The 63,329-nt window shown below is 38.9% G+C and overlaps 1 protein-coding gene across 3 annotated transcripts; it reads left to right on the forward strand.

The window, feature by feature from the left end:
* The first annotated feature begins 42,194 nt into the window (after positions 1-42,194).
* LOC149263501 (putative acyl-activating enzyme 16, chloroplastic) lies at positions 42,195-60,524 on the forward strand. Of its 3 annotated transcripts, none has more exons than XM_089387980.1 (5): positions 42,195-42,316; positions 42,778-43,074; positions 58,728-58,925; positions 59,594-59,708; positions 60,335-60,524. In XM_089387980.1, exons 2-5 carry the CDS (start codon positions 42,871-42,873, stop codon positions 60,352-60,354), a joined length of 537 nt encoding a protein of 178 aa, XP_089244106.1. In that variant the 5' UTR covers positions 42,195-42,316; positions 42,778-42,870; the 3' UTR covers positions 60,355-60,524. The 3 variants fall into 3 exon arrangements, with proteins under 3 accessions (XP_089244106.1, XP_089244104.1, XP_089244101.1); XM_089387978.1 differs by lacking the exon at positions 42,195-42,316 and adding an exon at positions 42,323-42,579; XM_089387975.1 differs by lacking the exon at positions 42,195-42,316 and adding an exon at positions 42,323-42,507 and having other exon boundaries at positions 60,335-60,513.
* Positions 60,525-63,329: the final 2,805 nt, after the last annotated feature.

A 63,329-nucleotide genomic window follows, 5' to 3' on the forward strand; every position in this document is an offset into this window, starting at 1 on the left:
TTATGAACAAGAGGTCATGTGGTCAAATCTCGCGGAGCCTTTCGATCAACATAACAAAATTTTGGTGCCAAATAGAGTGCCACGTGGTGCCCTAGGATTGAGCCACATGTCACTTTACGACTGGCTCATCTAAAAAACCTTCAAACAAATAGAAGTGTACTACAAGTCCTCGTATGACTGGTCCAAGTGTCAACTTCTAACGTGCTTCTGATTGGCTCTCTCCTGACATCCATCTACCCAGTCATATGTTGACATCAACACTATGTCAGCGTACAGACTACACAGTCAACCCTGCAAGTTGACTTTTAGCTTTTTGCTAGAAAATTAAGAACACGATAACTTCCTCATATGGTGTCAAAATGGGGCGGTTCAAGCATCATTGGAATCAGAATGACGAGATCTACAATTTAGCGTCGATTTCGGGATATTTTGGGCACTTATTTTTTAGCATGTTTTTTACCCCATCGATCATTTTGTTTGCATAAAGATTTTGGCAGATTCAAAACTATATTCGTCATCAATATTGCATTGAATACATTGAGATGATTAATAATATAGATAACAGTTTATCTAGATAATGATTCGGCATCCCAATATAGAAAACACATATGCTTTAAATACAATACAAATGCATATATGCCCCATTACACAACAAATTCATTGTGCCTAAAAATCTCATAGATTAACATTAATAGTTTAATAATACTTTATGCACCACTTCGCATAAAACAAAATTAACAATATTAATCATTGCGTTCTCCCGCACATATCCGGTCTGCATAACGAAACATAAGGCTGATTAAAAATGTAGCCGTAAATATGTCATTATGTTACTTTGTTTACTAACATATCAATCTATCGTTTTTCATTTTCAATAGTCTGGTTATCCGTTTTTTTGCTTATGCTAAATTGTGCAAATGAAAAAATGTACATTTTTTTTTCGGACATACTCTGTGTTTTGCATATTTTAGCAATTATGGTAATTCATTCGTATTCAGATATCTTACTCTCACTTTCATTGGTTGTACATTGTCAATATTGTTGATCTAGGTGAATATTGGTGGCCACCCACCTATTCTACCTAGATCTCTAGTTGGTTTTATCAGTTTCCTTGATTATAGCAGCGTTTACTATTTTTAGCAATTTTTTGGATCCTAAACTTTTGAAGCTATTTTGACCCCATAAACGACGTTTATTTTAGGTATGCAGTAGGTTATGGACATGTCACAAATCCTATAGTACTTGGGGAGACCTTTCTAACAAGGTATTGTAGGCACCAAACAAAGATCATATGACCAATTTATGACCCCAGGAAGTTGGTTGCCCAACTAACTGCAACGAGGCCCATAAAATCTTGGTGTTTCATCTCCTAGGGTTAGGGTTTTGGTTGTTTAGGGTTTCCCTTTGTTGTTCAATAATCAAAATGCCCTTGAGCCTCATTGTAAGATAGTTCAGAGGCATGTAGCCACCACATCTCTTCTCATAGATAAGCTACCATCACCCGAGCTACTTTATTTCCATTCTATATGTAAGCAACTTTCAGTTCTTTGATATTGATGAAATGAATATTTATTTCTGTTGCATATCTATGTTTATTTTTATATCTATATTATGTTGCTTTCATGCATAAGTTTGGATTAGTGGTATCAGAGCATTCTTTTCTTTCTCTAGTTTTCTTTGCATGTTCCCAACAAGGTTAGGGTATAAGGAGTTAGGGATCAAACTGGTTGAACCTTTGCATGACCACCCTCATAAACTACGACGAACTCCCATGGAAAAAGAAAATAAAGACAATGGAGCAGGAGATCCCTTCCAAATATTGCTCGAAGAATCCCTCAAGCGACAAAGGAACACGATGATGGATAACTTTGCCCAAATCCTTTGGCGGATACCCACAAGCGATGCATCTTCATCTAGGAACCACTTTGGAGGCACCACTCCCTTCAAGGTACAAGTAAAATTTAACATTCCCATATTTGAAGGCCAAATAGATGCAGACATCGTAGATAAATGGTTAAATTTGTTGCAACGGTATTTTTTGGTTCATGATTTTTCCAATAGGGAAAAAACTACTTTTGCACTCCTCAAAGTTGCCCCCTATGTCAAGGACTAGTGGGAAACCTAATGTGAATAGAGGGAAGAGGGAGAACCTTCACTGGTTTCTGTTGCACCCACTTGGAATTATTTCCAAGATGCCATCAAGGAACAATATTACCCCATGGGGAGCTATGAGGACAAGTACATACAATGGACTACGTTGCAACAACAAAGGGATCAAGATGTGCATGAACTGATGAATCTTTTCCATACCCTGTGCAAAAAGTTGGGTATCAAATATTCTAAGAAACATATGGTGCTCAAGTACCGCAATTGTTTTCACAAATACATTCAGGAGAAAATGGAGTTCCTAGACATCTCCTCGCTTGGTGGAGCATATCGATATGCTGTAAAAATTGAGAAAAAAACTCAAGCGGAAGAAGCGAGACTTTGGATCTATGAACCCAAAGCAGAGAAAAGCTGCCCCCAAGCCACAAATAAAATGGTAGAGTTAGGTCGCGACCCCCCAGGACAACTCCTTGAAGCTGCAAGCCAAGAATAATGGGAAGGTGAAGAAAGACACTGGCAAGTGGTGTGAGTTCCATAAAACTCCCACTCACAACACAAACAAATGTTGCATGAAGGAGGCGCTAGTGGCCAAGTTGAAAGACTCAGAGACAAATGCATGCTTTCATTCTGAGTCAAAACCCGACAAGGGAACTGAAGAGGGAAAGTAGATAATTGGCACTGAAACCATTGTGACGATAGCCACCACCAAGCTCCAAAAGGCGAAACTTGAGGATCTAGAGGAGGGGGAGTGCCTCTTCCACTCGTAGATGTGGGTAAAGTGTTTGCCAATGCAGTTCATCCTTGATAGTGGGAGCCAGAAGAACCTGATATTGAAGTTTCCAACAATGTCGCACCCATAGTCATACACGATCGGGTGGCTCCACAAGGGTCGAGATCTCCGTGTCAGCCAGTAGTATCGCCTACCTCATAGCATCAAGCCCTTTGCATATGAGGTTTTGTGCGATGTTTCCCCTTTGGAAGTATGTGATGTTTTATTAGTTCATACATACCTATGGAAGCATCATGTTGTATATGAATGTAGATCTCATTCCGTTTTATTACTTTGGGTCATAAATTGTACAAGATACTAGAGGTAGCACCGCCTATTGCCCTTTCTTTAATCTCTATTCAAAAATGCAGTAAGATCATTTCCCATACTAGGAAATTTGTCTTCTTTATCATTTCCCCTAAAAAAAAAGAGGAATATTGATGCCACATCCACAGCCTCCAAACAGGGCTCCTCCGCACGACAACAACAGATGGACAAGGTCGTGGAGGAGTATAGTCACATCTTCACCTCACCCATAGGGGTATCCCTATACTATCAAGTCAATCACTCCATCGATTTGACCCCAGGCACGTCGCTACCCAATGGACCAATCTACCGACGCTTTGTTTTGGAGAATGATGAGATCAAGAGGCAAATTCAGGAGTTGTTATAGAAAGGTCACATCAGGCCAAGTTCATCAGCCTGTGGGAGCCCGATTGTGTTGGTACAGAAGAAGGACAAAACTTGTAGGATTTGTATTGACTATCAGGTGTTGAATAAGATCATTGTCCAGAATAGGTATCCAATCTCACGAATTGATGACCTTTTGGACCAACTCAAGGGGTCCAAATATTTCAGCAAGATTGAATTGAAGTCCATTTATCACCAAGGATTGATTGAACCCTTCGATGTGTGGAACACTGCCTTCAAATCAAAGGAGGGACTTTTGGAATGGTTGGTCATGCTTTTCAGGTTGACGAATTCCCCTGCAACCTTCATGTGGCTGATGGACAACATCTTGCAGCCCTTCACCAACTCGTTCGTGGTAGTGTACTTGGAATACATCATGATATTCATCTAGAGTTGGGAAGAGCACATACACCATATCTGGCAGGTCCTCCAAACCCTGCGACAACACAAATTGTGTGCCAATTTGGAGAAATGCACTTTTGGTATGACCAAGGTTCAATATCTGGGTTACATTACTAATGAACGAGGTGTACATGTGGACCTAACCAATATACAAGTTATTCAGGATTGTTTAGCCCCAACCACTCTAACAGAGCTCCGCAACTTTCTAGGTCTTGCCAATTTCTATCGCAAGTGCGTGTTGGGATTCTCTCATATCACTTTGCCTTTGATGTAAGTCACTAAGGGCAAAGCGAAAGAAAAAATATTTTGTTCTGAATCCCAACAGAAAGAATTTGCGGAGTTGAAAAATCGTCTCTGCTCTGCACCAATGCTCACATTACTAGACCTGCAACAACCATTTGAAAGTAGGACATATGCCTCCAACTATGCTATTGGTGTAGTTCTTACCCAACAAGGGCATCCGGTGACATATCACAGTGAGACACTTTGAGATACAGTATGAAAATATCCCACCTATGACAAGGAGATGTATTCCATTGTCCAGGTTTTCCAAAAATGGAATCATTACATTTTTGGGAAGGAAACGGTCATCCACACAGACCACCAACCCTTACAGTTCATATAAATGCAAGGAAATTTACAGAATGAGCACCATCAGAAATGGTCCACATATTTGAAACAATTACATTTGAACATTAAGTACAAGAAGGCCAGCGCCAATAATGTTGCAGACTTCCTCAGTCAACCGTCGGTTATGGTGTTGACCACTGTGCTCGACTCTTGTAGAAACAAGACTTTGGGATGGAAACATCTTTACAAGAGTGATTCAAAATTCAACACCACATACCAGATGCTCTTGGAAGGTAAGAATTCCCAAATTTTCACGTCTAGGACACACTATTATGCCACCTGGGACAATCTCTGTTCCTTCAAGCGAGTGTGCCAAGATGATTTGGGATGCGCACTATAATTGGGTCACTGGACATTTTGGGGTAGAAAATACAGTGACAGTATTGCAAAAGTATTTTTGTTGGTCGAAGGTATGTTGGGAAGTACATCAGATCTTGCACTACCTACACCATTGTGAAACCTACAATTAAGAAGCAAGGCTTGTATACTCCTCTGTCAACTCCTAGCCGGCCTTGGGAATCCATCTCCGTGAATTACATGTTGGGCTTTCCTTCTACCAAGCATGGAAACGATTGTGTTTTCGTGGTCATTAACAAATGCTCTAAAAATGCCATTCTGGCAGCCTGTAAGAAGAGTATCATAGCATAATACACTACCAAACTCTTCTTTGAATGAGTATGGGTACACTTTGGGATCCCACAGTCCATTATCTCAGATCAAGAAAACCATTTCCTAAGTGCATTATTTCCAAGCCTATGGTCGTTGTCAGATACCAAGCTTACTAAGTCCAAGGCCTTCCACCCACAAACTGATGGCCAAACAAAGGTCGTCAATAGGATGATCGTGCACATATTATGCATGTACAACTCGAAGAACCCACACACATGGGATGAGAGCCTCCCCTATGTCCAACATAGCTACAACAAGGCTCTCCACAGCTCAACTGGCCACAACTCCTTTCAGGTGGGATTGGGATTCTAGCCATTATGTCCCATTGATATTGCTATACCATTTGGAGCTACTGAGGCAGATTCGGCTCATGTCCAATCCAAAGTTGGCATGGCTAACAACATCATTGAGCGCATCCAACACATCTGCCAATAGGTCCATGACATAATGGATAGAGCAAATGCTAAGTATAAACAACGTCATGATCAACATCGGGTGCCACACCAGTCCTAGGTGGGTGAATAAGTTTGGTTACATTTGTAGAAGAAGTGCCTCGTTGGGGCCCACTACAAGCTTCGCCCACTCCGATATGGGCCTTACACCATCACTAATGTTGTAGGGGACAATGCTTTCAAGCTCAACATTCCACCATTCCTTGGCCTGCACCCAATATTCAATGTGGATTGGTTGCGGCCATACTTTCCCCCATTGTTGAACACATCCGACATTGTTGAGCAGTTGACACCAATAGAGCTCAACCCAAGCTGTATCGAATAGGCCACAATTGATAGGATCATGGACACATAGATCAAGAACACTCACGAATAGAGGATCCAACTATATCAAATTGTCAAAGCAGACCAACTCCTTCACCAGAAAAAGTGGTTCAATAGGGACCAGGCTCAACAAAAATTTCCTCACCTCATGGAGGTTTTGTACGCAATAGCAACCATTGCTTCCTAATGGGGAAGGACTAATCCAAGGGGATATTGGTGGTCACCCACCTATTCCACCTAGACATCAGTTTCCTTGATTATAGCAACATTTACCAATTTTAGCATTTTTCTGGTCCTAAACTTTTAGAGTTGTTTTGACCCCCCCTAAACGGTATTTTTTTAGGTCCACAGTAAGCCCATGCCGTAAATCTTGTAGTAATCATAGAGATATTTCTAATGAGGTATTTTACGCGCCAAATAGAGATCATATGACCAAGTTACGACCCTCGGAAGTTGGTTGCCCAACTAACCCCACCGAGGCCCACAAACTCTTGGCGTTCCATCTCATAGGGTTATGGTTTTGGTTGTTTAGGGTTTCCCTTTGTTGTTCAATAACAAAAAGGCCCTTGAGCCTCATTGTAAGACAGTTCAGAGGCATGTAGCCACCAGATCTCTTCTCAGAGATAAGCTACCATCACCCAAGCTAGTTTATTTCCATTCTATATGTAAGCAACTTTCAGTTCTCTGATATTAATGAAATGAAGATTTATTTCTAATGCATCTATATGTATTATGTTGTGTTCATGCATAATTCCATATCAATTGCATTGAAGGCATTGGGGCGATAAAGTATCTAGATAAATATGAGGACGATAAAAAATCTAGATAACAATTTATCTAGATAACGATTTATCTAGGGATGTACCGTAAATTTGTACTAAAAAGCAACAAAATGACATATTTATGATATTTTCGCTAATTACTGAATGGAAATTTCCGCTAATTAATTGATTATGTTTGCATAAATCTTTTGGCAAAGTGGAAGCTATATTTGTCATCAATATTGCATTAAATACATTGAGACGATTAAAAATCTAGATAATAGTTTATCTAGATAATGATCCAACATCCCAATATAGAAAACACATATGTTTTCAATATAATACAAATGCATATATTCCCCGTTTCATAGCAAATCCATTGTGCATAAATATCTCACATATTAACATTAATAGTTTAACAATACCCCATGTGTCACTCCGCACAATTGAAATTAACAATATTAATCATTGTGTTCTCTCACACATATCCGGTCTGCACAACAAAAAATAAGGCTGATTAAAAATGTAGCTGTAAATCTGTCATTCTTTTGCTTTCCCTACTAACGTATTGTTGATTTCTAGCAGCATTGGATGTGCTCTAAGTCTCAAATTTTGCAGGGAGGCTTGGGTACATGTATTCCAAAGAACCCACAAAAGTGTTTTCGAAAATTCCACACGGAGATAGTTTTATTAAAATAATTAATTACTTTTAATGGGACCCTAAGTCTAAACTTAGGAAAATAAAATAATTAATGGGTATTAATCTAACTGTGGGTGTAACTTCTAGAAGAAGACGAGGATCAAGCAAAAATGATCTTAGCCATTGATTAGCTTCTAATCTAGGTCGTTGAATGTCAACGAGGAGATTATTTAAGGAAGCTTGAGGGTCATTTGGATGACACAGAGAGTTGATAAGTCAGATCGAATTGCTGAAGCTAGAGGCAACACAATGATTTGTAGTGATCACGCAGAGAGGGGAGAGGGAGTTTTGGCTGGAAGATCCTCTCTGGAGCCAAGAACACTCAGCAAAGAGGCAGAGAGACACATAGAGGAGGCAACGCAGAGGATAGAGGGTGACGCTAAGCCAGGAAGGGCTCACGCGGGCCCCACGCATAACAACGCAGAAGCCTTCACGCATAAGTCCGAATTTGCTGAGGAGGCTGACGTTTTTGAGCTAGGAGGGCTAAATATCTCCAGAAGGCAAATCGATTCCCAGCAGAGGTGACACAATGCCTTAGAAGCTGATGCAGGCCCACACAGGGGCAGCATAGAAGTAGCCATGGGAACTCGTTGGTTCAGTTGTCAGATTAGTCGGGACTTGCAGTGTAGAGTGAGGTAATCTCACTAATTTCTTTTCCCAAGTGATATTCTCTGTACTGGATTTCAAGCAAGGCATCCAGAGATTGTATTCAGAAATAACTTCAACTTAATAATAAAACCCCTCAGATTTATTGCACCAGTTTTCCCACTGTTATCACTAGGAACTATAGTTCATGTATATAAGATTGTCCATAAGTTTTTATAAAGTATTGAGGTCTTGTAAATAGGTTTGTTAGTTGATGTCAATTTCAAATTTGAAATTCAAGAGTTGTGGATGAGAATTCGTGTAAAGGCAAGATCATTAGACACCCTCCATCATTGTTAGTTATGTCATGTCATGTCATTGGTACTTTGCGCAGTTTCGCAGCGCGGGTATGATGTCTTTGGTACTTGCGCAGTTTCGCAGCGCGGGTGTGATTGGTCAGTTTTGCTGCGAAATAATGTTTGCGTGTTTTCGTAGCGCTCTGTTTGTCAGGGATTTCGTAGCGCATCCTCTTAAATTTGAACTGCCCGCGCTACGAAATCGGAGTTTCAGGGTTTTTTGCAGCGTTTTTCTCTGAATGTCTAATCCGAGAGTAGTGAGTCACAAATCCGGTCATGATTGTCTTTTCACACCCTTTCTATGTCATGATTAGCCATTATTTTGCCATAAGGTCCGAAGTCATATAGTTGTGTGTCAGTTTGGAGGACGTTATAGGGGGTGGTCATTCCATAATGAGTTCTTCATATCATATGAATGTTTTTGCTCTATGAAAAGCCTGAGCTTTGTTTTAAACGGACTACTGCAAGCGAGCCTGCTCTCTACAGCTAAAGATTGTTTTCGTGCTGCAAACCACCGTCATTCCCTTGTGTAAAAATACTCAAAGAAGCATGGAAAGAAAGGAACACCGTTCGGGTAAATGTGTGAGAACAGAGCCGGAGGGGTTAGATGTAACTCTCAGAGATGAGGAGGTAGCAAAGGCATTTCGAAGTGCTGGCTGTTGGCGATTTTGTGAAAAATTAAAGGGTGGACATGCAGAAGTGACCAAGGCATTTGCATTGAACTTCACTGGACTGAATTCGAAGGTGGCCATGTTGGAGTTTCCGGTGTCCCCTGAAGTCATTTCTACTGTCACAGAAATCCCGAGGGGTGGCCAAGAGTGGTTCAAGAATTTCAAGTTTGACATGGGTCCGTGTAAGGAGTTCTTGAAGGCACCTTATGTAGATGAAGATCTCACTAAAGCTGTCCCAAGGAGCTATCTAAAGGAGAATTATGCTATGCTATTGACATGTATCCAGAAGTACCTGACATGTGAGGGTAGGTACAACAAAGTCTACTCATACCACTTCAAGCTGCTGTTACACTTCACTGGTAAGAGTTCAATAGACATACCTTTTTACTTGTTCAGGAGTATTAGCAAGATGTGTGATAAGATTCAGTTAAAGAAAGATGCTTATGAAACATCTCTTTTTCATCATGGTCTGGTTAAAGTGCTGGTGTTGGATAGCCTACATAAAATTGGTAAAGACTGGGATTCATTTGTGTTTATGGCCGGTTTCCCAAGTAAAACGGGCCTCACTCCATTACCTGTAAGAGAAAGAGAAGAAAGGAGTGAGGAAACTACTTTGGCTGAAATTAGGAGAGAAATAACAGACCATAAGAAGCCCAAAGCTAAAACAAAGAAATCAGAGAGGTCTGTAACAGTTAAAGAAACACCTGAAGCATCAATGAAGAAAACTCCTAAGCCAGCAGTTAAAGAGATACTTGAAGCATCAGTAGATAAAACTCCAAAATCATCTAGAGTATCTGAAAAGGAAACCCCTAAGTTATCTCCTAAGGAAACACCTCAGTCATCAAAACAGAAGACTCACAAAAGAAAAGATGAAGCTAAATCCAGTGAAGTTGAAAGGGTTTCAAGGGTGAAAACTAGAGGCCAACTAAGCAAAGAAAAAGGAAAGTCAGTCCCTGTGGAAGAAAGTCCTATTTCAAAGGGTAGTTTAAATGACTTACTTGAAGCCATTGAATTGGAACAAGATCATCCAATCCAAATTGAACCACTTGAACTTGAGCAAGATCAATTGGTACCACCAATGCATATTGATCTAACACAATCCTCACCTGAAAGTTCTAAAAGGTCAAGGGCTTCTAAAAGGTTAAAGTTTGAAGAACCAAGTGAAGAATATGCCTTTAAACCATGCAGACCAGTGACTAGAAGGCAAATTAAAGAAGTGGAGAGAGCTCAGAAAGAGAAAGCACCTTCGGAAATGCCTAGGACAGAGGCACTTGAAATCTTCTCTGAAACAGTCCAAGCAGCTAAAAGCAAGAACGAGGATAATAAGGTTGTTATCAGTCAAAGTGGAAATGTGATTGCCATTAAGAAACAAGCTGGAGCAAGTAAGGAAATACCTCAGGTTCAAAATGTTTTTAAAGAAAAGGCAGTAAGATATACAAGCTATAAGAAAGCTGTAATGAAAGGTAAAACAAGTTTGATCAGTCAAGCTAGCTCAGTATCTGATGCCTATGTATGGACAGTGCCAGCTCTGAAGCAGGCAAAGATTATGAAACAAATGAATGCAAGTCTAAGAGCAGAGAACAAGAAGTTGAAGGAAGAAGTCATCAGCCTGAAAGGGAAGCTAGACAAACTAGCTAAATGATCCAAGGAGGAATGTGCTTCCCAAATTTTGATATATTTTGGTTATCATCTTTTTAAAAGCTTTTTGAGACTTTTTGATGTCCTTGCACCTGTATAGAATGACTGAAGAAATCACAGACTTGAGTTATTGTTGTTGTAAGGTTCATGTGTTTAATTTTGATGACCTACAGCAGTTTCGTAGCGCGCTACGAAACTGCTGTAGATGACTGGTTATGTTGAAAACTTGAGTTTGAATGCTGAGGTCGGCAAATATTTAAAGAGATGACTTAATGCCAGCATGGAGGTTATAGAAGGTCAGTCAGATATTTAAAAAAGGATGCCAGGTGTAAATATTCGAAGAAAAGGTGAAGTTTTGTCTTTTGTTGAAAGTTTCACTTTATGTCCGAGTTTTTAGGGTTATGATAGAGCTGCTGAGGTGTTAAGTGATACACTTGTCTAGTTATGGGATGGCCAGATCATGAGTTTTCTTCAGTCACACGGGATTATCCAAGGATTAAATGGCTTGAAACTGGATCATTAATACATGAACACCGATGGGAGGCAGCAACCGTGAATATAGGCTTCATTTTCTTGTTGGTTGATGAATCATCTTTGCATCAGGCATCCGAAGCCGTTCATACATTGAATCTGCTTTCAGTTTGGTTTGGTTATTATTGTAATGCTACAGGTGGCAAGCTCCAAGAACGCAGCAAAGTATACGAGGAGAAAGACTTAAAGTGCCAATGTGATGGAGTCCTCTGTTTTCGTAGCACCATATCTCTTGTAATTAATTAGTTTGTTTATGTTATAGTTAAGGTCATTAATGTCAAAATTCCGAGCTCCCTTCATGCTTGTTGAGGAGTCTCATGCAGTAGTGTTTTGATTGGCTATATATAGGAATAACTTTTATGTAAAAAAGGTTGGATACTTTATAGAAAAACAGTGTTGTTTTGGGCCATTGTAAGACCTTTTTTTGACAGTAATAGTAAAACAGAGTTATTCTCTTCTCAAGATTCTCGAAGGATTGTCATGTTCAAATGTAGTGATGGTGTTTTATACTTTATGTTCTTTTATAGTCTTGTTGTAATGCAATCACTCAGAATTCATAATTATATGCTCTGACTTCCTGTGTATTCAGCAAGCTATGTTTTGGTGGAGTATGTTTGACATGTAATGCTAAGAGCCTTGATTTCCATGAGATCACTGTGTTTTCCTTGTTTACTTAATATTATAGACTCCATAGCCCAATGAGAGCCAGTTTGATGTGTTTCCAACCAGTTATGCTTTTATAAGTGAATAAAGAGTTAGACATCTAGTGTTTGAAGGATTTTATCAAGAGTTGTGAGAGAGCCCTCTCTGATCAAAGAGGCTAATCTTTGGTCTAAAGATAGGTTGAAATAGTTACATGAAATCTCGCTTGGTTGCAGCCCTCAGTAGTGATTTTGTGATAACACCCACATTGGGTTTTTTCAAGGACGTTTGTCCAAAAACAATCATGTCATTTGTGTGTATCTTTTTCTATTGTTCAGTTTCTTGTTTCAGCATATTATTTTAATGGTGTAGGCTACAGTGTACGTATTTCAATGTTTTCTGTAGGAAACTGCAAATAACTTGTTCATGTAAATCTAACAAGTAGGATAAATATCATCAGTTGTTGCAGTAGGGATTCTTGGGTTAAGGAATTTTCACACATATTGGTTTGTCGTTTTGCATTTTCGACAATATGGATATCCATTTTTTTCTTATACTAAACTATGCAAATGAAAAAATATGCATTTCGTTTTTTCGGACATACTCTATGTTTGGCATATTTTTCATTGTGGATAATAAAATCTTTTTCCTTAGGTGCGACAACTATTTTTGCATAGAGTTATATTTGCAAAAGTTTTAAATGAGATAATTTAAAAATTATCGAATGGAACATTTTTTTCCTAGCGCATAAAGGAGTTGTGTTTCCTTACAACTACTGGAAAATGTATGTGTGGACAAGTTTCTCTCTGCAAGGAGCAAAACTCGTGGTTGATTGAACTTTGGTTGCTTTCCAAATTAATGATATGTTGCAAAATACATTTTTTTATTTTCAATTGAGCCTGGACGACATCTCCAATCTATTTTTTTTGTTTCATATGTTTTTTAAAAATGCCATTCAAACATAATTGAAAGTCGAATATGTGTTCATCTATGCTTTGGCGTCCTATGCAAATCCTCTATCATGCATAGATTCACAGTTGTTGTGTTCATCTATGCTTTGGCGTCATATACAAATCCTATATTTTTCATAGATTTAGAGCTCTATGTAATTGCTTGCATGGGTATGTGTTGTAAGGTTTCTCTTCTGGTAGCGGTGTGCATTTTGAATGCCATCTAACTCTATATTTCTTGTTTCCATGTATAACGACTACATGTAACTATTTTGTGTGTGACACAGAAACATATGAAGTTAAATGTTATGAAACCAGCTCAAGAAAAGATAGAAAAGATAGATCAACGCCTTAGAATTCAGCCTCTTCGAGGGGGCAACCTCCTTTACATTACATAAATGAACAATTCTTGGATGATACAAATGAAAATACCTCCTTTCTATATATAGGAGTCTAAGGGGTCATAACATAATCAAAGCCGACATAACAATAATAATGTAAGGGCACAATAATAACAATAGTGAGCTTCTATGGGGCATAAGAGTAACAACATGGGCACTACATGGGTACATCAATATAATAAGTGGGTTGTACTAATAACAATAAGGAGTTACACTAGTAGTATAGGGGCCTAACATGCCCCTCTCCTTCAAAAAGCGTTGTCATCAACGCTTGAGTAGTTCTTGATGCTTCTGTATAAAATTCTTGTCCTCCCATGTGGAATATTCAGCAGGTAAGTTCTTCCACTTGATGAGATACTCTGAAATTGATCGATTTCGTAGCTGTCGGGTTCTTGTTTCTGTGACTACGCCAGGTTCCAAAATGATTTTTCCTTCCTCTTCAATTTATGGCAATATTGTTTGAATGGGGTCTTTTGCAACTTTTGAATAAGTGGCCATACTTCTTTGTCCTTCTTCCATTCATCCCTTGCTTCGTTTATCCAATCTGGTTGGATAATAGAAATAGCACAAAACAATGCTTCCACATCCTCATCCTTGAAGAGTCACCTACATCAAAACATTTTTCACTATGATGTTGATCTACCTGTTGTTTCATTTGATTTTGCACCGAAGTGGCGTTATCCTTTAAAAGTTTAAGAACTTGTTGTTGATGCTTGATGTGATCTTTCACTGCTTGAACCTTTTTCTTCTTGATATGTCCTTCTATCTTTAGCGTTTGAGGAGTGGTAATTTCTTCCAATCCTTTACAAGATATGGTCGGATTTCATTTCTTGACGCTCGATGTGATCTTTCACCTCTTAAACATTTTTCTTCTTGATATGTCCTTCTATCTTGATAGTTTGAGGAGTGGTAATTCCGATCAATGAATTACAAGATATGGTTGGATTCATTTCTTCTTTCTTGATGTGATCTTTCACTTCTTGCACCTTTTTCTTCTTGATATGTCCTTCTATCTTGAGAGTTTGAGGAGTGGTCATTCTTGCCAATAGTTTACAAGATATGGTATGATTCATTTCTTCTTTCTCAGGGGTTGGGTCCTGGCATATATCCTCTTCTTTTGATGTTTCTCGATCCTTTTCTTCCTCCTCTTCATTCTCTATGTAAAATAATTTCTTCTCAGCACACTTATGACCTTTAGTGCATTTGCTATCACAATTGTAACAAATCCATTTTTCTCTTTTTTCTTCCAATTGTTGTGGTGCAACCCTTGTAGGTTGTGGAAGGCTAGGAGAAACAACACTTCCATCTTTATAGTTGTGAGGGGTAGACTTCCTTGTTGCCATAATTTTACTTTCCAATATGTCACAAAGCCCTTTTACTCTTTCCAATTGTTGTGGTGTTGCTCTAAAGAAGGTGTTGCTCTTTGTATCCTCATAATGTGCTATCATTTCCTCCGTGAGAATTGACCACGTAACAAGTTGTTTACGAGAACAAAGCCCTTTATACCATAAAAATTGATCCAGTTCTAAATATGAAGATGCAATACATACCTTTTGTAACAGTGTTACACCTTTTAGATCAAAATATTGCTCCATCTGAAGTATCCAATTTACTGGATCCTTGCCATCAAACTTCCTCATCTTGCTTTTTCTTGATTTTAGGACCTCGATCTTGAAATGAATGTAACTCTGTACTTTCAGATATTTAAGTTTTGAAATTGCTGCCTGTAGTAGCCCTCTGTGTCCTCTTTCCAATGCCACCAGTCTGATCCAAATTGGATTCTCCAAGAAAGAGTTATGCACAATCTCCCAAGATGACCTGATTATAGACCTTTCCAGAAGAGCGAAATTGTATGAAGTGCCACGTGTCAATTTTTCGACCTTTGGCTCTAAAAAATATATAAAAGAAACTACATTCCGTCCTCTTTCTGTACCTTCTTACAAAATTTCAATCCAATTCTCAGAGAGAAAGTTATGACGATTATCCCCAGGTCACCTGTTTGGAATGTAATTCAGGAGTCTGCAAAAAGACCAACTTCCTCAGATCATATCTCCACAAATATAGCACGGAAAGCTCTGAAATTTGGCCCTGAGGTTTAGCGCGATTTCTTCTCAAATGGGTTTATTTTGCAACTTCTGAAACGTCGCAGAAAAAAAATTATAGCGAAAATGCCACTATGACCTGTTTGGAGCAACGAAAACCTAGAATCCAAAGCTCTGATACCAAATGTTATGAAACCAGCTCAAGAAAAGATAGAAAAGATAGATCAACGCCTTAGAATTTAGCCTCTTCGAGGGGGCAACCTCCTTTACATTACATAAATGAACAATTCTTGGATGATACAAATGAAAATACCTCCTTTCTATATATAGGAGTCTAAGGGGTCATAACATAATCCGAGCCGACATAACAATAATAATGTAAGGGCACAATAATAACAATAGTGAGCTTCTATGGGGCATAAGAGTAACAATATGGGCACTACATGGGTACATCAATATAATAAGTGGGTTGTACTTGTTAGTGTCGGTCTTGAGCCCTCCATCGGTGATCAAAAGCTCTTTGCATGTACATAGGTAGGTGTCTCATCAGTATCAGTTTTGCATCCCGTTAGGCATGCCATAAAACTGATGGAGGAGCTGGTCCTTGTTCCCTTCTTGGCTTTGCTGGATCAGGTCATATCAGTTAATGAACTTGTATCACGCTTGTTTTGTTTTGTCTTGAAGTCCAAAGTCTTAGGTCTAGGGTTTCAGTCAAATGTCATTGCAAGATCATGAGTCAGAGGTCCATGGGTCCCCAGCAAGCCGGAAGGAGGTATGTAAATATGTTTCATTGATATTTTCATCAGGTACAGCTCATTTATACCTTGGATTTAAAAACCCTGTTTTTAAACCCAAGGTCATGTAATATTTGTAAAAAATAAAGAAAATTTCAAAAGTCTTCAAAATGCCGGCAATAACCCTGGTCTCCTCGCCAGAGTCCATCAGATGGTCAACCTGCAAAAAGAATGAAGTTAAAGCGCCTCAAAAGCTAAATTTAGGACAAAGCAACTCCAAAAGCAGTGTTAAAAGTGAATGTCAAAATAGAACATTAGAGAGTGGGTTTTGTGATTTAATTTTTTCAAATTCAACCTACAAGAGCTAAATTTCCCTCTAAACATTTCATTATGCCTCTATGAGCTAACAAAGAGGAGCAAGAGGGCGAAAATAGTGAAGGAGGTCGAATTGCAGTGAAATTGGAGAGTTTCTCTGGTGCGCGACCACTCGGGCAGGGTGCGCGACCACCTGGGCGGTGCGCGACCACTCGAGCCCTCCTCTGCAGTGCAAATTTTACACTGGCACGACCACTCGAGCTGCGCGCGACCACTCCAACCCTGCGCGCGACCACTCGAGCTGTAACTTGCAGAACCGGCCCAAACTCACTCAAATTGCCTTGTGACTTGTAAATTGCTCGAGGTAGGCCTCTCAAATGTTTTGAATGTTGAAAATAAGGATGATGAGCTTGTGTTTGTGCATTTTTATCATCTAAATTATGAAGAGAAATAGGTTAAGTGATTGCTTGTTCTTGTAGGCAATTTTGCTAGGGTTATGTTTGATTTCAAGGTTTTTAATTCCTTTTTATTCCCTCCATTACTCCTATTAGATTTACACTTGTCATCATGTGTCTCAATCTCATCTCATTTGCAAAGAATGAATCTCAATTCCCCATTCCCTACACCTAAAACCCTAATCCCTCTCATATGCATCCCTAAACCCTAAACCCTCTATACAAATCTGTCCCAAAACCCTAATTCATTCCCCACAGCAATATCATTATAAAAATATGTAAAACCACAGCAAAGATCAAATAGTGATGTGAAAATGAAAGAGCAATTGCAATAATAAAACAAAAAGACAAAAAACAGAGAAAAAGATTACTATGTGTAGCCAAGTTATTGCAAACACAAAAGAAACTTATTGTTGTGTATAGTCCTCATAAAAACAGTGAAAAGGAGGCTGTTATTCATAACAAAAACAAAGTAAATACAGCTGTACCTATTTGTTAAAGGACAGGTTGCCTTGAAATACTGTTTGTAAAGGAAGATTGCTGTGTTTTCAGACCCAAACCTATGTATCTTTTTTCCTTCTATTCCCCTAGATGCAATACATCTCCTTTCTCTTTGAATCTATCAAATAAAGCCTTTCCCCTCCCCTTATGACAAATGCAAATTAATCCCTTGTTGCCCCTTAGCATCAAAAGCATATCAGTCCCTTGCATAAACAATACTCATGGAAATCAAGCGTTAACCATAGATGCTGAACAAATCATCCATGAACCAGATATCAATATTTCTGTAGAGAAATTTGTATATTGCATAAACGATATTGATGTGAGTTCATCGTCAAGTGAAAGCATGACAAATGATACTACAAATATGGAACTTATTCATGACAAGCTATCAGATAACATGAATCACAAAGAGCATGATCGATTTTTTTTCAAAGGATGTCTATGTTGCTGGATCATCCAATTTCAGAAGTCCTATTAAAACAATAAATGTTAATGAAACTATAAACGTAGAAGTTGACAACATGAAGCTACCTAGTTGGATTAGTGTTTGTTTTGCTGAAAATCAAGAAACAATAGCACAAATTTCCAATGAATCTATTATTTTTTATGATGGTTCTATCACACTACAAAATGAAAATTATGAAAGTAGCAATAAACAAATGAAGATTGAGAAGGTAAAGCTTTGGAGCAATAATGTTTTATAACAAACAATAATAAAAATTGATTTGTATGGAGTTGCAACCACTTCGCTCGTCGAACTGCATCAAGCTATCGATAATGTGCTTGCAGAGTCTCTTAGTCAACACGAAGCAGAAAACTTAAATCCGCTACCAGTAGACCCACCTGGAACCTAATGTCACCATGGCCAATAATTTCCCAAGTCCCATGGCTCAGACTATGCTCTATCTCTAGCTATAGTTATTGCTCCATCAAGTGAATACCAACTCATCACCTCTCTCTAATATAACCTCTGTCATAGGCCGAGGTCAACCCCACCATGCTAATGTTGTGCTAGTGCTACTGAAATATTGATGAACTGTCAGCCCACATCCCACTGCCCACTGAAACATGTAGTAAGCCTCTCATCTAAGGGCTTCTGCTTTGTTGTGCCTTGGACTAAGGATTATACTTGATCAAAAGGATTCTAACTTGTGATCTCTCACTAATCCATCCTATGGGAAGGATCAGATGCCTAGGCACATGTATATGTGATATGTCTCCTATGTTGCACCATGCCCCACTCACGCAAACCTTCCTGGTGAGTCAAAAATATCCATTAAGAAAACCCTGCCTCTGCCCCTGTAATCAGTACAAGTGGCCAAACTGTGTTGCAAGCCCTATCTATGTACTCCTGGAGAGGGTTGCTCCCTGAAAGTATTGCAGCTCTGCCAGCTGCCTTTGCATATACCCACACCTCATCAGTGGGTCGACCCAAAGATGTATGCACCACCATATCCAACAGATCCTCCCTCCTCTGATTGGAAACTCCACGCTCTTGTCATCAACTAGCCTCCTGCAAAACTATCATGTCAGCCTCCAACACCTCCTGAGGACAAGTGTCTGCAAATATTGCTACCTTGCTAGCTGTCTGTACATCTATCTGCTCCTCATCAATGGCTAATTCCAAGGGTGGCTGCTCATCGTCCACCATCACAAGCTCAATATGAACCTCCAACTGGCTCTCCCCAAAAGGATCATAATGCATATTGTGCACATTCTCCTCCTCAGCTGACTCATGCTCCACCATATGTTGCTCATGCTGAATCATCACTGGTGACTCATCGCCCTGAATGTCTCCCATAGGGTCCACTGAATTCTCACCATACACATCGTAATATAAATCTAGCATGTTGTTAACAGCTCCACATGACTGCTCATGCTCCCTAAAAGCATCCCCATATGACCCCATGGACTCATCCAAAGAAGAGTCCTCACCCTGAAAGACAAAAGGAATATCCTCCTGCTCTAACTCTATCATCTCCTTTGCATCTCTCAAGCATGAGTGGTCAGGTCCCCAAGGTTCCTTGTAGATTTAGCAAAGTCCCTTCCTCCTCAGCTCATTCTTGCTGCATGGTTGGTCACCGCCAATCCTTTGCAACTCTTCGAGGGTCAACCATCTTTTGAACTAATCAATGTTCTGCTCAACCAAACTTTCGTCTAGTTCATAAGCAGCAGGTGAGACCAATTGTTCTCTCCTCCAAATGGCCAACAACTTAGATTGTAACTTCTTGCAGATGGCATCATGGTCTCCCATAATTGAAGGCAAGATGGACTGCATGTGTGCTTTGACCGTGTCTGGATGGTGTTTCTTAATGATGAAAAAGTGTTAGAACATTTGAAAAATCAAATCATCACACTCTCAATCAAACATGATGTCATAGGTTTAGAGTTTTGCCATATCTTCCAATATATGGAGTTTTTTCCCAACAGTAAGACCCACAGTGTTATCCAAGTCTTGAAAGGTATCTACTATCAATCTAAAAACTATCCTCATAAGGAGGTATAGGTGTGGTCAACCTCATAATGTTACCGAGACAGGATGCAAAAAAAGTCTGACCCCTTCACAAGGTTCCTCCAAGAACTTGTTTTGTATGAGAGCAAGCATAATTGGTTTTAGAGCCCAAATTAGTTTCTTCCCCTCTAACTAGTTCACCTTGGAAAGGAGTACATCTAATTCATCTAGTTTGAAAAGGACATTCCATGTGACCCTCATGTGTTTCAAATTTGTTCCAAGTGAAAGGATTTTGTGTCCAATCCTCGGCTCTTTCTACAAATCTCTTGGCTTCTCATGGGTAAGAATGACATGGATCTCTTTTGAGAATGGCTTGTTGTTCTATATGGGTTTTTGGTCCAGTGATGCATGTTGGTTTAAGTAGCTAGCTTATGTACTGTTCAATCTACTCAGGAGTTTTGTGAGTTTCTCCATGGTTTAGCCTAATGATGACAAAGACATCTGTGATAATGAGGCCACCTTTTTTTTTAGTTTTAGTTGAATTTCTCAGTGTTGTTTCAACAAATAGTTTCATGAAAAAACTATTGTAGGTATATACTATGGGTTCCAATAATACTCCAAAATGTTATACATTGTCTTATATTGCACCTAAAAGTACAAATGATACTGCTACGAAGTGAGAAATGTTCATTGAACAACCATACATTAAATAAAAACAATTGTCGCACAAAAGAAAGGAACATGGTAATAGATGGCAGTGAGGCTTCAACTCATAGTTTTGTCTTTCAATATATATATGCCAGCAAATAATATTTACTACATCAATTTGACACTGCTATAGACCTCTTTCTCAACGCTGATACAAATCTTTTGGTCTATCCTTTCCCTTGGGATCATTCTTCTGACAATGGACCGAAGCTCTTCAACCAAGACATGACCTTTCAACCTATGTTCTAAGTGTTGGTACTCACACAGTTTGGCTACTCTCCACACTCAACATCGGCCTCTCACCCAAATCTCTGTCGCTAGAGCAATATATTTGTTGGAGAGATATTATCGATTTAATGTTCTAGTATACATCGCTCAATAGTCATGTACATTGGCTTGCATTAGAGATTCCACAATTTGGTTTTGGTACAAATTTCTGTAAGCTGCAACACTGAATGAAGGGATGAAGCTTCCTAGTTAAATCTACAATTCTAGAACAATTTCAAGCAATTGGCCCTCCAAGGTGAGACTATAATTCGGTTCCTTAAACAATTCGGCCACTCTCCTAGTAAAAACCTCGGCCTCCTGTGGATGGATCGCCGAGGAAATGAAAATTGGCACTGACTGGAGAATAATTTTAGTCTCAGGTTAAAATTATGCCTCCAATCTAATAACTCATGCCTCTGTAAATTTAAGCCTTCAAGTCTGAATTTGAGCCATCTCCAAATCGATCTTTATAAATTCATCCACAAATAGCTTCCCATCGATTTCATTCACTAGTATATGCACAACATTGTCAAAAAAATGTACAACTCGACTACAGGCTCAATTATAAGAGTAATGTGCTAGATCCATGCTCTATAACAGGTAAGTTGGCTCCTCTGAACCACACTTGCACGTCTTCATGATCTCAATGTAAAATGAAAAAGGCTCTTGTTACCTTGTGTGTGATCCCCTAAACACCTATCAGGCTATCACAACCACCTATAAATTGGGTTCTTGTCCCCTTCAAAATATTTGGCAGCCCTTCAAAAATAATATTCACCTCCACTGATAATAATTGAGCCCAACAAAATAATTTTTTGGCCTTTGATAAATGATTCGACCAAACCGCCTTGGTCAAAATTCTGCTTCAGTCACTTTAATAAGGGATTCGACCAACATAAGTTCTACTTTGAAGGCAACATTCTGGAAGAAGTTGCAGATTACAAATATCTCGGAATTGACTTCAACAAAAATCTAAGCTGGAATGGTTGTAGAAAGAAAAGAAATTTAGGGGGTTGGAAAGCATTTTATGCTTTTCAAAATAGGTGTAGAGAGATAGAGTTATGGGACTGGAAAACCACTCAAACTCTTTTTGGGCTTCTAGTGATTCCGATGATTCTCTATGGTTGTGAACTATGGGCCAGCAATATATCCGACATGCAGTGGAGACAAATTGAGAAAATTCAAAAGCGTTTGATTACAAACAAATTCAAGATTAAAAGTGCAGTTCTTTTTGCTATATTGTTAAGTGAAACAGGCACTGCTCCTATTGAAGCAATTGCTATGGTGTGAGTCATAAGTTATTTAAAAAAAATTGAGCAAATGGAAGAGGGTAGATGGCCTAAGGTTGTCTTTAATGACAGAGTGTGCAAGAGAAAAGATACTTGGATGCAACAAAATACCAAATGGTTTAGTAAATGGGGTATTTTCTTGAACGCGTGTCCCATAAATAGCAAAGAGATACAAACATTTGTTATGGAAAATTTCCACAAGCTTACTTGGGATAAGGAGCTAGGAAAAGTACTACATTGAAGTGTTTAATCCACTCATAGGCATCAACCAAAAGCATACATAGAGGCCAATATCTCTTGGAGAGCCAAAATTCTTATTGCTCAGTTAAGGACTAATTCTCATCATCTTCGTTGTGAAACAGGGCGCTGGAAAAGGCCAAAAGAAGTGTGGGAGGAAAGAGTATGCATTTTTTTTCTTCCGGAAAAGTGGAAACAAAAAAACATGTCATTTTAGAATGTGAGGCCTTCAAATACAACAGGGAAAATTATGCAGATATGTTGGCAGCTAGCTCTTGGGATAATCTATTTAGCGAGGGGTTTGTTGAGAAGCTGGGAGCATTTATTTTGAAGCTTCACTGAAAAAAGCTGAATACATCAAGCATATGAAGAAGCAAGCTGTCCCATAGGCTATCTTTAGCCTCGTGGATGTTAAAATAATTTATTTCTTTCTTTCTTTCCAAATAATAAAATTTGCCCATTTCATAAATATTTTCTCTTGGCCTTATAAAATAAATGGGCCTTGTTAGAGCCTAGATTGACCTCAGGCTGAAGGGAGACAATCTAGGATAACCACAAACCAAGCTTAACTTGGTAGCTAGCCCTACCAGGTCGGGAGAGGGCTCTCTCCTTGTCAATCTCAGTTGAGATGACTGAAATGAATATGGATTTTAGGCTAGGTATAGTAGCTCTAGGGTTTTTGGTTGATTTTGATGAGTTGGTTGCTGGATCAAATGGAGTAGGCAGCTTTGGGTCCGGGAAATCAAGTCAGAATTGCAGGGTGTTCTATGGGGCGAGGTAGGTAGGTGTTTTAGCACTTAGAATTGAGTGAGATGGTAGGTATAAGACTGGTGAGGGGCTGAGGAGGGCATGCACAGGTCATGAATCCTCTTCAAACAGCTGAAAACATCAAAAACTAAATGTATTCCCAAGGCAGAGCATTGTTATCAATGTATTCTACCTATCTATCTTGATTCATTTAGTTAAGAAGAATGAAATAGATTTTGGCACATATAACACATGAGAAAAACTAATGACAAAAGGAGAAATAATGCCAAGACACATTACCACAAGAATCCCACAAAAATAGTTGCAAACCTTGGTTTATTTCCTTGCCAAACTGTTGTAGTGATGTACAATGAAGCTCAAAGCATCCACAAGAGTCCAACCTTTACAAATGACTAAGAAAGTACATAATATAGGCATCAAACCACCTGTGCTAGCCATAAGGGGTCGAATCCATGAGAAGAGGAGTGGTTTCAACCATATCTAAATTAAGAACAGGGATATCGGTAGTGGAACAACTTGCCTCTAAAACCATGGAAACTGATTCATTCAACCCCAAACCACCTCAAAATGATGAATCTACCCTCTAGAGTCATTTTACAATTACATTTGCATAACATAGCATCATTTACATTCATAAATTCATCCAAAATGAGAGTAAAAGTCAACTTGTAGAAAAACTAGGCGAAATTTTGACTTTTGAGCAAAACTGGCAAAATTCATCCTATGCGCAGCACCATTGATCCTATGCGTAGTGCCTTTTCAAACCTAGTTTTGGGGGCCTTCCCCTTAACCAAATTGAGCCCAAGATGGCTCGTTGGAAAGTTCTGCCTGTCTAGTTTTTGGAACATCTTAAATTTCTGAATTTAGAGGTCATTTTCCCCCTCAAAAGTGGAATCTCCAAAGATTGCTTCCTGTGTGTCCAAAAAGTGGCAGAGAGGTCAATTTTTGATGTTTTTTTTTTAACCTTTAGATGACCAAGATTTGCTCCAAATTTGATGAAACTTTCTGGGTTTGCTTATTTTTTCATGCTGAATCCAAATATGCAAGCCATTCTTCCAACAAGTGCCCCAATCAAAAGGTACCTCTTGCAATTTCCTGTGTTGCAAAATTTAAAATTTGAAAATTACAAAATTTTACCAAAATTTTCCCAAAATTGGCACAAGGCACCCTCATGCACTGCTTTGATGAGCTAATGAGGCATCAACTAGGATTTCCAACTTGTTTTGCTCCTTTTTGCTTCTCAAATCCTTCCTCAATCTTGCCTTAAGCTTTCTCATCCTTATATTGCATATTTTGTTCCGGGTCATATAGTGATAGGCCATGTGGCGAAGCATCTTCTTTTCTTTATTGGCCTTCTCAAGCAGCTTCTCAAGGTGTATGTTAACCCTTTCTAGCCAAGTTTCTCGATCATTCTCAATCTCTTGCTCAATGGAGGTCATCTTGACCTTTGCCTTCTTTGCCTTTTGCCGCTTCTCCTTGATCATTTGCAACTCCATGAGGACTTGCTTGTCAGTTAATTGCTTGTTTTCTTGCTCAAGATAATTGATGATCCACTTTGCCCTCTCTAAATTGACTGACAAGGCTTGAATGTCAGCCTCTTGCTTCTTGATGATCATGTCTTTAGTTATCTTTGTACTTTGAGTCTCCACATCAATGACATCAATTCCCTGTGTCTCCTCATGATCAACTAGGTCAAAGTCCCTCTCTTGCCCATCACTAGGATCCTTCTCCTGCATTTTTCCTTTGGCTTTACCTTTTCCCTTGTTGTGTTGCCCAACATGTACCTGTTTTGCTGAAGAAGAAGGCAAAGCCCCTTCCACTCCTTGTGGAGATAGCATTTGCCTGTGGTCTGAAGATGAAGGCGAGACCCCTTCCACACCTTGTGGAGATAATACTCGCCTAGCAGCTACAAAAAGCCCCCTAGTGCCTCTCTGATATGTCACAAACACTGGCACTCCAACAGTTTCAGTTTCTTTGGCTTGTTCATGTCCTGAAGGTCCACCTTCCTCCTGATGCACTGATGAAAATACTTGAGGGCCTTTGAACACCTCATGAGAAATGAAGGTCTCCCATGGTATATTCAGTAGATTCAGCTGATGTAAGACAATGATTTTGATCACAGAGAAGTGGTAGATGTTGTTTAACTGTTGGGGATATGGATTTTTCTTGACATAGAGTGCCATCTTCTCAATATTCCGGAACATGAAGTAAGGAATATCCATCATCCTCACTCTAGTAAAATGCATCAACAATCTAATGTGGTAGGCATACAACCGTGAAAACCTACCTTCACAAGTAAAGTATTTAATGATGATCTTCATGAGTGGAGCAAACCTGTCCTCCAAGAATTTGAAGGGAAACACTCTCTTCAATTTGCCATGGTATTTAGCCTTGATGTAAGGCTCATAGTACTCCCTGTCAATGTACTGTCCTTTGTTCCATTTTTCACCTACATTTGGAATGCCTGTAGCCTCTGAAATAATAGCAAGTGACAAAGTGAAGGTAACTCCAGCAAGGTTTACCTCATTATTGTCCAGGTGTGTCACAAATAACCTTGCTAATTCATGATGGAATTTGACCCTCTCCACCATTTCACAGAAACCAAAACATGACTGATGTTTGAAACATGAGATGGCAAATGGACAAGCAAGCAATTCCCTCAAACTAATGGGCTCCTCCCTGATTATCTTTCCCCCTTTGTGAGGCTTCTTCTGCTGCAAATTTCTTTCCCTAGAACTGTCACTAAGGGTATCTTCCTCCGTTTCATAATCACTATCCCTCTCCATTGGTTTTGATGACTGTGAATACTAGTGGTGGAATGAAGGAAAAGGGTGAATGAAGATGAGTATGAAGAGATTTAAAAAGGAAAATAGGTGAGGTGAATGAGGATATGAAAGGGGTTTAGGGAGTGAAGGATTTTGTATGTAAGGTCTAGGGTTCTAGGAATAGTGTATAATTTTGGGAGATTATGTGTGGGAATAGGGTGTATGTAGGATAGGGTTTATATGGGGGGTAAGGTTTCAATATGTAGTGTATGGGATTTTAGGAACCAATAGCAGAGATGGGTGAGTAAACCTTGATGAACAGTGAGTAAATGAACCTTGACAGTAATGGTGAACAATGCACACTAGGGTTTTGATTTTTATGAGCAAAAGACCAACAAGACTTTGTGCAAGAACACTTTTCAGCAAGGAGGATCAATGCACTTACTTGTAAGAGGATGAACTTGAAGATTCGAGGCAGTTTGAAGAAATTTGGAGTGATTTGGAGTTGTTTGACAGGTGCGTAGCGCCCTCACACAGGTGCGCAATGCCCTTTCTATGCGCAGCGCCTGTGCAATTTAACACTGTGCAAATCTCCCAGGTGCGCAGCGCCTACAAATTTCTCCAAAAAATGTTGTGACTCCCTCTCCTCGCTCAACAACAGCTCAAAATCGCGTTTTGGCTCTTCCTTAGCAATTTAAACTTTCAACAATGAGATGGCACAAGATGTGAATGACCTTTATATAGCTTTTTAACTTTTGATTTTTCATTTTTCCAAACCCACTTTATAATGTCTATTTGTTGTCTTGAAATACTCTGTTTTTCTGATATTTGACTTTTTGGCTTTTTGACAGGTGGACTGATGCTTGTTTGTTTGTCTTTGCAGTGGCAGGAGTTGGCAATGTGACCAGGAGCAACTTATGAACACTTATTACATATAGGAACCATAAAATTTACAAATAGTAAACCAATGCTCTGTTTTCACCTCAAACTGAGTTTGAGGTGAAAAACTTATTAAATTTACAAATTATGAAATTTAAAGCTTTCTGATAATTATTGTCTTCCTCAAGTGTCTGCTAACCATTATTCATCAATGATTTTTGGACATTTGACATGGTGAAACCCTAATACCTAATGAGACTGAAACCCTAAAACCTAAGACTTATTTAATAAAATGGCCTGAAAATAAACATTAACCTAAACCATTGACTGAATGGCACCTGAGAAAAGGTCAGTAGATATATATCATGAGGGAAAAAACTAAAATGAACCCTACCATCAGTTGATCCATGACCTAATGGAATGCAACTCATGAGACTGGGACTCCTAATATGAATGCAAAAGAGTGAATTTTGATCACTGATGGCAGTGTGAAAGCACTGACACTAACAGGCCTCACATAATATTCACATATTTATATGAAAATTTTAGCTTGGCCCCTTTAAAAAAAATAAAATATTTCATGCCTTCACCAAATAAAAGCCACCCACGACACCAAAACATGAGTACTTTAGCCACGTCATTATGCCAATCGCACATAGTCCATGATATACTACAAGTATGCATACAATCCACAGAATTTTGCTAATCTCACACAGTCCATCATTTGCTACAATTATGCATACGATCAACTATTAATCCGTGAGCATTGTTAATCATCCGCTACAAGATTTTGGCTCTCCTACAATGTAATAAAATGAACTGGAAGATCGAGCTCCAAGAGATTATAAATTCAGCCTTTGGGAATATGTTCATCTGCAAATTGATACCAGGCTCCAACGTTGATCAAAATATCATGGCATTTTTGAAACGACAGCTCGATACAACTTCGTCGTGGAACAAGGAATGTGGCTCCCTGCATCTACCATACAAACACACACACACTCAGCCAAGGAACGGTCTCGACCCACGATTGGAACTTGACTTGACTTCACAAATGCGTGCTTCAAACCAAACAACGAAATTCGGCTCAACAAGAAATTCTTGTCCCAAGTAAACCAAGAATAAAACTCTAGGGAATGGCGAGATCAACTCCTCTGTCTATGCACAACTCCTTTTATAGATTCAACCACTGAACTTTAAAATTAAATCTTCACCCTTCAAAAAAAACTTTGGCCTCAATGCAATATCAGCCCCTCGAAATATTTTACTCTCAAATAATTCGGCTCACGACTTTTGTAAAATAATGGGCCCCTTTTAAGAGATCTGTGACGACATCAAACTTAATGTCAAATTTTTACTTTTTATTTTCCTTTTAAATTCTTGGCCCCTTACAAATTTTGATCGATGACTTTTGGCAATTAACTCTACTTCCAACAAATGAAGTTCGGCCAATAATTTCAGCCCTTCAACAAGTTGACGATGACTTTCATAAAATCGGACTCGGCTTAGTCACTAATAATTGTCTTCCTTTTTTGGGTGCCGCGAAAAAACCTAGCCGCGCTCTGCTCTGCTCTGCGGAGTTGAAATAGAGTCACAGCCGCCATCGATCATCGACGCAGCCATGAGCGGTCCAGGGGGCGGGGAGGCCGCTCCCACCCCTCCAATTTCATCTGAAGAAGCATTTCGCAGCCTTTTAAAGCAGCAAGGGAAGAAACGCAAGTCCTCAGAGGCGCCGAAGTTCATTAAGAAACTTGAAGAGATTCCTGAGATTGCTCTCCCAGAGGAACAATCGATCAAAATCGCTCTAGCTCTGGCTGACAGAGGCCTAGTAGGGCAGTTTATGGGCCGTTGGCCATCCACAAAAATCACGGACGAATGGATTCAGCGAAACTGGAGACCTCAGCTAAAAAACAACGTGATCTGTTATGCTGTGGGACGAGGCTACTTCATTTTTGAATTTACATCCAAAGAAGATCGTGATTTGGTGTTCAGAAACGGGCCGTATTTTATGGGAAATCAAGGTCTGTACCTAAATAAATGGAGCCCCGACTTCGACCCCTCCGTAGATGTCCCTAAGGAGGCGCCGGTCTGGGTTCGCCTTCCTAATCTCCCGATACACTGCTGGAGCTATCAATCCCTGCAGAAGATCGGAAATGGGCTGGGTCGTTTCATTGATAAAGCTGATCACAAGGGCCAATATACCTGCGCCAGAATCTGCGTGGAAGTCGATCTGGAAGCCGGTCTGCCCGAAGCGGTCAAGCTCTCAGTTGGAGAATGGCAGCATTATCAGAAGCTGGATTACGAGCAGTTGCCGTTCAAATGCCGAACCTGTCATGAGCATGGACACTTCCAGCGAGACTGCCCAAAAGCTTCAGCAGGGATCACGGTTGAAGAGGAAGGATGGAAAGAAATTAAAAAGGGAAAGGTTGTCCCAAAGCCCCCGGGGCAGAATACCTCTGCATCGCTGGGGAAACCTCAATCTAACCCAAAGCCCAATGCTGATTTCAAAGATGGCTCCTCCTCAGGAGAACAGGTGGAGACCATGGAGACACAAGAGGAAACTGGAAATAAGTCGAAGCAAGTGAAAGATATTGAAGACGAATCATCGGCTCCCCCAGTTGATGATGGTCAGAAGGGTAAAGAAGGTAATGAAGAGCACATTAGCCTCGCCTCCGAATCTGAGGAAGATTCAGAAGAGAGAGACTCTGAAACAGATAACTCGCAAGTCACTCCTATTAAATCGACAAGGGGCCGGAAATCCAAGAAGAAACAGCGTGAGGAAAAAACTTATCTAGATGTCCTCCAAGGTTCCCAAAAAACCCTCAAAGGAATGATGAATACGAGATCTGGGCGCAAGAGTAACAGGGCTCCAAAAGGAGCCTCAATCCCTCAAGTCAGTAAATAATGAAATACGTCTCCTGGAACTGTAGAGGATTAGGCAGCAGGTTGAAAGAGGAAGCCGTCAAAGACATAGTGAGAATATATTCGCCTGAAATCCTCCTCATCCAGGAGACTAAGCTGGAGGAACTCCTTCTCCTCCAATCCAGTAAAGTATTTTGGCAAAAAGGTCAAGGAAGAGCGGTTAGTGCAAGAGGCGCTTCTGGTGGAATAGCCACCTTCTGGAACAGCGCCATTTATGATCTCATTCAAGAAAAAAGCAGTCCCCATTGGCTTTTCACTCAGCTCCTTCACAAAGATTCTGGTCAACAGGTAAGTATGTTTAATCTATATGCTCCTGTTTTGCCAGGGGAAAAAAAAATTTGTTGGAACTCGCTTCAATCTTTTCTTTCAGAACAAAATCCAGGAAATATTATCATTGCAGGGGATCTGAATGTCACCCTTGCTCTTGATGAGAAAAAGGGAGGCTCCATTGTCAGGGACCCTGCCAGAGAATGGGTTGAAGATATTATGCTGGGCTGGGACCTGGAGGATATTAAACCTACTTCAGGCAAATTCACCTGGTCCAACAAAATATTAGCCCCCAATCATATAGCAGCCCGTTTGGACAGATTCCTTGTCCATTCTTCCTTCCTGACATGCGGTCTTATGGCCACTTCTAAAATTCTTCCAAATCTCATTTCTGATCACAAGCCCATCCTCCTTGAGCTTTCCCTGGATGGTAATTTAGGCCCCATCCCATTCCGGTTCAGCCCTCTGTGGATTCAGCAAGAAGGATTTCAAGATGTAGTCTCGGATGCCTGGAATAGGCCTGTCCATGGTTCCCCATTCTTTGTGTGGGAAGAGAAAATTAGGGTTTTAAAAAGAAGTCTTAAGGAGTGGGCAAAAAGATTGGAAACACCTACTGCCAAAAGAAAAGAATCTCTCAACAGTCTTACTGCTCATCAAATAGCAATGGAGCACAGTCCTGTAACACAAAATCTCCTTCAAAAAGAAGTCGAGTTGCAAAAAAAGGTTCACAGATCTAGCAGGGAGGAGGAAGAATTCTGGAGACAGAAATCTAGGAATTTATGGCTAAAGTCCGGAGATAGGAACACCAGCTTCTTTCACAAACAAGCCGAAGCCAGAAAGCACTTCAAAACAGTTTCTGAGATACAATACCAAAACACAGTGATAAAGGATTTTGATGGCATTAAGAGAGCTGCTTATTCATTCTTCAAAGATCTTTATTCGGCTCCTGAAGAAAACCCTATTGATCCCCAGGCCTATCCGATGGACTTAATTCCCAATAGCGTTAAGGAATCAGACAACGCCATGTTGACTGCTCCGATCAGCTTGGACGAAATCAAGCAAGTTCTGGATTCTATGGAGCCTGATAAAGCCCCGGGCCCTGATGGGTTCACTGTCAGGTTCTTCTTGGCCTGCTGGTCGACAATTAAAAAAGATTTATTGAGAATGGTCAGAAAGTCCCAGAATTGTGCAAAGCTGGGCAGTGGCATCAATTCGGCATTTCTAGCCTTGATCCCAAAGGAGAAAGGCGTTTCCGACTTCAGCAGATTTAGGCCCATATCCTTGTGCAACTCTAGCTACAAGCTGGTCTCCAAAATAATTGCCAACAGGTTAAAGAATATTTTGCCAGCCATCATCCCTGAAAATCAAGGCGGATTCATAAAAGGAAGAAAGATATTGGACAACATTGTGCTGGTGCAAGAAGCTGTCCATTCAAGTTGCCAAAGAAAAGAGAAAGGTATGGTTATTAAGCTTGATCTGGCTAATGCTTTCGATAGGGTGAGACACGATTTTTTGTTCAATGTAATGAAGAAACTAGGTTTTTCATCCGCCTTCATAAACTGGGTGAATGCCTGTATTGCCTCGCCATGGATCGCGCCACTGGTCAATGGCCGCTCAACTGACTTCTTCCAAGCCTCTAGAGGCCTCAGACAAGGCTGTCCCTTGTCTCCACTCCTTTATGCTATTCAGGCCTCGGTCCTCAGTTTCCAGCTTGATCACAATCAGAAGATTCAAATTCTGCCTGGCCTCAGAACTACTCAGAGGGTGAAGGATATCAATCATGCACAGTTCACAGATGACACATTGTTGCTTGGAGGAGCCAACCTAATCTCTGCGAGATCCTTTAAGAAGGAGCTGGACATTTATAAATCATACTCAGGCAGCAAAATTAACTATCGAAAATGCTCAATCTATGGCTGGAACTGCTCGATCAAGGAGCTGTCTGACATTGCAAGGCTTTTAGAATTCGTAATTGGGAGTCATTTAAATATCTCGGGATCCCAATCTTCAAATCCAAACCCAAATTTGCCCATTGGATGCTGCTGCTCGATAAGTTAAAGAACAGAATCCAAGCTTGGGGTGCCTCATGGCTAAATAATGCAGGGAAAGTCATTCTGATGAAATCGGTCCTTATAAGTATGCCTCTTTACCAAAACTCTGTTCTCCTCGCCCCCAAATCCTTTCTCAGCGAAATGGACAGTTTGTTGAGAAGATTTCTATGGGAAGGTGGGAACAACAATGACAGAAGGATCCATTTAGTGAACTGGGAGACCATCAAGAAACCACTTCTGGAAGGCGGCCTCCATCTGCGTAACTTCGTTGTTCAAAACCTCGCCTTGGGATCCAAGATCTTGTGGAATTTAGTTTCTGGTAAATCTAGTTGGAGCAAAAGAGTCATCTGGAAGAAATACTACCAAGGGCAACGCTTGAGATGCCTGGATAAGCCTCCAAGAACCTTAAAAGGATCTCCGATCTTCAATCTCTGCAGTTCTGCTATGGAGCAATTCAGCCAGCAACTTTACTGGATCCCTGGCAATGGGAGAAAAATTAAAATCTGGGAAGACTCAATTCTGGGTGACCAACCTTTGATTCATGTGGAGGGGCTTGCAAATATCAGAGCTTGGCTTCAGTCCTCCAACTTGCACACCTTGTGGGACATTTCCACCTGGAAGAACGATCCAGATAGGCTTTGGGATTGTTGGAATCTGGGGGAGATTCCTCTTATGTTGCAGGGGGAAGCTTCACTTCTGCTGGATCTGCTTCAAGGCAAGTCTCCCTCAAAGGCCACCTCTAAAGACAAAAGAGGCTGGGGCTCCCTCTCAGGCTCTTACACAGCTGCCGAAGGTTACAAAAGTATAATGGCTGTCCCTTATGCTCCTCCTAACCCAACTAAATGGAAATTTATATGGGATTTCCCCTCTCTCCCCAAAATTGACTTTTTCTGTTGGACTGTTGCGCACAATAGCATTCTCACCAGAGATAATTTGAGAAGAAGAGGGATGGAAGGGCCTTCCAGATGCCCCCTTTGTTTGGCTGCTGAAGAAAATGTCAATCATCTGCTGTTGCTATGCCCATTTGCTCAGGTAGTCTGGAGGGGAGTTCTGAGGTTAGACCCTGCAAATTTTGTTCTTCCAGAAAACATCTCTACTCTGCTCCGAACTTGGGCCATTCTATCTCCCTTTTGCCTTAAAAAAAAAAGTCTCCTCAAAATAAGCTGGATGTGGATCCCTAAGTTTATATGCTGGAAGCTGTGGTTGGAGAGAAATAATAGGATTTTCAGAGGAGAAAGCTGCAATCCTACACGGGTAATTTCTAAAATCAAAGCTCTGCTAGGCGAGGCTTTGGAAGCCAATTCTACTTCCAGGAATGAAATGAATTTGGACAAAGAAGAGGAGCAATGGCTCCAAGAACTGGTACCGAATCTGAATGAAAGATCCACACCTACTGCTCCTTCACATGCCAACTGGGAGATCAGACTGGAGGAACAGGAGTTTATCAAGTGGAGATCAACCTTAGATGAACATTGTTTGTTCTTCGATGGGGCTTCTAAAGGAAACCCTGGGGTGGCTGGCAGTGGTGGGGTTCTTTTGAAACCTGGAGGATCAACAGAATTGCGATTCCATTGGGGTCTGGGCACCGAAACCAACAATAGAGCAGAGGCTCTAGCATTGTGGCAAGGGTTGAATCTGGCGATTAATCGAAACATCCTCTCTCTCTGTGTATTTGGAGACTCTAGACTCATCATCCAGGCGATGTCCTCTCATAAGACTCCTCATCAGGTTCATTTAGCCACTGTTATCAAAAAAATTCAACTCTTACTGCCCAAGTTCAGAAAAATCTCCTTCTATCACATATTAAGGGAACTCAACTCTCAAGCTGATATGGAGGCCAATCTTGGCTCCCTTTGCAACCGAAGAGCTCTGGTGGTCAATTCGAGGGAATCCTCATGTCCCATTCCATAATGTTTCTGCTGTTCGAACCGCTGCTCCTATCTGCTCCAATGATTATTACTCTGCTCCTCCTTCCCCTGTTTCTTGGGACCTTCCCTCAAGGTATTTTCAATCTATGTAAAGTTTTGATATCAGGCCCGCTCTCAGACAACCTTCCTATCAATGTCTCTATCTCCTGTCAGAGCTCTACTTGCGGATTCAAAACAGTCCCTCAAAAGCCAACTCAGATCCAGATCAGAACCTACCCTGTTCTCTCATCCGAATACTGGTTATCCCTCACATCTGTACACTCTCATAGCTATTCAATCCCTACAGGCGGCAATCGTTCTGTAGTTCTAAGAAAAGCGATTTTGTGCGATGAAGTTCCTCATGTCACCTGTATTCCCTCCAAAGTAACCGAGGTTTCACTTATTCCCAACAATCAAGAGTTCGATCCTCCATTGTTAGCTAGTTCAGGGATTGACCAAGGAAGTCCTTCGGCCTCGGTCGTTGCAGTGACCACTGCCAGGCAGCTTCTTCAACAACGCGGATTCTTCTCTTATCGAAGCAATCAATATTTCTGTAACGATTCGCTTGGTGCTCTGTCTCCTGTTCTCGGTGACAGATTGACAAAACAGCTATCCATGACTTCTCTCATTCTGTCAAAGCTGAATTGTAAAAGCTAGCGGCAGGGAGTTTGCCGCCATAAATAAAATCTATAACCGTTATTGTCAAAAAAATAATAATAATAATAATAATTGTCTTCCTTGTAATATTGGCTAATCGTCAAATTTTTACTAAGCCTTCGACAATAATAGTTGCAACTGAAAAATGAAAACCCGAAAGATGAGACAAAATCGATACAGTGATACCAATGTAATATCCTTTTCGAGAATTTTTTTGGTATTTTTTTGAGAATTTTCCTTATAAATCTTAATGACGACATTTTCACCAAAAACCCATGAAATTGCACCAAAATGCACCAAAATACACGAGTAAATAGCAACCCATAAATTATACAATCACGGAAAATACATGATCTCGCTTTTGGCCACATTCCTTAGGAGTTTCTTTCATTGGGATCTTTTTAAGAAAGATTATTCCATTGCACCTTGATTCGATGACTAAACACATAACATAGAATTGTCAACGAACTCACATCTAGCTAAAGGTGAAATACAGGGTTAACATTTCTTGCAAAACATGGGAGGCACCAAAAAGTGTTGCACATAAAATGGGATCGAGATCGAAATTCATGAAGAACCAAAACAAAGTCATGTTAGAATATTAATCCCGACGCCGTCTATGCTTGTTCATGTGACGACGAATTCAGTGTAGTCGGCAACACAATTAAGAAGTCGGAGTCAGTGAGAGTTGCTGAAATATAAATGTCAATCAACAGATTCACTATTGAATCTCCGGCTGAGATTATGTATAAATAAACCGATGTTGAATGTAATCGATAAGCTCACTTCAGTCCAGGCATTGTTTGAAGCGTTGCAGGAGAGGTGATTATGGTGTTGTCAATTGAAGAAGTCGCTATAGATCGGTGTTCTATCAATTGAAGAAGCTACCATAGATGGATGTTCTGTGGACGAGTGTGGCGCTGCGTGGACGTGATGCAAAGCGTTGCGTGGACGTGATTATGGTGTTGTCAATTAAAGAAGCCGCTACAAATCGGTGTTCTATCAATTGAAGAAGCTACCACAGATGGATGTTCTATGGACGAGTGTGGCCTATTGATTGAAGCTCATTGCAGATCGTGTTTGGTGTGTCTGTCGGGATCTGAACCTAGGCTTATTGCCTTGAGGTTTAAGCGTTTGTGAAGAGTGAGGCTGTGTGAACCCTGAATGAGACATGTGTTGTTGCGATGGAAAAGCGACATAGTGTAAAACTAGTTTGTTTGGTGCCACGAGCATGGAGTGGAGCAATGTTCATTGGCATGAGGAGTCTGTGACTTGGACAATGACTTGTGTGTGAGGAGTCGTGAGGGCTTGATCTTCTGTTCGAAAAGTAGTTGCTCCTTGTGTGGGGGAGCTTAATTATTGGGTGCTGCATATTTGAATGGTTGCAGTGTGGTGAACCCAAGCCTAGGAGCGTGTGAGCTCAAAGCCAGAGTTGTAAGATCGATGGTGTGCAACGCTATGGGCTCTTTGGTGTGAAGAGCCAGAGGATGGTTCAGTGGTTGTGAAGGGTAAGTGGAATCTGCCCTATTGTTGACATTATTGGAGAGCGTTGTTTCCAGTGGAGTGTCCATTGAAGAGGGTTGTGCCGGCTGTGTTGCGCAGAGAGGATCCAGTGGAATGTTGGCATATAAGAGTGTCTGCAACCGAGTGTCCACTGATGAAGATTGTGTTGACCGTGACGCTTGTGTGGTGTATATCTAGTGGAGTGTTGGTAGATAGGAGTGTCTGCAATCGAGTGTCCATTGAAGAAGGGTGTGTCGACCGTGACACCTGTGTGGCGCAGAGAGTATCCAATGGAGTGTTTGTAGATAGGAGTGTCTGCAATCGAGTGTCCACTAATGAAGATCGTGACACCTGTGTGGTGTAGATCGCAGAGAGTACCAAGTGGAGTGTTGGCAGATAGGAGTGTCTGCAACACCGTGTCCACTGAAGAGAGTTGTGTTGTGTGAAATCAACAACAAAATATGAAAGCCCCCTTATCAAGTTTTTGTTTTTGTTTTGTTATTTTGTTTTGTTTTTTGTTTCTTTGTTTTTTTGTTTTTTATGTACTATTGTAAGCCTTAGCTGAGACTAAGACTAACAAACACTTTAAAATTTAGATTGTCGTGATTAAAAGGATGTTTGTTAGAATAATTAGGTCGCTCGATGCCTATCCCTGTGACAGCTAGTCAGCAACAAAAGGCGAAGTAGTTGAAAAATAATAACAGTAGTTGTAGCTTCTATGGGTAGTCTGGTGTATAAATTGTCATGTGTTGAATAAAATATTCCAACTCACTTCGGTGAGTCTCGTCAATTCCATCAAGTCAATCATAACAATATTAACTTTTTTAGATAAAGGAACCATTTAAACTTAATCTTTTGCAACGGAAAATTCCTTATTACAAGGGCCATCACAGTGGTGCCCACTTTTTAACGCTGTCATGGTTCTTTCAACACACCGAGTCTTTATTGTAGAAATAATTAAGCTCTTTATGAACATAACAATGTGCGTTGTTATAGTTTGGACGCGACCCTCAAAGACATAAAGAATATGAACAAATTGAAACTTCGTTGCCAACGTCTCTAGGAGCGGCACTATCCAGGAGTTAAAGAAGTCCTCAATGAAGCAACAATAATTGCTTTCATGAAGCAAAATTTGTTGTGTGAATTCGTGATAAGCACCATTTTGAGGGGGTTAATGTTCTTCAAACAATTGGATTTCCAAATCCAATAGGATGCTGCCACCATTGGAATGAAAAAAAACATCACCGCTTTAGGACAAGCGAGAACAATTATTCACTTGTTTGATTAGGCATAGATAACCAGACGGAACGATGTGTCACCCTCGTTTAAGTTATGGGCGCATTCGTTGACGCTGTTATTGATTTTCTGGCTGGAGGAAAAATTCACAATGTCAAAATATTTAAAAAGTAAATAAAACTAGCACAAAACTCATTTATACAAAAATACAGTGCCACCATGTGGCTCTTATTGATTATTGATTGGTACGATGAATTAAATTAGATATGGTAGGTTGCCATAATTTTCTTGAAAAAATGTCAAATCACATTAATGTGTTAACTTTAACACAAATTAATGTGTTAACTTTAACACAAAGTTTTTGATTTAGTCAATGATTTAATGATTATTAAAATTGTATCTCATACACCTAAATATTTAGTAGAATTAATACGCTTCTTGATTTTCATTATTAGTTATTATTTGATAGGTATGGTAGGTTGCCATAAATTTTCTAGGAAAATGTCAAATTGCATTAATGAGCTAACAAAAGAAAAAATCTTAGATTCCATTTGTCATTATTTTGTTTTAATTCATATTTTTTTTAAAAACTTGAAAGAAAGGTAGATAACTTATTAAGGTTTTTGAAAAGACTTAGGTGATGTATAATCTGACTATCCTTGAAGCTAGCAAGATATCTCATTAAAACACATAATTGCTTAAGGAGTGCTCGATTTCGTTATTGTACCCAACCCTTGGCCCATGGATAAATGTACCTATCTGGTTAGCCCGATGAGGCCGACCTATCTCCTTGCTCATTATGTTGGCGGACTTACATCTAAAGTGATCTTTCTGAGAGAAATCTACTTTGTTGCTTCAGGAGACCAACCTCTTTCTTATTCTTTTTTTTCACAAAATGGGAGGAGACCTTTCAGAACAGAAGCATACACAAAATGGAGAGAATGGAAATTTGATAAATTGAGAAGTGGAAATAGTGTTGAGGGTTTTTTTTTTTTAATGTTGAAGCTTGTGGATAAATTGGAGAATTCTTAAAAGAAATATTTTATTGTGACAATTTTCCCATGACCATACTGCACACTGTTTTTCTTGGGGTTGAGGGCATAAAGTACTAAGAAACCAAAATATTTTTTGGAGCTAGAAGTTGCTTGGCTCCTCGTTGGAAAAGGATTTTAATCACACTCTATATATTAGATGAAGGAGAAGACATAAACTTGTAGCTATTGTACTACTTTTCCATTTTTGTACAAATTCCACATTACATGTATTTTTGAGTGAATTATCTAGTTATTTTAGTTATTTATTATTGTTGTAAGCATAATTTTTTTTGTTTGTTATTCTGTTTGTGACTTGCAGTCTAAGAATTTGTGACCCAAGGGCATATACGCTGTCAAAATCATCTCGAGGTCGCACCCAGCCTAGCCCACAACAACCCTTAATATGGCTGGATTTGTTTTAGTGTCTCCTTTAGACTATCACGAATTTGAAACCATGACTACCTTATAGAACGAAATGTTTAAAATCTACTTATGCTAGAATGCTTTGATTTTATTTAAGAGGCGAACATAGGGGTGGGCTTTGATCTACGTTAGTGTGTATATATCACAAGACGATCACAAGAACATTTAATATAATCTTTCTAGGTGCAACTACCTATTCGACCACTACCTCTAGGTGCCCCCTGGGTTCAAGCCAAAAACTTATGGGAATTGAACTTTTCCCATTGCCCAATGATGAAAAAATCCTCACTTTTCACCATTGGATCCAACCCATTTGGGATGAAAATTTGATGGACATGGGGATGGGCTTTGATCCACTTATGTGTGCGCATGTCATGAGACCATTTAATATAATCTCCATGGGTGTAACTACATGTTCAACCACTACCTCAAAGTGCCCCCATGGCTTCAGGTGAGGCACTCATGAGGTTGTTACAAGCATGTTGAAGTGTTGTTATTTGAACTATTGTTACTGACAAATTGATCAATCTATTATGTTTAATTCTATGTAATCACATAAATATATAACATATGATTAATATCATGCTTGTATTCATGCTTATATGGAGATTATGGCATAGTTTAAAGAAATATGGTTTAGGATCCTTACATAAACGTACTTTAGTAAAAAGGATAGTAGCTTCGCTATAGACATAGTTTTTCAATCTACTTAATGCACTATACAGTCATATCCATGTGCATGCTCTCTACCTACTCAGTAGAAAAATCTAAGATATTTTTTTTTATCATATATAGTAAAAGTTTTTTTTGTTGGTGGGGGAGGTTTAAACAAAAAAATAAATGGATATGTGTTTGCATTAAAAATTGGTTGTGATCAAATCAGCCAACATGTTAATTTCTCTTGAGTAATTCAAATTTTCTCAAAAACTCAAAGTACTCTTTACTAAGTATGTTAAGTATTGTTTTCCTAAACTTATTATTATCTATGTCCCTAGTAAGGTATTATGCATTGGGTATTTGTTGACTGTGTATTAATTCAGTGAAACATGATAAATAATTTTCAATTTAATAAAGTGTAACTTTAAAATTTATTTTTCTATTTTTTGCAATTTATTTTATTGGCATTTATCTCTTATGAGATTGGTTGTCAATTTGGACATGTTATTGCCTAATGCCTCAAATAATGAATCAAGAGTGCATAGGTATCTGATTTTGTTTTCGTTTTATTGCATTCATAATTATTTGAGATAAGAGTACATGACCACACCAAATTTTGTTTTTGTTTTTATTGCATACTATAATTAAGTGAGTGAGACATCACATAGTTAGGTGATTGATATATTTCTTTATTAAAAGATGACAAAATAATTTTTATATTAATTAAAAATTTAAATATTATAATTAAAATGAAAAATGTCTAATAATTGTGTAATTTCCATAATAAATATATATTTTTTTAAAATTAACTTTTTATATTTTAAAATTTATATGTTTATTGTCACTAAATATGTTTACCATTCTATATTTACATGTTTACCATTTTATATTTACTTAATATAGTTATAACATTTAATATTTCAAAGATCATCCAAAACAAACTATATACGACAAGTAACTATTTATAAATAATACATTATATTATTTCTTAATTTTTTAAGTTAAGATGTATATTAAATGATGATTTTCAAGATTTAAAATATATTGAAACCAATCTTGCTCCAAAGATACATTTTACAACTACATTTACAAAGCTTAGTTGCTAATTCTTTTAATATATCACAATAATCACATAGTTTTACTATTTTTTTTTACAAAGGGGCAGGAACAAACTACTATGTAGCACTTGTTAAAATAAGTAAATTTTAAACATTTGATTGGACTATAACATGAAGGTCTTATTGCAACCTTTGCATAAGATAATGCCACGAGGACAACTCTTTCACATATTTTATGCCATAATTTATGAATATGGTTACAATATTCATGCATTATTTTTAGATATTTGTGTAGTGATTTTTTATTCTTAAGCTTTGAAGGAAGTAAATAAGATATTTACCATCAATTACTTCCCACCATAATTTGAGCAAATTTTTGCATATAAAATGGATATGAATAAGATGTAAATAAATATATTTACGAGGAGTTACTTATCACCATTATTTATGTTTTCCTTGATATTTATGTAAAAGCAAAATTCTAGATGTGTAGACTTACTATTTTGCAAGTCCATATGCTTGAGTAAACAATTAATTTATCCACTTCACATCTCAATTTATTAATTCCCCCAAATAAAATTGTAAGATTCCATTTGCTAATTAACCACTATTAATTTGACTAACATTAACTAATATAAATTATAATTTTTTATACAAATTTTGTCTTATCATAATTTAACTTAAATGATAGACTAAACTACTCTATAACATTTGTTTAAACAACAATTTATTTTCCTCATTTAAATATACTTTATTCTCAAACAAGAATAACCTTCTCCTTGTTCTTTGAGCTTCTGCCATAAATAATCTATGACATCATGGCTTTCACCTTGTTCTTTGAGCTTGTAGAATAAATGATCTATGACATCATGGTGTTCACGTATGTTAAGTTTAGAGGCTTTTATAAATCTAGATATATGTAATGCTTTCCAAAGTTGTACTTTGGTTTCCTCGGTTTATTAGGTAATATATACACTAATAAGTTATTTGTATTAATTTGTATTAATTTTTTTTGGGATGGTTTGACCATTAATTTTTAATGCAAACACATATTCAGTTTTGTTTAAACAAAAAATAAAAAATAATTACTATTGGTCAGGAAAAAAACATTTTAGATTTGTTTAGTATGTTTGCGGAGAGCTTGCACATGGATCTGATTATATACTTCATTAAGTAGATTCTAAAATTACGCTCATGGCAAAGTTACTATTTTGTTTATTAAATTATATTTTTGTAAGGTTTTTACACCTTATTTCTTTAAACTTTCACATTGCATTACATCTGCGACTACCTTAATCTACCCAACCTGCTTCAGATTGACAGGGCTGTTCACATTGCATTACATCTACGACTACTGCTCAGGCTCTTCAGTTCATGGAGCGTTTTTTTTGCAAGCAATGGCTCTATTGTTCATGTTAGATTTAAGTAGCATCTCTTAGGATTTCATAAAAATCTCATGGAAATTCAACTATATTTTTACAAATTATCAAATTTTAGGAAGTTTTTGATTGTGTGAAACAATTTAAACACTCTCAAATTATTTTTTTTGATTTTTTCTCACCAAATTCAAGCGAGAATTTAGCCCTCCATGAGAAATTATGGCCTCGATAGGCCATGCAAGACTTTATGATGTAAACTTGAAAAAATAAAAAATGAAAGGTTAAACCATTTCTTCTTACTGTACAGTAAAATAAGGCCGAACGAGCGTTTATGGTACCGTGGACCCACAAGGAAGGTAAGATAAAAGGGAAGAGAGTTTCCAGGTAAGTTCTCGAGGGACGATGCCAATACCCACGCAGCACGACATGAAAGAGAATTTCACAGCAATGGTTGTCGGGATGCTCATTATGGTCAATCTCGGCAGAAATGAGACATAACGCCATAAAGCCACGCGATAAGTGAGAACAAGGTTTGCAAAACAAGAGCGCTAATAGCAGCCTTCTTGTGCCGTCAGCGTCATTTTATCCTTACATATATGATATACAGTGCAAAGAGATACGCAAATCGTCATTCTATCCTTATATGATATACGGAGTAAAGAGATATGAAAATCCTCTGAAATCAAATACGCAAATCCTCTGAAATCAAACATTATTTCGGGTAGTCTGAACTCTACATTTTTTTAGTTCAGAGTCATTTCAATTCAAATTGTCAGCCATTCCTCATTAAAATGTATTACAAGACATATATACTCATTCATTGATTAGCATTGGCTTAGAAATCTTATGAATTACATCCACAGGGAGACTCTCATTCGCATTTTAGGCATCTATTCAGACTTCTTCTAAAAACTGCTCAATTTTATGTTTTTTTTGGAGGGGAGCTTCCTTATCTCTGAGCGTAATCTTTGTAATTTTACGTTTTTTGCAGGGGAGCTTCCTTATCCCTGAGCGTAATCTTTGTAGTCGAGAGGTCGATCTAGATCTTATTTTTATTATCGTTCGTCCGCAGTTAAAACTTTTTATGATGCCCGGTTTATTTCAAGTCCAAGTGCGAGGCCACGGCTTCCCGAGTTCTACTAGAGGGTTCAGCGGTGATAAAAATGAAAGAATGCTTAAGCCTTTTGCGGGATGGAATGGACAAGGGTGGGCTAGGTTTTTACTGCGGAGAAATGGAAGGAACCTGTTTCTTAAGAGTCAAAAATCTCGGATTTTATGCACGATTGAGGTGAAATAACATAATTTTGTTATCTGAGTTTATGAATAGTGTTAGGTTTCTTGTTTTTGTTTGGAATTTAAAATTTCAGTAACTTGCAGGCACAACTTGGTATTTTCATATTTTGAAAACCAAATATCTGGGTTCAAGTTAGGAACATATTTCTTTCATAGTAACTTAACCCCTTTTTTTTTTTAACTTAAAATTAAGCTGCCAAAATACGTATGAATACTGAAAAGTGTGAATATATCATTATCACTTTAAAAAATACAGTTTTGTTTATTGTATGTTTTTCAAAAGCAGAATTTTGTTTTTAGATTTATTAAGTTTGTCCTAAAAAATCTACACCCTTTTACAAATTTTATAAAAAAATTCAGATGGTCAATTCAATTGGCCACTTCATGCCAGAAATTCGGTTCCCCAGTGGCTGATTGATCGGATTATCCATGGTGTTTAGTATTTCAGGTCTACGTTTGGATCCATAACAGGATCCGTCGTCAGGATTAGTTTCTTTAATTAAATTTCATTAGTGAGCATGAGAAAGAAAGAAGAAGAACATGTGGCTTGAGTGAAATAGAAATTTGAAACAAATGCATGAAAGTAACAACACAAGCTCTACTGCATGATTGCACACATAAAACAACATTGAAAGTTCAGGGAGCAAGAGCTGAATACATAGAAGAACTCTGATATATTATCATAGAGTTCAGAAATCAATCATAGATACAATAAGCTAGGGGCTTCCCTGTCAATCTATGGCGTGTAGTAATGGATGTGTTGTGAAGTCTGGAAAGGATGGAAGAATGTGGTTGCAAAGAGCCCCTGAAACCTGTGAAAAACATTCCAATCTCACAAATAATGGTCCCCAACTATTCCTTATATAAAATGAGAAGAGAGAGAGAGAGAAGGTGCATCCTAGAAGTGGGAGAGAAAAGATGCTCAAACTCTGGGTCAAAGTTAATGAATGGTGTATTAACTCTCCCTTTAAACCACGTGCTTTACTTCACATAGGCAAGTATGCTTGCCTGTGCTAGATACTCCTCTATTAAGTCGCCCTCTATCAAGAATATGATGAATTTTCTACAAGATGCACAGTAGAATACAATTTTCTGCTAGATAGTTACTTCCTAATGATTTCCGCACACAGTATTCTCACTGATATCATTTAGCAATTACACTTCGGAAAATCTCAACAGTAAATGCAGCGGAAACAGTACAGATCAGAGAAAGACAGCCATGCACAATAGAGACAACAAATTTACCCTTGGGAAACTCAAACTTGGGAGAAAATCAAACAACTTTTCTTCTAGGAGAAATTATTCTTTAGCAAGGTTTACAAATCAATATTTTGTCTAGAAATCTGTGCCAATACCCAAGTCAAAGTACTAGACAAATATGGTCAAACTCCATCAGGTCAAGGCTGGTCAAACTGCCAAAAATAACCATAAGTCAACGCTGGTCAAAGTGCCCAAAATCTGTGGTCAAACCAGCCTGGTCAAACTCAGACCTGTGGTCAGCGCTACAGTTAAATTTGGCTCTGTGGCTCTTGCGGTAAACTGTGGTTGACTGCGGCTCCTGCAACTTGGTCAAATGTGGTCAAACTCGGCTCTTGCAGTTTGGTCAGCTGTGGTCAATCTCGGCTTCTGTCGTTCGGTCAAATGTGGTCAACCTGCCCTCCTTCAACTTTGTCAAAGTCAAGTCAATTCGACCTCCTTTTGTCACACGTGCTACTACTCTAGACGAGAGACGATGTGATGATGAATGATCAAAATGAAGCGTTACATCATGTATATATGCATGTTGAATGGGTTGAATTTTGACGAAGAGACACACCCTTTCATGGTGGGGTTGACTTTGCCCTTTTTGAACCTACATGATGCCCAAAAAATAAAATTTTAATTTTAATTTTCACAATTCTTCTAGGCCGACTTAGGTGACCTCTTGGCATGCGGGAATACCTCCCGATGCTACCTAAAAATCAACACTTCCTCTTAGCGAGGGAGATATTCTCCTTCGCTGCAACAAATTTCCCCTTAGCTAAAATTTCTCCTTCATAAGAAAAATTTATGAGCTTGCTATGTTGATGCATGTTTAAAACTCACTCCGTCCTGGAGCAGGCAATGTGACTCCTCACATGCACGCCTATAGTCACATGCATGTCTATAGATCACTCCATCCTAGAGTAGGCAATGTGAGTATCTTGGGCCATTTACCCCTGGCCAAATTAGCATGGCTCAGCCAAAGTCCATTATGGCTCCTCAGGTAAATGTATCAATCTCCTTTGGTGAAATCAGCATGACCCAACTAAGCTTCTCAGGAGAAGATATGCTCTGTCCTGGAGTAGGCAATGTGACTCCTCACATGCACATCTATAGTCACATCCATGTCTATAGATCACTCCATCCTAGAGTAGGCAATGTGAGTACCTTGGGCCATTTACCCCTGGCCAAATTAGCATGGCTCGACCAAAATCCATTATGGCTCCTCAGGTAAATGTATCAATCTCCTCTGGTCAAATCAGCATGACCCAACTAAGGTTCCTTATGGCTTCTCAGGAGAAGATATGCCCTTGGACCATTCACCCTTGGCGAATTGGCCCAACCAAAGCCCTTTATGGCTTCTCAGTTGAATTACATCTATATCCTTTGGTCAAATCAGCATGACCTAACCAAGTCCTTTTAGCTTCTTAGGAGAAGATTTGTCCAATCCTGCAATTGCCCTGGGCCATTCACCCCTGGTCAAATCAACATGACCTAGCCAAAGTCCTTCATGGCTACTCAGGTGAATGTATCTATCTTCCCTAGTCAAATCAGAATGACCCAACCAGGTTTGTCTGGCTTCTAAGGGGATGGTTTGCCTGACCCTGCAAAGACATCAACACTCCCTCTCAACAAGGGAGACATTTTGTTGTTGGAAATACTGAGAGGGCGGGTGAATCAATGTTTCTTTCAATTGTTATTTTATGCTAGTTAAGATTTTTATCACAAAATAAACCAGAACACAAGAGATAGAACATAAATAATTTTATTGATAAAAAAATAGTGAGGACTCCAATCCTCTTTTACAACGAATTCTTTTACTTTTCAAGGCTCCAACCTTGAGTGAGGACTCTAATCCTCTATGCAAATCTAAGCTCCAACTTAGTCAATTTGAGGACTCCAATCCTCTTAACAATCCAAGATCCAACTTGGTCAACTTGAGGACTCCAATCCTCTTAATCAATCCAAGCTCCAAAAACTTGCTAGAAAAACAATAGATTCAAGACTCACTTCAACAGGTTCCAATACTTCTCCAACAAGGTCTTCAAATGCCTTCAATAGTGCTTCCAAGATACCCTTCAATAGTCCTCCAAATTGCTTCAAGATTGACTCCAATAATGCTTTCAAGGTTGCCTCCAATAGTGCTCCAAGTGTAGACAAAGATACCTGCTCTATATTAGCTCAACAAGTCTTCAATGAAGCTGCTCGGTTCTCCACAATAAATTTGCTCCAACATAGTCTTCAAGTCAACACAAAAGTTCTTCAATGAGGCTACTCCAATAATAGCTTCAAGGTCTTCAAATCTCTGCTCTAAAGAATCTTCATTATACTCTCAAAAACTATTCCAAGGATGTCACTGGTCAGCTCCACAAGAGGCGAGATAGGAGTCTGCTCGAAGACCAAGTAGGTCTGCTCAACATGAGTGATCCAATAAGCCCAAATACCCTGCTCCTTCTCAAGTTCAAGTCTCCTCTAATGAACCCAGAGGTCTGCCATTGAAGGTGGGCTGAAAAACTACTCCAAGATGAGTTCAAGGTTTGCCAAGTAGGTCTATTGATCCAACAAGCCCAAACCCCACTCCTTTCCAAATCATGGTCTGCTCCTAATAAACCAGAGGTCTGCTCCTAATAAGGTCAAGATCTGCTACACAATTCTGAGGCTGGTCGAGCTGTGTTAAGAGCTAATTGTCACAGAATTGAGCCACAGAAATGGCTGAAGTTTGAGCACAGGTCGAACCATAGTTTGGTCACAGACACGAGCCACAGAGGGGGTGAAACAGAAGGCTGAATGTCTGCTCTTTGCTCAGATATATCTACTCCAAGAGAGGCCGAGAATCTGCTCCAAGATGTCTGCTAAAAAGGCCGAACTTCTGATCCAAAAGGAGGCTAAAAATTCAACGAATCCATGACAAGGAATATTCAAAAAAGAGTAACCAAAATTTCCAAGAAAAATCAGATCCAAGAAACCCAAAAACAAATTCTTCTTTTAGCTTGCCACCAAGTTCATGAGTTATGAACTTCTTCTCTTCACTTCAGATCGAATGCTTGTCTTCCTTGCTTTGGCCGAGTTAGATGGTTGGAATGAAGAGTCACAACTTCTATTTATACTTGTTCAACCCTATTTTGAATAGACACATATTTTGGGAGAGGGGCTGACTTATGCTCATGTAGGCCGACCTGTAGAGGAGGTCAAACATTGATTTTTCCCCATTAAAAAATCATTTCTCCTCATTGAAAGGAGTGAGGAGGCATGCTATAGCTCATTGGAAAGGGCTTGGAGTCCTCAACAAGCCTAAATAATTATTTCCTTGAGCTGGTGTCTCCTTCGACATTAAACAAATATTTGACCAACAATCTCCCCCTTTGTTATTGATGGCAACAACCTACTCACATGTTGCTCCCTTTGTCATTGTATTCATGTTACCCCCCCTATAATCGTGCTGCTCCCCTTGTCACCGTGCTACTCCCCTTTTCATATTCTCCCCCTTTGACATCAATAGCAAAGGGATGCTCTAATGGGATGCAAGAGAGATGACCCCCATCTTTTGACAAAGATGTTCAAATGCTTCTCGAGGTAGGGGTTTTGTGAAGATATCTGCAATTTGTTCCTTAGTGTTGACATACTCCATTTTGATGTTCTGCTCTGCAACCTATTCTTGGAGGAAGTGATACTTGATTGGGATATGTTTTGTCTTCAAATGCATGACTAGATTCTTTGAGAGGTTGATTGCACTGGTGTTGTCATAGTAGACAGTGATAGGTTGATTTGTTTCTATGTTGACATCCTTCAAAGCTTCCTTCATCCATAGGATTTGTGTACAATAATCTGCTGTTGCTATATATTCAGCTTCAACTGTGGAGAGGGATATAGATGATTGTTTCTTGCTAATCCAAGACATAAGACAATCTCCCAAGAAGAATGCATTCCCATTGGTACTCTTTCGATCATCAATGCTTCCTGCCCAATCTGCATCAATATATGTTGTCAAGGTAAGATTTGTGCTCTTAGGGTACCATAGTCCAAAATCAAGAGTGCCTTTCAGGTATCTGAGTATTCTCTTTACAACTAGCATATGAGATTCCTTAGGGGTTGATTGGAATCTTGCCACCATTCCTACTGCCTGCATGATGTCTAGTCGTGAAGCTGTTAGATATAAAAGTCCTCCAATCATTGATCTGTAAAGAGTAGCATCCACCATAGGAGATTCGTCATCCTTACTTAGTTTGCAACCTATAATCATAGGTGTGCTCACAATAGCACATTCTTCCATCCCAAATTGCTTAAGCATATCTCTAAGATATTTTTCTTGTGATATGAGTATACTTGCTTTGGTTTGAGTTACTTGAAGTCCAAGAAAGTAAGACAACTCACCAATCATCGACATTTCAAATTATTTTGACATGTTTTGGGTGTTGAAAATGTAACTATGGTCGATACTATTGTACTTTATCATTATGTATTTATTGTAAAATTGAAAAAGAAGAAAAATAAAATTATTTTGAAGCATGGGTTTCATGCTCATTTATTTATTTATTAGGTAAAATCCTCCATTGTAGGCTTCTAGGGTTTCTCTGGAGTCATTAGAGTCATTGTCATATTTATTAGACCCTTCTTGGGCTTTTGTATCATGTAAAGAAAAATTACTTTGAGTCAAATCAATCGCATTTCACCTCCTCACCAAGTCGGCCCTGCCTTGATGAAGTCGGCCCAGCTTAGGGCTATTCGACCTTGTGGAAGCAGTATAAATAGAAGGAGAACTCGACTTATTTGGCATCAATCCATTAACAAGTTCGATCTGCAGTGCAGGAAGAGAAAAGAAGTGCAAAGTCAAGGACAAAAAGGTTAAATCAAAGGAAGGACAAAAATCAAAGCATTGGGACATCTTCTCTCTCACAGTGCGAGTTTTCTAGGGTTTCTGGGCAAATTGCAGGGGCCAAAATTTCTGTAGTAACTGCATGTTTGAAATTCTGAGCTGCAGGGGGGCTGAAATTCCAGATTGAAGCAATTTTGAAGGAAGTAACTCTTGTTGAATTTGACAGTGTTTGTCTACTTGGAAGGAGGGATGACTTGGTGATTGGAGGAGGTCTTTGTCTTCGTCAAAAGGTCTTGGATTGTCTCACTTTGACTTGGTTCGATTATAGAAGAAGAGTTTGACTAGGTTTTCCCTTGGCTGAGTGCCTACATCTTGTGTCTCTTGTTCTTGTGATCTTCATGCATTTTTGATTTAGTAATTGCTTGATGAAAGACAACATATTAAAGAAGAAAAGAAGCCAACACAAATCACAAATAATTATCAAGAAAAGAGGAATCATAACCCTGATAACTATATGCATTGATTTCTCAACATGGTATTAGAGCTAAGAAGGAAGATCACTTTGTTGGCTACCATTTGAAGGAAGGAAAGCACCCTTGGAAGGAAGATCTCTCTCATCTATGGCAAACTATTTGAAGATGGAACTCAAAGACCCTTAAAGATCTCTTGAAAGTTGCAAGAAGCTTTGGTGTCAAGATCATCTACAATCTATCTAGGAGAGTCAAAATTGGAGGATTCATAGTTGCACTTACAGGTACATTTGATGATGACAATGCTTGGATCATTGATAATGGAGCCTCAAGACACATGACAAGAGAAAGTGGACAACTTCAAACCTTATCAAAAGGATCATCATCTCATTCAGTGGAGCTTGGAGACAACAATAGCTATGTAGTCAAAGGTTTTGGATCTACTTCATTAAACCTAGAAGATGGTGGAAAGCTTCATCTTAACAACATTCTCTATGTCCTAGGTTTGAAAAAGAATTTACTTTCTATTTCTTGTCTAGAAGATAAAGGAGATAGGATTGCCTTTATAGATGGAAAAGTTCTTGTTTGGGGAAGGGACTCTAATATTGAAAAATATAGGGTTATTGGGATTCGTGAGGGGAGGTTGTATAGACTTCTAATACCTCCTCCTCAAGCTCTTGTTCATATGGATATTAGTCCCTCTGAGCTTTGGCATATAAGATATGGATACCTTCATTATAAAATATTGCCCTCCCTAAGTCAAATGGTGAAAGACATCCTCAACTTAAAGGAGGACCATGAAGGAGTATGTAAGGGATGTGCTTTGGGAAAGAATACAAAGAAACCATTTGCAAGCAATGACACAAGGTCTAAAGAAGTATTAGACCTCATTCATTCCGATGTGTGTGGACCAATGGTAGATAAATCTCTTGGAGGCCATCTATATTATGTGACCTTCATTGATGATCACTCTAGAAAAACTTGGATTTATCTTCTCAAATCTAAGGATGAAGTTTTTGGAAAGTTCAAAGAATTCAAATCAAAAGTGGAGATCTTGACAGAAAGGAAGATAAAAACCCTTAGATCCAGCAATGGTGGTGAGTATACATCTAAAGAACTCATAGCCTTTTGCAAGGAAGCAGGTATAAAGAGGGAGCTCATAGTTCCCTATAATCCTCAACAAAATTGAGTAGCAGAGAGAAAGAATAGGACCATTAAGAAGGCATAAGAACCATGATATATGACCAAGACCTTCCAAAATTCTTATGGGGAGAATCAACTATGACAACAATATACATACAAAATAGAAGTCCTCATAGAATTCTTAAAAATATGACACCGGAAGAAGCATTCTTAGGGAAGAAACCATATGTAGATCATTTTCGTATTTTTGGATGCCCTGCCTACATTCATATTCCTAAGGATAAAAGAAAGAAGCTAGATTCTACTAGTATGAAGGGTACCTTTGTCGGTTATAGTCTTTCATCAAAGGCATAGAATCTATATAAAGGAAGATTGTCAAATTGAAGTTAGTAGAGATGTCATATTTGATGAAAGCTTTGCATACAAAAAGTCCAAAGATATTCCCGTTGAATTCGATGAAGAAGATATACCATTCTTTGAAGAAGAAGAGCAACATGACAAAGTACCTACAAATCAAGAAGAAGAAGGACCAAGTGAACCCATTCAACCTACAATCATTCCCGAAGTAAAGAAGAGGCCAAATTGGTTAAAAGCTACACTTGAAGATGTCGAAGGACATGGAGCAACAAAAGATACTTTTAGACAAAGTAAGAAAACAAAGAGATACTCTGGATATACAGCTTATATGTCGAAACTAATTGAAGTGGAACCAACCACATTTGAACAAGCCGCTCATCATGATGAATGGAAGAAAGCAATGCAAGAAGAATATCAATCAATCATGAAAAATGGGGTTTAGGAAAGTGTTTCTAGACCTAGTGACAAATCTGTTGTCACCTCTAAATGGATCTACAAAATCAAACATGTTGTTGATGGGAGCATAGATAAATACAAAGCAAGATTTGTAGCAAGGGGTTTCTCTCAAAAGGAAGGTGTAGACTATGAAGAAACATTTGCTCCTACAACCAGGTACACTACCATTAGATCCTTGATTTCTTTAGCAGCTACTATGGGATGGAACATCCACTAGATGGATGTCAAAACAACTTTCTTGAATGGAACCATAGATGAAGAAGTGTACATTGAACAACTAGAAGGTTTTGAGATACATAGCAAGGAATCTCACGTCTGCAGGTTGAAGAAAGCTCTATATGGCTTGAAACAAGCACCTAGAGCTTGGTATGCTAGAATGGATGCCTATCTTTTAAGGATTGGATTTGTCAAAAGCTCTGCAGACCCAAACCTCTACATCAAAGTAGTAAAGAATGAACCAATCATTATTCTATTATATGTGGATGATTTACTTCTTATAAGTGTGGAGCATAGAATTCAAGAATGTAAGAAGATGTTGGCAGCAAAATTTGAAATAAAAGATCTAGGACTTATGCAGTACTATTTGGGCTTGAAAGTTTGGCAGAAACCTGGAGAAATATATCTTGGTCAAGGAAAGTATATCTTCAAGATTCCACAAAAGTTCGATATGATGGATTCCAAGCCTATGACAACTCCAATGATCATCAACTTAAAGAAATTGATAAGTTCAAACTCTAGCCTCGTTGATCTCACATGTTATCGTTAATTGGTTGGCTCATTGATGTATTTGGTGAATACTAGACCCGATATATGTTACACAATGAATGTTCTAAGTCAATTTTAGTTGGAACCACGTCTCATGATCATTGGATAGCTGCCAAGCATATCTTGAGGGATTTGTGTGGGACTATTCATCATTGTCTAAAGTATGATGGAGAAGCACTACTAGTGGTTGTTTTAGTCTGGGATCCGCGATGATTTCTTGGATAAGTTGTAAACAAGATTTGGTTGCTTTGAGTAGTGCAAAGGCTGAATATGTTGCTGCTTGTGAAGTTGGAAAAGAAGCGGTTTGGCTAATGAAGCTTCTATAAGATTTCTTTGGAGGGCCCTTGGATCCCACAGTTATAAATTGTGATAAACAAAGCAACATCAAAATGTCTGAAGACCCCGTGTTCCATTCCAGAACTAAGTATATCCATAATAAGTACCACTATATTAGGAGTTTAGTACAAGATGGGGTTGTGAAGCTGCAGTATGTTTCGACAGAGGAAGAAGTAGCTGATATGTTGACGAAATATCTCCCCAACAAGAAGTTTGCATATTTTAGAAGCATGCTTAGATTGGTGGATATCTTTGATTTGGTTGAGAGGGAGAGATGAGTACGATACAATTGGCCGTATGATGGTAAATGGGAGGACATCTTGGCCTGGTTAGTGTTGATATCTCAGTTATAGTTTGGCCTTGATGATGTCTAGATCCCGGTGTGGGAGGGTATCTTGGTCTTGTGGAGCTCCATTTTAGTGTTTGACCTTGATGATACCTGGATCCTTGAGGGTTGGTGTCTTGGCATGAAGGCCTAGATGGTATCTATATCTTGTTGGATTGATACCAGGGCTGTAGCTTGATGGTACCTATAGTGGCAAGTTGCCTTGATGACACCTTAGTCCCTATTAGTGTCTTAGATCCTTGTATTAGTGTCTTGAAAATGACACTTGGATCCTTGAGTTGATGGACCCTTGAAATAGTGTCTTGCAACTTAGATCTTTGATGTGTTGGATACCTTGGCAGTTTGGTATCCCTAGCATTGCGTATGCTGATACTCTTATGTGAACGTGTCAATTTGAGTTCATCCTTGTACCTGTTTGTACAATTATGAATACCTCCCTAGTTAAGAGGGAGTGTTTAAAATGTAACTATGGTCGGTATTCATAATTACTATTGTATTTTATCATTATGTATTTATTGTAAAATTGAAAAAGAACAAAAAGAAAGTTATAGTGAAGCATGGGTTTCATTCTCATTTTATTTATTTATTAGGTCAAAGCCTCCATTGTAGTCTTCTAGGGTTTCTCCCGAGTCATTAGAGTCATTGTCATATTTGTTCGACCCTTCTTCGGCTTTTGTATCATGTAAAGAAAAAATACTTTGAGTCAACTCAATCATATTTCACCTTCTCACAAAGTTGGCATTGCCTTGATGAGTTGACCCAGTTTGGGGCTATTCGACCTTGTGGAAGCAGTATAAAGAGAAGGAGAACTCGACCTATTTGGCATCAGTCCATCAACAAGTTCGATTTGCAGTGCAGGAAGAGAAAAAGAAGTGCGAGGTCAAGGACAAGAAGGTCAAATCAAAGGAAGGACAAAAATTGAAGCTTTGGGGCATCTTCTCTCTTACACGTGCGAGTTTTCTAAGGTTTGTGCAAGTTGCAGGGGTCAAAATTTCTGCTAAGTACACCAGAGAATACACCCCAACTGATGTGTGATTAGTCTTGCAATTTTGCCCTAGAACAGTCCGCAAAAGGGCTTTAGTCTTCCACGAATAACCTCGGAAAATGTTCTGCAATTTTTTTATGCCCTTTGTATAAATCAGACCGCAGATAGATCCAAGAATTAGCCTCAGGCGTGAGCCCTTGGAGGGCTGAAAATGCCATGGTTTCAGATCTCAGAAAATTGCCATGTCACAACGAAAATTCTTTACACAGGATCTCAGAAAAATAGGGGCGAATAGCCTCAAGGAGCCTGAGCTGATTTAGACAAAAACCAATGAAATTTTTTCAAAACTAACTCGGAATTTCGACCTCCAATCTTCAGATTTGCTTGACTATACTAGGCCATAGAGCTTGGATGAAATCACAAAATATTAGGCATTGAATTCATATCTTTTGTGGAGGATCTGAGCCTACTTTTATAGTGATTGAATGGTCACAAATAAGGGGGCCGACCTCATCCCAAAAGTAGGGAAGCTGACTTTAGATTTGAAATTCAAATTTTGAATTTTAAAATTTCATTTTGGAGCCAAAATTCCCAACATGAACAACCTTTAGGACCGACTTTAATTTAAATTTGATAATATATCCTTGATAACATCTCCCTTTGAATTTGACTAGGATAGGCCTTTTTAATTTTAATTTCCTTGTATAATATAAAATTGCTTGTAGCATCTCCTTTGGGTTTTCTTGACCAAAAAATGGGGTTTCAACTTCGAGAAGCCATATCTCCTCAATTGAGAGGACCCACGTGATGTGCCACCTACTATTGGAATTGGCACAATCAGGAGAATCAAATGAAGATGGTTACATAAGCAAATTCACCGATCTTCATCCTCAAAATCTTCAACAAGTGTAGGGCGTCTAGGGGTTCCCAGGGATTCTTGTCATTTGGAGCTTCCAATCAATGCAAACTAGATGAATACTGACGTTGGCATCAATGACAACACCATTCAACAAAGCGCAGATGAGGCCAAGTTGTGGAGAGAGGATGATTTATCCAGTGGGCTGATTTTCTCGAGTGCAAAGGGGTTGTACGAGGAGGAAAGGAGAGGGTCGATTTGTTGGTGGTGAAGGCCGAATTTCTCCAGGGCTAAATTCTCTAGCAGGTCAGTTTTTTGGTGGGCCAAATTCCTTGGGTTGAGTTTTTAGTGGGGGCCAAGTCACATGTTCCAACAATGCATTTTTTCCGTGTATTTTTCCCTTGTGGATCTAGGCCTAGATTTTCCCGAGGATTTTAATGAAGGAAAATTGTTATACTTATTGTTGTGATGTGACTGATCTCTTTGATTTTATTTTTTTCGCTGCAAATATTTTATTTGAGAAGTTAAATGCCAATGATTTTATTTTCATAGCAATTCAAAATATTTATAATTTTATGGGAATAAATTGTTGAGGTATAAATAAATATGGGCTAGTATTGGAAATTTAACACATAATTGCCCATTTCATGTGTTTTTGGAGTTTTATCTTCCCTAAAAGGGCATGGCGTCATACTAGAGAGGAGCTTTGACCCATAGTTGTGGGCTTTTAGTGGTTTATTTTATTGTGTTGAGCAATTGGGTTGGTTTGTAACCCATTTTCTTCATGTACACTCAAAATTAAACTTGTCATATGGCTTTTAGGCTAATTATTGAGAGTGATTGACCTCATATAAATAGAGGATCACTCATTTGTATCTTTTCATCATCACTCACGAATTTCGGCCTCCTTTAGAGAGCTTGACTTAGTCATGTGTAACTCGCTCGACTTAGCCATGTGTAACTCGCTACTTGCAGAGATGTGATCTTATTGTAGCTATTGCTATTGGAGGTTGATTTTGTCTTGGAGATGCCTTTTTGGGATTGAAAGAAGGCTATTTCATGGAAGAATTGTAAGTTTAATTGCATATTTTATTGTTTTTCATGTGATTAATTAATGCTAGGGTTCTTCTTGTTCCATGTTTAATGCATATTATTTAAAGAAAATTTTGGTTGATTGTTGCATGTTAAATTTATGGAAAATCTTGGGACTCAACCAATTGAGCTAACCCTTTGGGCTAGGGTTTTCCCCCTTACTCCAAGCATTAATTCAATTTTGCTTAAATTTAGCCCTAAAAATTCCATCACCCAAGTAGGAATAGCCTAATAGGCACTTGGAATCCTTATGTTGGTCAAACACTACAAAAACTTCAATACTTTTCTTCCTTTTATTTTTCTAAGTTCTTCAAGGCAAGCTGCTACGGCTATTTTGTAGGGCTAATTTCAATTAGGGCCTTTTTGGATGGACATTGGAGCTTAAGAGACTTGTATTTTACCTTGTCGAACCTTTTCACTCAAAATCTAGCATTTTACCTAGTTAAATTTGCCCTAGAATGTCATGTCCCCATTTTTATCCTTCTTCATAGTGCAGCCAGGGTGGATTTCCAGGGCAGGAGATGGCCAGGTCAGTGGAGCAGGTTTATGTCATCAGGGTTTCCGATGGAGTTTTGCGGAGTTTTTATGGGATTTGATGGCATTCGCTTGGCATATTCCATCATCTGCACAGTTTGCCTTTTGTTCCGTCGCATTCCGACAACTTTCAGAAATCAACATTATTATTGGGCATAACTTAATTAATTATGCTCGAGGTGGCATTCCGAGGAGATTAATTGGTGGAACACCTTAGTCACTAGTGTAACAGCTCGTTGGAACTAGAACGGGAAGATCTACAAGATGGGATGGTTAGATATGAGTTTTAGTGGCCTGAGGAGACATGGTGGCCAATTTACCCTTTTCCCGCATTAAAAGAATATTTTAATTGAAATAAAAGAGGGAAAAGTGCTCCATGATTAAAATAATAATAAAATAGAAGGTTCTAGAGGAGTCCATCAAATCTATAAAAGAAGAGGAGGAGACCATTGGAGGACAACTTGGTTTTGATATTGTTTCTTATATGTGAGGTTGAGAACCCGGTTCTCTACTCCAATAGTAGCCCTAAGACGGAAACCCTTTGGTGATTCAGTGAGAGTGGGCGAGCACCCATCTCATCCCTTGGTGAATCCATTCAGGGTTCACAGGTTGCAGTGTATTGGTTTTTTAGTTTGTTTTGGAGGCCGATTGCGACATTATTGTAGATCTGTCTGAGGCCATTTATTTGAGCGATATGGGTTGTATTTGCATGTAAACCCCAGTTTTTCTAATATAATAAAGATCAGAATTTCCTGTTCATTGCGTTATGAGATTGCAGTGTTTTATTTGCTTATTTTTACATGGCAATCTTCTATTAAATGTATGACATATTTTATGTGAAGAGCTTGTTCCAAAAATTGTTGATTTGGGACACTACATAGAACTTAGAAGGGCCGACATCATTCTCCCCAAGTAATTTGTGCTCTAGAAAGTTCCTAACCCTAGCTAGGGTTTCAACTTAAGGCTTAATTTGATGGTTTGCTTTCTCCTTTGTTGATCATATCAATTGCAAACCCTTTCTTGGGTGTTTGTAGGCCTAGATGTTCCTTTGTTGATCTATTTCTTGAAGCCCTAGGTCACATGTGCCTCTTTTAGGGCTTGTCATATTATACACTGCTCTTGTATAAAAAGAATCACGTCTTGTCCATTGAGGAGTATCTTTATCTAGTCTACATTTACATCACCTTGAGCCATATAACCTGGAATATCCTTTAGGTGATCACCGTGAAGGCTCCGTTGTGGTGCAATTTCATTAAAGAGCAAGAGGAATATTGTTTAGATTACAGTGGCATCTCCCTCATTTTTGCAACAAGGTCTGGCCTTTGCTTCGTGAAGCCTTTCATAAGGCCTGCTAGATTTTGAGGCAGCAGTGCCGTTCTAGCATCTTGTCGGACCTTTGCAAGGCTGCTAATGTGTGCGGTAACAAGTCTCATTTCTTTAACTACTTTTGGAGGACGAATGCTGACATCAATTGTTAGGAAAAGTACCTATTCTCTTGCATTGCAGGAAGTGACAGGTAGAGATCTCTATGACTGCAAAACAAATTCCCATTCCCACAGATTTTTCACACTATGATATCCTTAGGCAAATCGTGAGGGATTTTGTGGTTGTGAACAGGGAAGAAAAGTTATCTTTCCTATCACAGATTTATGGCTCATATTCCTCTCAACGTTGTCTAGGTGTGCTTTGGCATATTGTTGCATCGTTGTCTGTTGAATTATCTTTTCCTTTCCTTTCATTTTTTTGTTAATGAGAAGGAAGATTCCTTAACCAGTTTTGTGTTATAGTTTTCCTGATATTCTTTCAGGTCCCATTAATCATATTTGGTTATTTGTGGAAACTTATTAGTATAATTTCATTCTTTCTTCCAGGTCTGCTCTCTGTTTTGAGTGACAAAGTTTACAAGAGACAGGATTCCAATGTTTACAATACAGTTTCTTTAATGAACAATTAAAATGCTACGTTTGGTAGAAAGAAGTTAAACGGAAGGTTATACCAGCATATCGATTGTTAGCTTGATTGCAAAACTGATCAAGATCTGGTCCTTAATCACTTCCTTGATATATCTCCTTTCAAAACCAATGTTTGTGGTTTATGTTTTAAATTTTGTGTAAATACAATATGCATTATCTTTTTCAAGGGAAACATTATTTCTCGTGGAAATTTTTGGTTAATGTTTTATTTGAATGATATCTAGTTCATATTCTCAATGCCTGTCCAAGAAAGATGATGGTCATTATTAATCTGCTAAAGCCAGGACAGAGGGTCATCAGATTTAGAAAATGTGCACCATTGCTTGAGAACACATTTTTAGAGCAAAATGGTACCCATATTTCAACTGAATGGAAGGCTGTCCCAGACATTTGGAAGACAGCAGCAGAGCAATTTGGAGATCGAACTGCCTTGGTGGACCCTCATCATGATCCACCTACCCAGATGACTTACAAACAGGTACTATTTACTAGAGTTCTTCTAAAATGCTAAAATGCTCTTTGTAACGAACGTGAAAGTGCAAGACATAATGATTGCCTGCATTATTTTCAAAGGAATTTCATGATTATAGCCCATCTCATTTCTAGTTTCTTAAGTTCTTCTCACTGCAAGTTAAAATAAGAAAATCTGATCACTTTTTGGCACTTTATCGTATTCTGTTTCAGAAAGAATTTCATGACAGAAATATGTCTACAAGTCTATCTTATGGTTCTTAAATACTAGAAACAAAGAGAATTTGAAGCTGCAAACCTCATGATTTTTGTTACACGGGAATTAGTCTCGAACTAGTAATAAAAAGAACAACGATGAGGATTTCATCTCACTTTGCTTGCAGTGAGGGTTTCCTCGATTCCAATTATTTATAAAGTCCTACTTTTAGGCACGAAGGATTATACAATTAGAATGTGTGTTTACCAGTTACATGCCTGAGAAGTGAACTCAAGACAAACGACTCTGTTGAGGTTTCCATAATGCATGAACATTTAAATATTCCACTCAACTGTTGCAATTTCCAAACTTTACACTATCCAAAAGAACACTATCTCATTGTTGGAGGATAATCGTTTTGCTTAGAAACTTTACCATCTGGATCATTCCTAATGGAAATGGTACTGTCAAAATTTCAGCTTGAACAGAAAATTTTGGATTTTGTGGAAGGGTTACGCACTGTTGGAATACTTCCAGATCAAAAAATTGCTCTTTTTGCAGACAATTCATGTCGCTGGTTGGTTGCTGATCAAGGTATATTTAGCCATTTAAAAGTCTGTTATATTTTTGTTCTAGCATATCGAAATTTTGTTATCTATATTTCTTCCTTTTCCATCTTTCTTTAAAATTTAGCAGGGGCAAGAACAAGACATTCTAGAAAGAAAATGAATGCCCATGGCTGACACCATGTTAGTTACTTGCACAGGACACTTACAAATATGTAACACATATGTTATGGGAACTTTTTAAGCACCTCCAAAACTCTATATATTTAAACCCATAAGTGAAATATTCCTTTGTGATTATCTTATTTAAGGTCTATTCTCATAAACATTTTATTTATCTTGTATTCTTGTATGCCTTCTGTTTCTTTGGAAAATCCTGATTTATGTTCATCTTTGTGACCTTTGCATCCCGTCACTCTTGATGTACTCCTGCACTCATGGTTTTTATGACAATGCTAGATACTCAAATTTCTAATTGAGGCATATATACTGATGAGCCCCAAATTTGGTAACATTTTGGGCTCATTTGGCCTAACTACCCTTGTTCAATCCTTCATTTTTCATAACTTATGCATTATTTTTTAGTATGTTTATGTCATTTGTACGAATAAGGGTAGTCACTATTCCTAGGTGGCTAACACGTGCTCATTTCAGGATTTTTTGACACATGTTGAAGCAAAACCGAGCAGACATGGGCTATGAGACAGCCAAGCTTGGGTTGAGGATTCGTAGGGGGGTTGTCTATGGCATTAAATAGCCTCCCTCGGGATCTTCACCCCCAACTCCGAGCTCCAAAGGCCACCAAAACCGGATCTAGAAGGCAGCCAAGCAGATTTCTTGGAAGGAGCTGTTCACTCACAGTTTGGGCAGCCAAGTCCCATAGATTTAGGAGGCCAGCTAGGGCCTCGTAGTGTATAAATGTTAAGGCTTCAGCGTTCGAAAATGACTTTTGGGAAAACTCTTGCATATTCTGCACTACGTGCTGCTAGCTCTGTTTTGTTCTTTTGTAGCCATTGTTGGCATAACTCTTGACTTATGATTATTTTTTGATAATGGGATGCAGTCAGATTTGATATCAGCTCTGAGTTTTGTTTAGGAGCCATAGCTCTCGGGGTTGGGCCCAACTTGAGAGCCTAGGGCCTCCTTCTTTGTATTGTTACCTTTCCTTTCAGCACTGTGATTTTATTTTTATGCATTTGAAACGAAGTTTGTTGAGCTAGATTTAGTTGTGTTGGTTAAGTAGGTCATTGTTGAGGAATAGAATTACTTCAGATGTGTAGAATAGATTGATAAGATAAAGATTGATAAAGCTCCAGAAAAGGGTTGCCTGCACTCTCAGTTTCACCTCTCCCTTATTGGATCAGGGGCTGGAATTGTAGAACCAGTGTTGCTCAACAAAAACACTAGTTTGCTTGACCATGCAATCGTTGGTGAAATGTTTTTCATTTGTAGAAGTTAGTCATGCGTTCAAACCTTTTTAGATGTTCCTTTGATTAAGTGCTGTACATGGTTCTCTTTGAAAATAAAGCTGTTGTTCATTTGTTTCGTTGACAGTTTGGATAGATTAGCTAAGATTTCGATTGTATGCAGGATTTGGTTGATTCAGTTAAGTGCACACCGTGCAGGGCATATCCATCTTTTTCTCATCCACCTAAGCTTCGTCCAGGCCAGCTGCTCCATCTCCTAGTTAGCTTCTTCGTCTCACAGCTACTCTTCTGTCCACGTAACCCTACCTTCTTGTTCTTCCATTGCCTTAGCCTTCCTTAAGACAAGTTAGCTTTCCACATCCTCTCATCACTTCATCCATCAGTCACTGGATCATCTCAGACCCCTACCCTACCTCCCTATCCATTCATGCATCCTCTTTCACTCACCCATCTTCCAGAATCCAATGTTAGAACATCCTGTAGAAATTTCTGAACATCCTGTAGAAATCCCTGAAACATCCTGTAGAACCCCTGCAGACTTCCTATAGAAGCTCACAAGTGAGGTTGCTGGATAGCCAAACTTGGTGAAACTCTCTGGAAGGGTGTTAGGGACTCCTTAGATCCTCTCTGAACCTTCCCAACCTTTTCCAAGCATTTCTCCTCCTTGATCCACCCCTGCACAGTGAAAAGCCAGTTAAAAGCACATGTATGATAATTTTGATAACGTAATCAAAAATACAAAAAGATGTGTTCTTTAGATAGAGATAGCATAGGCATGTGCTTTTTACCTTTGTAGAAGTAATGGCATCTTTTTCAATAGTTTGCATCCTCTCCTTTGCATCAGTAGGACTAGCTGGTAGAATTAGGGTTTGATAGGGTTTATGTTACTCTTTGACCTTCAGTTTCTTTCTGCAAGTAGATCAGCTTCCTTTGAGTTAGCTTCCATCCATCAGGTACAAAGCTTCTTCTAAGAGCTCATAGAAGTTGGCTTGAGCCCTTAGCAGACTTGTGCCAGCTGACCAAGTGACAGCTGCGGCAAGAGCTAGTACTTGTGCATACAGCGCCGTCGCTTCCAAGTTTGTTACGAACCACTGGGTTGATAAGAGTAAAGAAGGGAGTCCTAGGAGTTGCAGCATTATTGCTGCAATACTGGAGCCCACCATATACGTTTAAAAGCGTGACAGAAAAAAATGGATTTACTCAAAATACACCAACAAATATAGTTATCCCCAAAGTTTATAATTGCTCAAGCTTTTTGTTGGAAATACTGAGAGGGGGGTGAATTAGTATTTCACTTATTTTAGTTAATTTTAATCTTCAGAACATTAAAAATAACATAGGCATCAAATCAAACAGAAATCAACATCACAACACCATTCAACAATGCACAACATCAAAGACAGTACACGAGATTTTAGATGGAAACCCTGATGGGAGAAAAACCACCAAACGATTCTTAATATAGGTCTTTAAAGATTACATCAATAGGAAGCTCCAACTTCCAAGATTCTCTAGCTACAACTAGAAGGAGGCTCCAATCCTTTGATTTATCAGCTCCAACTGAAAGGATGTTCCAACACCTTAATTCACCAGCTCCAATTGGAAGGACAATCCAACACCCTGATTTATCAATGCTAATTGGAAGGACACTCCAATGCCCTATTTTTATCAGCGTCGACTAAAAGGATGCTCCAACACTCTGCACAGGTTCCAACCTGCCCTAGCACCACCCAGCTAGCCTGAAGTGTTCTTAGGCTCCAACCTAAAGGAGACTCCAATCTCCGCTTTGCACCACGCTACCACCTTGAAGATAGAGGATAAAAGAATATGATAGATTACACTAGCTATGCTACTCAACCACCAATGCTGCCAATACACTCCAGCATTGCCTCTGCTTCTATCCAATTGTCATAACACAATCACAATGTTGTTGTCAATACAAAAACCTCTTAGAAATACACGCCCAATCTCTTCCCAATACATCAATACTGCCAAACCCTAGCATCATATCAACATTGCTCAGCGATATATGAAACTGATAAACCCTAGTAGAAACAAAAATGCCCTCAATAATGTATTCTTTGGATAACAACTCAACAAACTATCAAGCAACCCTAGAACTTCTAGCCATAAGCAAACCTTAAGTACTAATACAGTCAAACCCTGACATCTTCAGTTTAGGCAAAAAAACCTAGTAGCAACACACATCAATTAATAGCAGC

This window comes from Pinus tabuliformis, chromosome 6 (assembly GCF_031772625.1).
Source record: "Pinus tabuliformis cultivar Carrire ecotype Pingquan chromosome 6, CPIR1, whole genome shotgun sequence".
Lineage (NCBI taxonomy): Eukaryota > Viridiplantae > Streptophyta > Pinopsida > Pinales > Pinaceae > Pinus > Pinus tabuliformis.

What these genes read in the sequence shown, in the direction of transcription:
- LOC149263501 (XM_089387980.1), top strand. Translation starts at nt 42,871, where the DNA reads ATGATGCCCGGTTTATTTCAAGTCCAAGTGCGAGGCCACGGCTTCCCG. An exon ending in GGATTTTATGCACGATTGAG is followed by an intron (nt 43,075 to 58,727) that starts GTGAAATAACAT and finishes AATCTGCTAAAG; the next exon opens with CCAGGACAGAGGGTCATCAG. An exon ending in CTGGTTGGTTGCTGATCAAG is followed by an intron (nt 59,709 to 60,334) that starts GTATATTTAGCC and finishes TGCTCATTTCAG; the next exon opens with GATTTTTTGACACATGTTGA.